The sequence below is a fragment of the Pseudorasbora parva genome, chromosome 22 (assembly GCF_024679245.1).
Source record: "Pseudorasbora parva isolate DD20220531a chromosome 22, ASM2467924v1, whole genome shotgun sequence".
Lineage (NCBI taxonomy): Eukaryota > Metazoa > Chordata > Actinopteri > Cypriniformes > Gobionidae > Pseudorasbora > Pseudorasbora parva.
Genome location: NC_090193.1, coordinates 16,481,196 through 16,534,775, shown reverse-complemented (window position 1 = coordinate 16,534,775; position 53,580 = coordinate 16,481,196). Strand labels below are relative to the sequence as shown.

The 53,580-nt window shown below is 38.6% G+C and overlaps 2 protein-coding genes across 3 annotated transcripts; both read left to right on the top strand.

Annotated features, from left to right (window-relative positions):
• Positions 1–9,647: 9,647 nt before the first annotated feature.
• Positions 9,648–15,247, top strand: atp5f1b (ATP synthase F1 subunit beta). The gene is made up of 10 exons (XM_067431527.1): positions 9,648–9,805; positions 10,434–10,607; positions 10,707–10,881; positions 11,022–11,143; positions 13,664–13,848; positions 13,943–14,101; positions 14,193–14,315; positions 14,392–14,604; positions 14,685–14,886; positions 14,992–15,247. The coding sequence occupies exons 1-10, from the start codon at positions 9,700–9,702 to the stop codon at positions 15,087–15,089; spliced, it is 1,557 nt and encodes a 518-aa protein (XP_067287628.1). The 5' UTR covers positions 9,648–9,699; the 3' UTR covers positions 15,090–15,247.
• Positions 15,248–27,955: 12,708 nt separating this feature from the next.
• Positions 27,956–48,066, top strand: abcb11b (ATP-binding cassette, sub-family B (MDR/TAP), member 11b). 2 transcript variants are annotated; one of them, XM_067432325.1, is made up of 29 exons: positions 27,956–28,162; positions 28,261–28,340; positions 28,425–28,443; positions 28,542–28,562; positions 28,650–28,704; positions 30,407–30,651; positions 31,378–31,465; positions 31,583–31,716; positions 31,854–32,025; positions 34,108–34,232; positions 34,356–34,530; positions 34,637–34,750; positions 35,345–35,455; positions 35,553–35,678; positions 35,762–35,965; positions 37,823–37,993; positions 38,075–38,276; positions 38,853–38,934; positions 39,250–39,379; positions 39,457–39,624; positions 39,706–39,810; positions 41,751–41,912; positions 42,015–42,218; positions 42,317–42,558; positions 42,670–42,826; positions 45,024–45,221; positions 45,309–45,515; positions 45,861–46,007; positions 46,102–48,066. In XM_067432325.1, exons 2-29 carry the CDS (start codon positions 28,265–28,267, stop codon positions 46,300–46,302), a joined length of 4,041 nt encoding a protein of 1,346 aa, XP_067288426.1. In that variant the 5' UTR covers positions 27,956–28,162; positions 28,261–28,264; the 3' UTR covers positions 46,303–48,066. The 2 variants fall into 2 exon arrangements, with proteins under 2 accessions (XP_067288426.1, XP_067288425.1); XM_067432324.1 differs by having other exon boundaries at positions 28,257–28,340.
• Positions 48,067–53,580: the final 5,514 nt, after the last annotated feature.

Below are 53,580 nucleotides of genomic sequence, written 5' to 3'. Positions count from 1 at the left end.
TTGACCAGGACCAAACCTCTACATGCATTGAAGCATCTGCCATGTGATTGGTTGATTAGATAATTGCATTAATGAGAAATTGAACAGGTGTTCCTAATAATTCTTTAGGTGAGTGTATGTTTAGTCTTAATAATTTAAGAATAAAACAGTTACTAGTTAATAGTAGGCTAACCCCCGCCAACATTTTGAAATGTGCTCCACTTCGTGATGTGGACAAGGGAAGTTCATATGGACAGACCCATTTCCCCTTGATTTTTACAGAGGGAGCAAGTCTACACTAATGCAGTGGTTTTCAAACCTGTCCTGGAGGACCCCCAGCCCTGCACATTTTATATGTCTCCCATATTTGGCACACCCACTTCAGGTCTTGCAGTCTCTACTAATGAGCTCATAAGTTGAATCAGGTGTGTTAGATGAAGGAGACATACAAAATGTGCAGGGCTGGGGGTCCTCCAGGACAGGTTTGAAAACCACTGCACTAATGTACACTTCAAGCAGCTCTTTTCCCTACAATTCCACTTAATCACAGCAGAGCGTTATTAACTGAAGTGAAGTGTATGATATATAAATTATTTTGAGAATTATTCACATAATAATGCTTAATATATTAGTTATGTTGAGATTTAATCGCATAATACTTAGCTACCTTATGTTCACACTCAAAGTTTATACTATTGATATTTTTTTAGGTTTGTGTAATTTTATTTTTCTCCAACAGCTCATATACCTATATTTTATATATTTTCTCAAACAACTTATATGCATATAGCATTTGTTGCAGTGAAGCGTACTTTCAGAAACCCTCCACCTTCCCCAGCTCCACCTATGGGTTATTGTACAGCAGCAGCATGTCTTACTTGCTCCAGCAGAGTGTTGTGTATGTATTAGCCAAGTCCTGTACTTGCTCTGCAGCAGCAATAACAGCAGCAGCAGCGTAGCATCTATTCCACCAAGAATATATCAACATTGTCATATCCATTACCATCAACTCTCCAAGAGTTGACATTTGAAAAATGGACCTGGTAAGTAACCTTATTGCCTTAATTTTGAGTTTATTGAAATTAAAAATTTGAGTTGATAGAATGGAGAAAATTGGTTTAATAAATAGACACTCAATATATTATTGTATCTGAATAACATAAAAAATTTGATAAATCATGAAAACAGCACAATTTGGCTTTGTCATCACAAATAAAACACACAATTACCCAATATGCTTACAAAACCTTTTAATAATATTTGAAAAAAGGTTGTCGATTCTCAAAAATGTTCATTGTTTAAACTACAATTTTTAATTTCAATGAACTCAAAATTTTAAGGCAACCAGGTCACTTATTTTTTAAATGTGTTTTGTTGTATAATTTAATTATCATATTAATAAATACAATACACTCCAAGCTGACTAATGTCTCTGCAATTGTTAATGACTAATTTTAACGTTTGCTTTTTTTATTTGCTGCAATTTCTTTGTCATGTTTTTGCATTGCTCATTGGAAGGCTTGTGCTACCTCAACCTTTGTCTTTTATTATATTACTGTGTCTGTCTGTTCATCACCATATTTACTGTTCTTCTTGCCTGTTAGTTGACTTCAGTAATTGTGGGTAATGAGTCTCATTCATGGAATCAATAGCAAAATTTGATTGACTATCTGATTGAATAATCTTTGATGAGGGAAATGATACGCACATTTAAAAATTAGCTCAAATATTTACATTGTTAAATGAGGAAAGAATATGACGACTTCCTGTCAACACTTTCCAAACAGCATAATGTGTCCTGCTTTTTAACAATCTGTTCCTCCTGATAACTGCGACAGACCTCGCACTGATCCAAGAGCTACACAAATAATAACAACACTACATTTGCAGATACATAAGTGATTGATCAAAGCCAATCTAAACAAGTTGGATTTACATCACACAGAAAACAGAAATCCCTTATCGTACAGGGCAAACGGACAGGCAGTGCTAGTAACAGCTCACGTGTGTTTGTTCAGTTGCACTGCTGCACCATCTGTGCACACAACACGATTACTGCTGCCTCTGAGACACCTCAGCATTTGTTATACAAAGACATCAGGGTACAGCCAATGCAACAGGCTTCTCTATATGTGCCTCTTTGATCATGTACTCTTCACTGCAATGCTAATGCCCCTCAAATTCAGACATGACAGAAACCCTTTTAAATTACAAAATAACATAAAACACTAACTGTAATTCATTTTTGTAATATTCTCATGTACGGATTATTACTGTACAATCATTTAAATTATTAGTAAGGTACTGTTGAGTTTTCGCATAATTTATTTTAAACAAGATTCATTTTCTACCTGTATAAAATAATCGTACTCAGTTACTTTCGTAACCTCGGTTCCCTGAGAGAGGGAATGAGTATTGCGTATGGGAAAAACTCCTTTTCTCGAGAATATGAAGCAAAACTTTATTAATAAAGGTATCTATGTAAAGCGCAGTGCAGCTGCACAGCAATAGCCAGGCGCGAGGAGCGCTCTGATTGGCCGGGCCGCGGCAACTGCAGGAACCTATGGTGAGGCGGCTGAGAGGAACGAACCAATGGGGGCGCTCCAGAGAGCCCGCTGAAAAAGGGGCTTAAATTTGCATACAGGAGGCTATATAAGACCCTGATTCGCCATAGGTGTCAAGTTTTAAAAATCGACTGAAGCGACACCTGAGAAGCACAAACACGGCGCGGAATGCAATACTCGTTCCCTCTCTCAGGGAACCGATGTTACGAAAGTAACCGAGTACTTTCCCTATCGAGAGGTTCCACGTATTGCGTATGGGAACCCAATGTAAAACGCTGTGTGTGCTGACTGACCCAAAATCCCTAACTGATTGAGGGAAAGTCAAAAAACCCTTTTGAGAGACCGACACAGGCGGGCTTCGTAAGGGAAATGAAAGAACCGGAAGAGTCGGTTTGTTTGAACACCTGACCGGACATAGTCGGATCTATGGTAGAGTGTAATGGTGCTTAAGAACGATTGTGTATAAGCGGAACGCAATAGCAATCGTGTTGCCAGGGCTGCAGAAGGGCCCTTAGACGAAGAAAAGCACTGCTTGTAAAGCTGGGACCTCCAAATTGTAGAATCTGATAAAAGTGGGCGGAGAGGCCCAGCCTGCCGCCGCATAGATATCTTCCATGGAAGTGCCACATGACCAAGCCCAGGAAGAGGCTATGCCTCTAGTGGAGTGGGCTTTAATGCCTGTAGGACAGGTTAGGTTCTTAGACCTATGCTAGTGAGATCGCATTCACTATCCAGTGTGAGAGTCCTTGTCTCATGACAGCACAATCTTAGTGCGGCCACCGAAGCAATGAAGAGCTGATCCGACTGCCTGAAATGGGAGCGGAGAGCTCTAGATACAATCTCAATGCTCTGATTGGGCAGAATAGGTTCGCATCTTATTCTCTCTGAGACGCGGGTAAAGGAAGCAGTGTAATGACCTGCATACTGAAAAGGGTTGATAGCACTTTGGGTATAAAACCATGTCTCAGTTTGAGCACAACCTAGAAGTTGTTGGACCCGAACTCAAGACAGGAAGGGCTCACGGAGAATGCGTGTAAGCCGCCGACTCGCTTAACCGAGGCAAAAGCCAGCAGAAAAGTGGTTTTGAGTGATAAGTGCTTCAAGCTCGTGGTCTGAAGTGGTTAGGAGGGGGGACACTCCCTGAGGGGGGCTGTGACGTAAGCCGCGTTTTTGACATATCCAACAGCCGAGTTCGCGCGTCTAACTTACTCTAGTATTCTATGTCAATTCGGCAGCAGAGTGACGCGAGCTTCGGTTCGAGTTTGTTTATATATTCTAGTATTCTCTGTCCACGGCGCTTCTAGCGCGACTGAATGAGAGAAGAGGAAGAGTGAGGAAAACTCTGTCTGTCCGCGGCGCTTCTTAGCGCGACTGAACGAGAGAAGAGGAAGAGTGAGGAAAAACTCTGTCTGTCCGCGGCGCTTCTTCAGCACGGCGGCGGGAGTGTGACGAGAGCTTCGGCTCGAGTTGGTTTATTCACTCTAGTATTCTCTGTCCGCGGCGCTTGTTCAGCATGGCGGCAGCATAGTGACGAGAGCTTCAGCTCGAGTTGGTTTATTTACTCCAGTATTCTCTGTCCGTGGCGCTTCTTCAGCGCGACTGAACGAGAGACGAGGAAAAGTGAGGAAAAAACTCTGTCTGTCCGCGGCGCTTCTTCATCACGGTGGCAACATGGTGACGAGAGCTTCGGCTCGAGTTGGTTTATTTACTCTAGTATTCTCTGTCCACGGCGCTTCTTCAGCGCGACTGAACGAGAGAAGAGGAAGAGTGAGAGAATCCTCGCATAGAACAAGCCTGTAAGCTCTTTGAAGTGGCGTTGCAGTGGCAACACACACACACACAACAACAACAACATAGACACACAGAATAAAGTATATAACGCCGGATGGCGCAGCTGGAACGCAGGTGGCTGAAGGCGGAGACCCGGTGGGAATCTGGCGTCCTCAGGTCTGCAGGGATGTTCCGCTGGTTGTTTTTCGACGGCGGATTGCTTGATTCCAGAGGACAGCAATGGTGTCGCTGAAGGAGATAAAATCTGAGACCTATGGCGAATCAGGGTCTTATATAGCCTCCTGTATGCAAATTTAAGCCCCTTTTTCGGCAGTCTCTCTGGAGCGCCCCCATTGGTTTGTTCCTCTCAGCCGCCTCACCATAGGTTCCTGCAGTTGCCACGACCTGGCCAATCAGAGCGCTCCTCGCGCCTGGCTATTGCCACTGCGCTTTACATAGATACCTTTATTAATAAAGTTTTGCTTCATATTCTCGAGAAAAGGAGTTTTTCTCATTCGCAATACAAGGAACCTCTCGATAGGGCGAGTTATAAAGTCAGAATTATCTTGAAATTATAAAATGTGACCCTGAACCACAAAACCATTCATATGGGTCGATAAAAAGAGAGATTTATACATCATCTGAGAAGCGATATCTATAGAATTCTATCCTATTTTTAACCGTCAGAAGCTGTGCCTGTGTCTGTGCCATCTGATCCGACCCCGACAGAGCAACAGAAAACGATCATAGACTTTTTTAGTTAAATAACAGGAAAATAAACCATCTACGATAGCCTAACATATTGTAAGTCAAACAGCAACAGTCACTAAAATAACTACTCAATGGTAGGCTGAAGCTCATTTTAAAATTATGGTATTAGACTAGCGCTACATCTACTGGAGCAAGGTTTCATGTATTGCTATCTTCTGATTTAATTAATCAGTCCCTCAATAATCACGTTAACTATGTCTGAATCCCAAGCAATTTACTAGCATTGCCATAGGAACGCTTCGGCTTTTGCTACCCGGAAGATCGTTTATTACTGTTGTGATGTCATGGTGAATTGTCGGTCTACAGTTCAGAATTAGGTTACCATTTACAAATTCTGGCAATGTAAACTGCAAAAATTGCATACCGTACTAAACTATACTGAACCGTACCACTCTGTGGAAACAATTGCCATTAGGTGATTATAGGGCTCGCAGATGAAGCTGTTAGAGGTGGGTTTATCTCGCCCTCTCTACAGACTCTGAGGGTCTTCTGGATCTGGAAGCTTGCTCTGCGATTTCTTCCCCTCAGTGGAGTCTAGCTTCAAGGAGCTAGACGTTGAAGAAAGTTATGAATTAAGTGTGGCTGGCAGGCCGTCCTCATCGTCAAAATCTTATTAGAAGCTGCTTTTGGCCCAAACAAAGAAGGGAAGCACCACATAGTAAACTGGATGAGCGCTTCCTTCCCAAAGTTTGGGCCCAGCCACTGAAGAAAAACCTCACCTTTTTTTCCCGACCTCCACAATGAGCACTCAAGGCTGATGAAATCCTGATGCCTTAGGTAGTAGAGACACTTACATGCTTTGCAGAATAACATCTTCTATAGTTGACAAGGCCTACAAGGCAGCGGGCCAGAAAAAAATGCACAGAAAAAAAATATTCTTGTAGTCACATGGACTATTTTAACAATATATTTTTCTGGGAAAGTGGCAATAATAATGTTGCAGTCAACATGGGGTCAGAAAGCGCTCAGATTTTAACAAATCTATCTAAAATTGTTTTCCAAAGATGAAAGAAGGTCTTAGGGCTTGGAACGACATGGGGGTGAGTAATAATTTTCATTTTTTTTGTGAACTAACAATTTAAAAAGTTTAGAAGAAGAAACTTGTCTAGGTGAGTAGAAACAAGTGCAGTGTACACGTCACTACAAAATGACCAAACCACCTGATTCTGGACAGCAACAGATTCGCCTGATGTTCCTGGCAGAAGATCACAGTCTTATGACAACAACAACATCAGAATTACCTGAACTGAAGAAATTCAGTTTGATTTTGTGGAAGCAATTGATGATGGATTGATGGAAGCAACCCCTTGAAAAGAATGTTGAAGCACAGCATGGTTTAATATTAGTAAAGATGTATGACAAGACTACATTTGTTCTTCAGCTTAGAACAGCATTCATCCATCAAAATTTGAAGACCAGAAACTATTATTATATTATATTATATTATATTATATTATATTATATTATATTATATTATATTATATTATATTATATTATATTATATTAATTATATTATATTATATTATATTATATTATATTATATTATATTATATTATATTATATTATATTATATTATATTATATTATATTATATTATATTATATTATATTATATTAGATCCTTTAAGTCCTGTAAACTTTGGGGCCTCCATGGATCGGACTTGTTTGTTCAGCACATCCCACACATGCTCGACTGGATTAAGATCTGGGGAATTTGACATTTGGAGGCCAAGTCAACACCTCAAACACATTGTCGTGCTCCTCAAACCATTCCTGAACCATTTTTGCTTTGTGGCAGGGTGCATTATTCTGCTAAAAGAGGCCACAGCCACCAGGGAATACCATTTCCATGTAATGGTGTACATGGTCTGCAACAATGCTTAGGTAGGTGGTACGTGTCAAAGTAACATCCACACAGATGGCAGGACCAACAATATCATGCTGCCTTCTTTCCATAGTGGTGCCATGTGTTCTCCATGTAAGCTACCACACGCACCCGGCCATCCACGTGATGTAAAAGAAAATGTAAAACATCAGAACAGGCCAACTTCTTCCATTGCTCTGTGGTCCAGTTCTGGGGCTCACATGCCCACTCTTGGCACTTTCCATGGTGGACAGGGGTCAGCATGGGCACCCTGACCGGTCTGTGGCTATGCAGCCCCATACACAACAAACTGTGATGCACTGTGTATTCTGACACTTTTCAATCAGAACCAGCATTAACTTCTTGAGCAATTTGAGCTACAGTTGCTCGTCTGTTAGATCAGCCCACACGGGCCAGCCTTTACTCCCCACTTGCATCAATGAGCCTTGGCCCCTCATGACCCTGTCACCGGTCTACCACTGTTCCTTCTTTGGACCACTTTTGATAGATACTGACCACTGCCGGGAACACCCCACAAGAGCTGCAGTTTTGGAGATCCTCTGACTCAGCCGTCTAGCAATCATAATTTGGCCCTTGTCAATCTCGCTGAAATTCTCATGCTTGCCGATTTTGCCTGCATACTACTGACACATCAACTTTGAGGAAACATTTTTCACTTGATGCCTAATATATCCCACCCACTAACAGGTACTGTGATGAAGAGATAATCAGTGTTATTCACTTCAGGTCATAATCTTATAATAGTGTATACATATTGTGATATCAGTGTGTGATAAATCACTTCTAAACTTCTAAGATGTTCTAATGTCAAGTCACCTGTATTTATATAGCGTTTTAGAAATAGTTTCAAAGCAGCTTTATAGTGATAAACAGGAAAATTCAGTGACGCAAACAGAACTCAATTCTGCTGTTAAGCAGCTCTAAAAAGACAATAGTAAACAGTCAATCAGTCAATCACCTGAAATCAGTTCAGCGTTGATACAATTTGTTCAATAACTAAAGTTCTGTGTAAATTATGGAATGAGTTCAATTCAGCTAAAGCAGCAACAGAGAAAACAGTGATCTGCAAAGTCAATAATATTCAAAAATATTGGCAATATCTAACTATAATAACAACACTATATAATTTATAACTATAAATATATAACTATAATGTTGTGGGTTGCTTGAATTGCATTCAAGTTATTTTTGACCCATTTGACTTTCAATGTGTGGACAAAAACAGCTGAAACATTCTTTAAAAACAAAACAAAAATGGTGTGTTCCACAGAAGAAAGAAAGTCATACAGGTTGAGAATGACATAAACAAGAGATGGAATTTAAATTTTTGAACTTTCTCTTCAATGTCTGGGAGCTTTCCTCAGTCTGGATTCAGTTTTGAACATGATATCGACCTGCAACTTTTCGGAGTGGTGATCTACCAGCAATGAATAGACTGTTCAATGAAAAGCTTGTCAAAGAGTTTAGAAGAACAAAACTTGTAGAAATCATCAGCCTTTCTTCATTGAGGAAAACATCTAACAGCAGAGTGTATACAAACATAAATATACTAATGATAATTTTCTGTTTAATTAAAAAATAACAAATATGACAATTATTAAATTACTTGCATTTGCTTCATTGATTTGTCGAGTGTATTCTTATTTACAATATGCTGTCATACTGTGAACATACATGAAAATGTTTTTACATTATTATTCATTGTAAATGTTATTATCGGAGATATAGGCCAAGTTTATGCTGGGTTCATTAAAAAATGCACAGGCTCACAGATATAGCCTACAATAATTTATTTTATTTTTTTAGCAATAGATGTACATGGCTGGATAACTGCACAGTTCAGTGGTTTATCTCACCTGATTATTTTTGCGTTCCGTCAAAAGTTTTAAAGCATGAACCATAACCCACATTAAATATTTTAAATTGCACAATATCTTTATAGGCCTACAAATAGATAAGTAGGCTAGCTTGAGAGAAGTAATGAGGATTGATAACTTAAATTAAATACCTCAATAAAAACGTATAACAATTATTAAATATTATAGGTTATATATGTTTTTTATTTTTGTCAAAACAAATTACAATTAGCTCATTGGCCATTATGCTACTAGACAGTGGCAGCAACTTGACAACAACTGTCATAATCATTTTTGACCATTACATTTTACGTTTACACAACAACGACACCTTGAGGTCACAACAAAAGCTAGCAAACAGGCTAGATTAGAAAATGAAATTACTGACATTGGGTTCACTATGCATGTGTTAAACTGCGATTTCGGGTTAAGGTTTTACGGTAATATCTAATAAAAGCTGCTCAAAATCACTGCATATTTATTGTGCTCAAAAACAAATGCGGAGCACGCACACATACTTACTACCTGTGGCTATTACATGTAAATTACAAACGCATTCTAGATCATAATAATAGCAAGGCGGTCTGTTGTCGATCCATTATTTTTGCATAAATACATTTGTATTACATCATATGTATGTATTACATTTGGCCCAAATCTCTATGATCTTTGTTTACTGGTTCCCCTACACATGCAGTATAATGCTATTTCAGTTCATTTGTAACTATGCCCAGTCTGTCCTTCAGCACTGACGCATGCGTAGACGCTCAGTTCCCGTGTCGCCATGTCTGCTACGCATGCGCAGTGTGAGGCTCAAGCGGCACTATATATAAGCTCGTGAGCCTATGCCCCATTCCACCTTCAGCCATTTTAACGATGTTGGGAGCTGTGGGACGCTGCTGCACCGGGGCTTTGCAAGCTCTTAAGCCCGGGGTGACCCCCCTGAAGGCTCTAAACGGAGCTCCAGCAGCACTGTTTTCTCGTAAGTAGAACTAACTGTTTTGTAGAATGGTTGATTTTAACACCGCTCTTCTGAAAGCAAACGTCACCGACAGCGCGAGACTGCTAAATGGCAGCATGCGGACAGCAAGTGCAGGCCGCAAAGTTTTAACTGGAAGAGTTTCAATGATTGTTCTCACCTGATGCTCTACAAGTATGTTGATTTGTGGTGGAAAATGCAGCCATATTGGAATACTCCATTTAATGTCAACAACTAATTCTGGTTGATAAGAAACCCGGAATGACCTTTATGTGTCATGGAGAGGAGGCTCGCGCTGCTAATGTTAGCTGTGTTCGCAGCTCGCGAGGTCATGGTAGAGATAAATGTGGAAGATCACGTTTAATGCCGCCTCATTTATGAACCTTTACAAGTTTTAAGTGCAGATTCCGGGCGGGTCCCTATAGATTTGAATGGCTTTATTTTATAACATCGACGTGCTTGGTTTCATTCATTAGCCTGTTTTGACTTCCCATGTCAATAAGCTATCAACTACAGAGACATAACCTTTAGAATAAGAGCTTCCGAGTTCGTAATTTTTGTAATTTGGTTTCAGTTACATTGTATGTCAGTTGAATGTGATCTTCAGCTGTTTCTGTACCTCCCTTTTCAGGCAGGGATTATGCTGCTCCTGCCGCAGCTGCTGCCATCGCCAGCGGGCGTATCGTCGCGGTCATCGGTGCCGTAGTGGACGTCCAGTTTGACGAGGGTCTGCCCCCCATTCTCAATGCCCTGGAAGTTGCTGGCCGTGACAGCAGGCTAGTCCTGGAGGTGGCTCAGCATCTGGGTAACCTGACTAAAGATTTACTGAAACTACAACTTATAATTTAGCACGAAAGAATCCAAAGTCATGATGTTGTACATAATAATTTCTGCTGTTGTTTAGGGGAGAGCACCGTCCGTACCATTGCTATGGATGGTACTGAGGGACTGGTGCGTGGTCAGAAGGTTCTTGACACCGGTGCACCCATCAGAATCCCTGTGGGACCTGAGACGCTTGGCAGGATCATGAATGTCATCGGTGAGCCCATTGATGAAAGAGGACCAATTTCCACAAAACAGTGAGTATTTACAAAGACTTCTGAAGCAACATTGTTTGCAAGCTAATTTTATGGGTGTTCAGCTTGTACATTAGATAATCTTTTTATTGAGCTGCAGATAGATGTGTAGCAATGTCTTTAAGTTGACTATTGTTCTCCAGGACTGCCCCCATCCATGCTGAGGCCCCAGAATTCACAGACATGAGTGTCGAGCAGGAGATTCTGGTCACAGGAATCAAGGTCGTAGACCTGCTGGCCCCCTATGCCAAGGGTGGCAAGATTGGTATGTATATAGACCTTACTGTAAAAGTTTGGGGTCAGTATGATGATGTCTTTTTGGATCAAGGTAGTAGTCTTAAGAGATTCTTAACTGTACAAAATAATTATCACCATTATCACAAGTATTAAAGGGTTAATTCACCCAAAAATGAAAATTCTGTCAATAATTACTTACCCTAATGTCGTTCAACACTGTTCATCGATATTTTATATTTAGTCCAAGAGCATATACTGTCTGTCCATGTCCAGAAAGGTAATTAAAAACATCAAAGTAGTCCAAATGTGACATCAGTTGGTTATTTAGAATCTCTTGAAGCATCGACTAGGTTTTGGTCTAAAAATAACAAACTACAACTTCTGTGTTCGTTTTCAATCCACAAACAAAGATTCGAACGGTTATAAATCAGCGTATCTGTTCAGAATTCGGATTGCCGATGTCACATGACTTCAGCAGTTTGACACTCGATCCGAATCATGAATCAATATTCTTATTCATAACAGTTCAAATCTTTGTTTATGGATTGAAAACAATTATGGAAAAGACAATTCTCAGGGTGTCCGCGGGGTTTTAAAAAGTATTAAAAAGTGATAAATCAAAATTGTCAAATTTAAGGCCATTAAAAGTGTTAAATGTGGACTCATAGGTATTATTTTTTTCCAAATTAGGTATTATTTTTTCAGACTATCAGGTGTCTTAGTCTGATTGCAATTCTATCTGCGTTTGCGTTAGTTCGTTTAAATATGGGCTTTAGCATATCTGGGCACATAATCAAAGATCTTTCGTCTCCGTCTCAACGTATGTTTGATTCTGACGTCATATTCATCCGTCGTTCGGCATCATCTCAGAACACTGCCCGCTCAACAGAAGTGGCTGGCTTACGTTTTATTTTAGACTTGTTTCAAGGCATATCTTCAACGACTATCTTCATAAGAGCAATCTTAAATGATTTATATAAAGTCTAAAATGAACAAAAAGAGTTGTGAGAGAATGAAGCGCGATCCATAGACGGTAAGATCCGCGTGTCTGTCTGCTCTTAAAGGGACAGCAGCCAATAAAGCTTCCTGTCAGTAAAGTTAAAGAACAAAGGGAACAGAGAAAATGACTCGCTGCTCTGGACTAAATAACTTTTGTAGCTTTAATAAGGATTAACTATTTAATTTATAGTTTATGCAGTGCAGACCGCATATAACTTTGCTAACTTGATTACATTTCTGTATATTTCCTAACTGTTAAGACAGGAAGGGCAGGAGTAAACATGACATTTATTATAGGTTTATGTTAGCATTGTTTTAATTTTACTTAAATTAAAAACTGTTATATTTTTGAAGCCTAATAATAAATGTAAAAAAAAAATCAGTTGCTGTATTAATATCAGTAATACTGGCCTTCATTCATAAAAAGATGCCATTTAAACAAGTATTTAAAATATACTGTCTTGATGTTGTTTCTACATTAATTTGATTAACTGTGAAATTATTATATTAAAAAATATAATAATGTACAAAAACATTTCTTTTTTTATTGCGATTAATCACAGAAAAAATGTGTGATTAATCTAGTTAAAGTTTTGAATCGATTGACAGCACTATTTTTTAGTATTTTGTTAAATTCAACAACTTATCACAGTTATAGAAATGTAATATTTGGCTCAGGTTTTGTTGTTGGAAAAAAACCACTAAATAATTTAATTGCGGAATTACCAATTATTAATGTAAATCAAATGTGTATGCAGTAATGCTTTCTCCTGAACCAACCTTTGTGAATGTTGAGATGTATTTTACTGTGTCTGAATGATAACTTATAACAGATTTCCTCCTGGTATCGATACTAAATCTATTCTTTTTTGTATGTTATATATGTCAAAATCTGTGTAAATAATAGAAAGGTCGCTGATTAACACTTGCAATTCAGTGTCGTGATGGTTTTAAAAAATATTCTGAAGGTAGTAAAAAAGGTATTAAAAAGTAGTAAATTTAACTTAAGGATTGCTGTATATACCCTGATTCTGAATAGTCGTAGTTTTTGTTATTTTTGGACAAAAATGTATTTTCGACGCTTCAAGAGATTCTAACTCAACAACTGATGTCACATATGGACTACTTAGATGTGTTTGTTACCTGTCTGGACATGGACACTATAGTGTGCCTAGACTTGCATACGCTCTCGGACTAAATAAAATATCTTAAACTCTTACGTTTGTGTCTAATGACTTTAGGGTAAGTAATTATTGACAGAATTTATTTTTTTGGGGAACTAACCCTTTAAGCAGCACAGCTGTTTTCAACATCAAGGAGCATTTCTGGAGTTAATCAGCATATTGGAATCACTGCTAAATTCTGAAAATGCAGCCTTATCACAGTAGTAAATAAGACCTAAACTAGCATTCTATTGTTATTTTTTCTCCCCAAAATACATTTAAGGTCTTACTAACCCCAAACTTATTATTTTTAATTTATTTATTTGAGTCTTATGCTTTTGAACCCTCCTATACTTTATAATACTAAAGGCACCTTCTCATTTCAGGTCTCTTTGGTGGTGCTGGTGTGGGAAAGACTGTATTGATTATGGAGCTGATCAACAATGTGGCCAAAGCTCATGGTGGTTACTCTGTGTTTGCTGGCGTGGGAGAGAGAACCCGTGAAGGAAACGATCTCTACCATGAGATGATTGAGTCTGGTGTCATCAACCTGAAGGACACCACCTCAAAGGTAACTTGTAGATCTCTATAGTTGTTAAATTTGATCTCTTACCTGTGTAATCTTGAATTGTGGTAAGTAATGAGATCCCCTTGCTTCCCGTCAGGTGGCGCTAGTGTACGGACAGATGAACGAGCCCCCAGGTGCCCGTGCCCGTGTGGCTTTGACTGGACTTACGGTTGCTGAGTATTTCCGTGACCAGGAGGGGCAGGATGTGCTGCTCTTCATTGACAACATTTTCCGCTTTACCCAGGCTGGATCAGAGGTCAGTGTTTGGATTGTTTGGAAGTCTAAACCAGGTTGTTTCTTAGTCTGAAACAAGCGTTTTATTGAATGGGTTTTATTTTTGTTCGTAGGTATCTGCCCTGCTGGGACGTATCCCCTCTGCTGTGGGTTATCAGCCAACTCTGGCCACTGACATGGGTACCATGCAGGAAAGAATCACCACAACCAAGAAGGGTTCAATCACATCTGTGCAGGTATGCCTCTTTTTGTTTGCTTGGCACATGTACTCGTTTCCTGGATCTCTTCATGTTTAATGTCTTTCTCTCGTAGGCCATCTATGTGCCTGCTGATGACTTGACTGATCCTGCCCCTGCCACCACTTTCGCTCACTTGGACGCCACCACTGTGTTGTCCCGTGCCATTGCTGAGCTGGGCATCTACCCCGCCGTGGACCCACTGGACTCCACCTCCCGTATCATGGACCCCAACATTGTGGGATCTGAGCATTATGATGTAGCCCGTGGTGTCCAGAAGATCCTCCAGGTGAGCGCACATTCATCGGAGTGGTTTGCTTCACTTTTGAATTCCAATCCATGACCTTATTCATGCTCTTCTCTGTGTAGGACTACAAGTCCCTGCAGGATATCATTGCTATTCTGGGTATGGATGAGTTGTCTGAGGAGGATAAACTCACAGTTGCCCGTGCACGTAAGATCCAGAGGTTCCTATCCCAGCCCTTCCAAGTCGCTGAGGTCTTCACTGGACACATGGGCAAGCTGGTGCCCCTGAAAGACACCATCAAGGGCTTCAAGGCTATTCTGGGTGGTAAGTCAAGTTGTTCTGTTTGTCTTGGTGGTTTCTATCATACTCCCTTTTGTGAAATATAATAGTTTTTATTCAGTGTTGCTCATAGTATTTCTGTTTTCCTAGGCGAGTATGATGCTTTGCCTGAGCAGGCCTTCTACATGGTGGGCCCCATCGAGGAGGTTGTCCTGAAGGCAGAGAAACTGGCTGAGGAGCATTCGTAAATGAGTCTGTTTAAATGTGTCAGGGTGGGTTGAAAGAAAGGGAGGAGCACTTGGTTTGTAGTCACATTCAAAAAACAAATTGTATCTTTATCGCTGGTCATTCTGAAGTTCTATTTAATGGTTCCAAATGATGGAAAATAAAACCGTCTTACCGTGAACTGTTTCTTTTGTCTGTCTTAAATTAAGTTTGCTGCTGTCCTATAAAGCCTACTGTATCATATGATGCATGACTTTCTAAGGACTCTAAGTGATCAACTTTGCTAAAACTGTCACACGCAATCTAAACTTCTGCCGTCTAATATAGTTTTTTACAAGTGTAAAATTCAAATATTTTGTTCATCTCACTCATGAATTACACCTGGATCCTAAAACTAAGCATTTAAATATCTTCCTAAGACATTGGGAGACAGAATGACATCTGTTATATGCTTTATGTAAATGGTCTGTTAAGCTTGAGTTGGTGTTCATTTTACTCTGGCAATCTAAATGATGACATCTGCTCTAAATTCCATACGGTTACAAAATGGTAACCATGAAAGAATGCTTTGCATGTCAAAGATTAAAACACTGGACAAATCTATGTATAACGGTATATGTTGGTGTTTGACATCCTTGATAAACTATCAATGCTGCCTTTGGGTTCATATCGGTTCATAATAACAAATCTCACACTTAAAATATCTGTTCAAATGACGTTTGAAAAACCTACTGCCACCATTTCGTCAAGCATGCAGATTGAGCAACCTCTTTATGTATATTAAGTATCAAGGCCTTAAAGTTGCCTACAAATTGTAAGTTAAAGCCTTACTGTTTGCAAAAGTTTTTGTGCTAGTGTAAATTTGGATTTGCCGTGTCCTAGCAGAGCGGTGGAAAAACTAAGTGTCACTAACTGGCCACATGGTGGAGCCATTGCACAACAAGCGGGAATGTGGCTGTAAACTGCTGTCCCATGTTAATCCATATGAGTGACCTACTCCCATCAGAAGGTAAAAAAATTAATGTTACTAAAACATATACCAACTGAAATATGTTCTTCAGCGCCTGGCATGATCTTTAGTTTTTGAAATTATTGGTTATAATCTGGAAAACCAAGTGTGTGTCGTCGTCGTCGTCCCCCCCCCCCCCCCCCCCCCCAATACTTACTCAATTCTTAATTACAACAGCGCATTTTAGCAGTAAATCTGGGATGCAGGTGGGGATAAGACTGCGAAAGGAATTGTGCATCTCCTGGGGAGTAACAGGTACGAGCTGCACAGCTGAGCCGTCATGTTCATTTCACATCGCAGTTCACCAGCTGGCATCTTCGAGAAATTCTTTCATAACCTTTCCAGTGAAATGCATTTAATGATGTTCGCAATACGTACAACACAAGGACAATGCACAAATATGAAATGTGCTTCATATGTGGAATAAATAAATGGTGTGTAAAATAATACTAGGCCTATACGCCCATGAAGTAAAATACATAGTCATTAAATCATCATTGAAAGCTTAAAATTAAGCTTTGTGCAGATCACATTCGATTTGTTTGATCTATTACTCGTCACAACAGGGTTGCCAACTCATGCATTTGGCGTGAGACACGCTTTGCTTTCAGGCTCTGTCACGCTCTCACTTCTCAATCTCACGCCAAATTGCCAAACCTGCTTTTAATATTAATCAAAGATAAGCTTTTGATTTTTTACGTTGTTTTAATGTGAAATTCAAACAATAAATAGCGTTTTGGCGTAATGTAAAAGCTAGAGACATAGAAAAGCGGATTTGCGGCATGCTCTCGTCTCCCGGGCCGGCGGCGCGCACAGTCACGTGGCTCATGAGCGCTCAATACTAAGTTCTAGCGCTGTGTAAATGCATTTGAATGGCTTAAGCAGATGCACAACAGTTTCACTTTACAGATGTTTGCAGCTAGCTTTGGTAAACAGTATAATGTTAGTGTGCATTGATTATTAAGTCAGCCATATTTACAGGATCGTTTTATTATGGAGAGTAATAGAGATGCAACATTGTTAACATTAATTTTTATTCTTGTATTTAGCCCTGAGGTATTCCTGAAAGGTAGGGGTAAGAAGGATTTAAAACACTTTTGTCCAAATTTGTTTAAATATTTTTCATATGGCAATACATAATTAAAATGTAAGTACTCTGAGTGACTTTAGACTTTTTAATCTGCAATAAACACCGCTCATTATGTTCTTTCGGGGGACGAAACAAGTGATTGGCTTAGGCGACTCTCTCTCGCTACCATGGCTACCACCCCTTTCGCTACAGGATCTGCCCACATGAGCGAGCAAAATTCACAGTGCCGGGTTTTGCAGCCAACAATGCAAAAAAGGAAGACAGTACAAGAAAAGGCAATGGACAAAAAGTCTTTGGATAAACAAAAAAATCAAACGCAAGTAAACATCGGTGTGGCTTTCCAACGATGGCGAAAACTGAGGGACCTCAAGGGGCTGAAAAATGACTCCTTGCTGGCTGTATTTCTAACTTTATACTTAGCATAAAGTTAAAATGTTGTTATACACTTAGCGAGCCATTAGTAGAGATGATAAATACTCAATAGCTTAGATCGCTGTCGTACTGAATTTCACAAAATTTAACTTTAGAAAAAAATGATTGTGTAAAAGCTAGTACACCGCATCCAGGAACTTTTTAAGACTATAAGTTACCTTTAGCTAGCCTGACAAGCCAGACCCACATCAAGATGTTTGGTCTGGAAACTCACCATAGACAGGGCTCAATCCGAGGGGCGGGATAAACGGTTGTCTCAAACTCCCTCTGCACGCGATAGGATAGCGCTACAACCAACCAGAGCAACGAAGGTGAAGCAGAGCTTGTTGATAGATTAAACATTCGCTGTATCCGGTCGGCAAAACTCCAAACACATCTTCCCTTTTTAACCCTCTACGGACCTTAGGCACAAAACTGTCCAAAAGCATTTTTTAATTTATATTTAAAAATACTTCCCTTAATCTGAGTGGTACAAGACTTGGCTACTTTTTCTAAGTGTGTCACCTGAACATATAAAAAAAATACATTGACTTGATTTTACAATGTTAAGTGATTGAAAAAAACAAAACTCCTTAATTGGGCCTTCGTGGACAAAAATGTCCACCCATAGGAATCAATGGGAATTTAATAGATTTCAGAGCTTTTTCATTTTTATTTGTCCAAAAAAAAAAAAAAATCCAACACAATGATGAGCATACATACATAGAAATGAAGGTGTGAGTCTGTACAACATTCTGAATGTGGCAAACACTATCTCACACACACACACACACACACACACACACACACACACACACACACACACACACACACACACACACACACACACACACACACACACACACACACACACACACACACACACACACAAACAAACAAAGCATTTAATGAGCCTATAACAAAGCGTTTTTTTTTTTAATTCACTGTCACTGACATACAAAAACAAAGAATTGAATGAGCCAACAGACACACAGTAACCTGCTGCCACAAGCAACCTAAATTTGTTCAACCGTTCTGCTAACCTGTTTACACTAAGCAGAAAGTTAACACTTTTTGTTGTTGTTGTTGTTGTTGTTGTTGCTATTGTTAGGTTCATTGTTATTCTTACCTGTTTGTTCCATTAACCTTTTTGAGTTATACCCCTTAAGTGTCACCCCCCTTTTTCAAAATATACATGAAAATTCACTATCCAAACTTAAATGGTTGCAATTCAAGAATGCTTTGGAATATAGACATACGTTTGGTTTCATTTTAAAGAAGACAGTCAGCAGAGTATTGCTCAAGTGAAATCACTTCAAAAAATTTAAGTTTAAAAAAGTTATGGAAGTTTAAATGTACTGTAAATCAAATATACTGTACTAGATATTTAATATTTAATATAAAATATATATTTTACAAAATAATGTGGACTCTAAAATTACTATCAAATCAAAGCCATATGTCTAATCAATTTGTGTTCCAAATTTGAAGTTGATATCACAAAAGTTGAAGTTCCCATGAGATTTTGTTTAGGCGTTGTACCACAAATAGCCACCGGGTGTCATTGAAATTCCATTGATTTTTTTTAAATGCAATTTCCTGTGTCAAATGTATATATTTTTGTGTAAATATCACAAAACAGTTTGCAGAAATAGAACCGTGAGACTAAGACCTTTCCGACGATATGCGTTTTGTCAAGATTAGAAAAGGTTTTTATTATAAATTAAATAAATATGTTAAATAAATATGAAACATGACAACGCCACTTGGGGAGGAGCCCGCTAGAATAATTTAGAGCACCGTTTCCATGGTAACGCAAGGTCCGATTTCAAATCGGTTTGCACAGGATGAATCTTGAGTTCGTAAGCTTTCGATTGATATATAGTTTGTCAATATTAGATAAGGATAAATATAGGATATATTGTTTTAAACATGCAGTGGCAAATGGGCCCACCGGTGGGCCAGTGACACTTAAGGGGTTAAATTTAATGATTTTGTTAAAAAAAAAAAATGGTACATGATCTCCTACTTTGTCATTTTCTTATTGCATGGTTAGATTTTTCTAAGCATGTTTTGGCATATTTTTATAGTCTAGAACAACAACAAAAAATTTTTTTTTTAATTTACAATTTTAACTTGTGATAAAATGTAAAATTTAAGAGGTTAAATTCGTTACAACATTGGTTTATAGAGTTCAGCCTTCATGCAGCTATGCTCTTATTGCAGCCATTGGGTACTATTATTGCCATCTAGTGGCTACTGAAAATTATAAATTTTATACCAACATAGGTCACCAGATGTCACCAAAGTCATCACATTTTTAGGGTTTGGCTCTCTGAACATACTGGAATTGTTTGTTTCACTAAAATTAAGTTACTAATAAATATATAAAAATAAATATATAAAATAGATATGTTTTACATAAAAATATGGTACTTTTAGTGGTAAATAAATTCAAAAATTCAAAAAAAAAAAAAACTGCATCAATGGATAGTTTTTATATTATTGAAGATATTGATATAACATTTATTTAAAAACATTTTTTGAGGTCACACCTCAGACCCCCGTGGACAAAAGTGTCCACTAAGGACCAATTAAGGGCAGTTAAGTGAAGGTCTTTAAGAATGACTTCAGTGCCGTTCTTTGTTCTTTTCTCAGAGAAAAGCTTAATTCCAAGTCTTCCAGAATCGCAGTCAAAGCTGATTCGAAAGACTGCCACCGTTTGCCAGTTTCTGTGTTCACTAGAAGCATGCAAACGCAACTCGGCCGTCGTCATTATGGCCCCGCCCGCCGACTCTATACACGACGTGATTGGCCCGTCCAGAGTGAGAGGAATACAGCTCAGAATGGTATTGAGAGTTCCTAGACGACACTTGCGGGCAGATTAAATTTGCTGCCGTCTAGATTTCTAGGCTAACCTTTAGCTACTACTAATCAACAATGCTTTCATCATGGAAACTCTTACATGCATCCCATTTTACCAAGTGACGAGAATAGTTTTTGTGTGCAAAAAAAAATCTAAATAATGACTTTATCCGCCAAGTTATTGTCTTCCTTGTAGGTCTCTAGTAAATAGAATTTATAGAGTTCACGTCAATAACATGGTGGATAAAGTCGTTATTTTGATTATTATTATTTTTAAATTATATTTCATTGTAAAATGATTGTACAGCCACTGAAGTGAGATGGACTTTGTAATGACGTCTTTAGTGCCTTTTATGGGTCTTGTGAGTGGGTCAGTGGAAATATACTGAATGCCAATGGAGGCCTATCTGAAGCCTTTCTCAGCCATCAGCTTTCAACAAAAATATCTTCATTTGTGTTCCGAAGATGGACGGAGGTGTTACGAGAGTAATTCATGAAATAATTTTCTTTTTTGGGTGAACTAACCCTTTAAAACAGTTGTGAGAGGTCTACAGACACTCAATTTTTATACTTTCTTTTTCAGAATACTTACATTTTAATTATGTATTGATATATAAAGAAAGTTTAAACAAATTTGGAAAAAAAGTTTTTTAACCAATTCCTACCCACCCTACCATTAATAATTGGTCACACTCCTACTCATTGATGGTCAAATGTGACCATACACCATAACTATTTTTCAATTAAATAAATGTTCTATATAAATGTTCTATATTGTTCTATAATATAATTATTGTCTGTAAAATAAACACTCAAAATATTTTTCTTCTAATATTTTTATTATTTATATTACAATTAGTATAGTAATTAAGGTTAAAATAGAGAATTCCAATTCAAAGAGGCAAATTAGAGTCATTTTGTGGCTAAAAAATAATAATGTTTATTTGTAATGCCATTAACTAGTAGTTGCCTTATGGCTCTTTAATAAATATACATGTATCTAATCTAGTTTCTCAAAAAAAGTATTGCAGTCTTTGCATTCTAATAAATATTTAGATATGATCAAAAACTAGATTTCTTTAAATGTGAAATTTTAAAATGTTAATAACTTGCATCCTAATATTTTTAATGAATAATGATACCCATATAAGCAAACACAAGTGAATATTAATGAATAGCACATAATTTGACCCAAGAAACGTTTAAAATAGTGCTATGACAAACACATTTTTCCTTATTATGTACAGTAGCATATACTACATATAAATTGATACTAAATCAAGATCGAAAGCATCACGCAATATGATTTCTGAAGGATCAGACACTGAAGACTGGAGTAATGATGTTGAAAATTAATTAAAATATGAATCGTTATTTTGAACGGTAATACAATTTCAACTGTTTTAACTGATCATATTATAATCATAATTTTGATCATATAAATGCATCTTTGTTGAGCATGAGATGAGACTGCTTTCAAAACATTTACATAATGAACGGTAGTGTAATTTCTTGCCTTTCTTACCAGGTTCTTAAACAAGTTCATGCTTTATCAATACTCAAACACTTCATGTTATCCAGATGGATTGTGGAGACTCTGGATGAACATGATTTCTCAGCTCCTCCTCTCACGCATGCTGCCTCAGCACAGGCTTCGCTCATGTCCAGATGGCTTGCAAGGAGCGCTTTGACGCCAGTCACAGCCTGTGATGAAAACATACTTCTTGCCATGGACTCAAACTTTCTGAAGCTCCTGGTACATTCTAAACCATGTAAAAACAGGACAGAAAGGGAGAGCACATGGACAGGAATCCATAAATAAATAAAAACATCTATGAGAATGCAGTTCTGACATTTTACTTTTAAAATGTTTTCAAAAACGTTATTTAAAAAAAAAAAATACTGTTCACAGTACTTGATTTAACATAAAACAGGTACACTGTAAAAAAATAAAAACAATTATGCCAGTGAAAAAATACAGAAAAATATTTACAGAACAACCAATGAATCTCAATGTTGCTGGTGGTAAAGAGATAAACCACATGATGAATCAAAGTTTATCTCAAGTAGCTTTTCCATAGGCCGAGGGAAATACTAATATATAGAAGGTGCACACAGTATCACGCTCACAAATACAAAATACACTTTACATTAAAATAATGTAGGCCTAATAAACATTAATTTCACAACATAAAGTGTAAGATACAAACTAAAATTATAAACTGTCAAATGTGAAGTGTAGCACTGAAACAGTAATGTTCAGTTAGTTTCAGTTTCATGGACTTTTATTTTGTTTTCTTCAGTTACTTGTGTCCTGTGGTTCCTTTCTTCTCAACGGAGATTAATGATAGATTACACAAAGGCACTGTTCCAGGTGGCTCACTTCATGTGCACTTTCGGTCTTGTGGATTTACAATGGCCGCTTGGTGAGCTGTCCGTTAAGTCCGCGAGACCGCTGGGTGTCCCATTTGCCATTTTAGGTCTTAGAAGGGTGCCCGCAAGCACCCCCTTTGAGGTCGATATGCACCCTCAATGCACACTTCTGCTTGGCCCGCACAGGTGCGGCTTACGCAGCGGACTTCTTCCCGGCAATCAAAGCGACATTACTTTGTGAAAGTGCCATTTGGGACATGCCCTATATTGCCAAAAGTATTGGGACACCCCTCCAAATCACAGAATTCAGGTGTTCCATTTATTTCCATGCCTACATGTGTATAAAATCAAGGACCTAGGCATGCAGACTGCTTCTACAGACAAGTAAAAATGAGCTCAGTGAATTCAAGTGTGGTGCCGTGATAGGCTGCCACCTGTGCAATAAGTCCAGTCGTGAAATTTCTTCACTACTAAATATTCCACGGTCAACTGCAATCCAGCCATGAAGTTGTAAGCCACGTAAAATCACAGAGTGGGGTCAGCACATGCTGAGGCGCACAGTGCAAAAGTCATCGACTTTCTGCAGCATCAGTTGCTACAGACCTCCAAACTTTGTGTTTCCCCTGCTCACATAATAAATAAACCCCAGCTGGTCCAAAACGCAGCAGCTCAAGTTCTTATTAGAATCAGGAAGTATGACCATATTAACCCAGTTCTGTCAACATTGCACTGGCTACCTATTCAACATAGCATACATAAAATCTTGCTTATTATTTACAAAGCACTAATCAGTTTAGCTCTCCAGCACTTAAGCGAGCTCTTAAAGCATTATACTCCATCACGTCTATTGCTGTCACAAAATTCTGGCCAGTTGATAATACCTAGTGATGGCCAAATGAAGCGTTTCAAAGCATTATTGCTTCCTGATACAATAGTGTCGAAAATGGTTCATTACTTGAAGCTTCATTCAGATAGAAATTGCAGCACCATCTCCTGGTGAAGTAAAGGTAAAGCTGACAACCATAAAATGCAAGTAGGCTTATGTTAACGCCCCGTTTGTTACGTGTTTACCGAGGCAATCAAAGCTGAAACAGTGTTAGTGCTGTGAGACTCATTTATGTAGGTGAATTTTACAGATACTGATGAATTTGTTCACCTTGATAATAAAACATTAAGCATGACAATTATTTAGACAAGGACAGAAGATCAGACCAGCTTAAAAAAGTCCATCACAGAAAATCTAATTGTTTTTATTAAAAGGTTTTACCATTTGCTTTTTTACAATTCATTCATTCATTCATTCATTCATTCATTCATTCATTCATTCATTCATTCATTCATTCATTCATTCATTCATTCATTCATTCATTCATTCATTCATTCATTCATTCTTTCTTTCATTTGTTTATTTTTGTGGTGTTTGGGACATTCCATTGGGATGTAATGCTCCTACCGATAGAACGCAACACATCAGTAGAGACCCACAGAGACCACTATAATTCCAGTTACAACCAATAAAATTCCCATGAAAACCATTAAATGCAATAGAATTTCTGTAATGGTTTCTATAGTTTTTTTTTTTTTTTTTAGCATGGCAGTATCATGTGTGAAAGAACCTAAGAAATACAGCCGCCAGGATTGGATTGGGCTGTCAAAGCAGTCAGGTGGTTCACTACAGGAGTAAAGCAGTCAAAACTATTTCAACATTTTAGAATCATACACTATTTGTTTGTCGGCCAGAGGAGAACTGGCCCCACGACTGAGCCTGGTTTCTCCCAAGGTTTTTTTCTCCATTCTGGCCCTAAAGAAGTACTGGTTCCTTGCCACTGTCTTCCTTTGGCTTTTGGCTTCCTCAATTGTGGACACTTATCTGCCTTGACACTTTATGATAATTGAAATTAGCTGGATATAATCACTATTTTCACAAGAACGGCTGTACAGACAAATCTATTTCTGTGAAGCTGCTTCGAAACAACTGGGATTGACTTGACTTCACTGTAGTAAAAGAATGCATATGTGCTTCCATGGAAGACATGGCGCATAGTCTTTCTTTACAAAGTGACATTGCCAACTACTTCTCTGGCATGCATAATACAGCATTACTAGTCGTTTTTCTTCGGGGCTCATTTATATATATGTATATATATATAATATATATATATATATATATATATATATATATATATATGAAAATAATGTTTTCATCTGTACACATCACACCTGTCACGCTGCCAAGCCCAGAGACCAGCCCCATCACAAGTCTGACCAGGTGTGTGAGCCGGCAATGTCCATGTGTACCCTGCAAACTGAAGTAACCCTTTTTTTGCCGCTGGTTTTACCCATCATTATTGTCCTGTATGGACATTATCATCGCTGACTCCTCCCAGCCTCCCTCATCCACTGCAGAATTCAGCCAGCCCTTCAGCCCTGCCTCTCACCCAGGGAGGTGATCCCTCGACTTCGCCTCTGGACACTGATCATGTCATTCCACCTATAGCCTGATGACCTGTCAGCTCCACCTTAGCTCCTCTCTCCCTTGGCTCCCTTATACCCCTTTTCAACCAGAATGAACCAGGTGCTAGTTCAATGCCAATGCTAGTGACAGTTCTAAGTTGGTTCGACTGACGAGCCTTTAAGAATCGGTTTGGTTTTCCACAGGCTAGAGAGCCACTACAGAGCCAGGTCTTACGTCACTGTTTACGTCTCATCTTTCTCAGCAACGTTAGCAAGGTAGCGGGAAACACAAACACACCAGACTTGTTCTAAATGCATCGGCACTGCGCGGAGCGATCCGCGTATGATATCAAAATACCCCGTGAGCGATTCAAAAGCATAAGGAGTCATTTGCTCTCGTTGTAACGTTACTGCGATCGGTCTGCACAGTGTGTGCCGATGCATCTCGAACAAGCCTTCCATCAACAATGGCTCATGGCTTTATGATCCTACATCGGAATCAAAATGCAGCGAATCCAACGCATTCGTGCAGCTCACCATGATTTGTATAGATGGAGATTACAATCGAGCAGCTGGTAGCTGATATTTAAAAAATGGCGGTCACAAGTTTGTGTTTGTCTTGTTGGTCACGGTCAGTCAGGGTAACCCCGCCTCCAGCCGCTGACGCGATCGGTTCTTACTTCTAGCCCAGCAATGTTTTGGTGATACTTAAGAACCACTTTTTCTGGTTTGGAGCTGGTGCTTTTGGGTGTGGAAAGACAAAGAACCGATTTGAAACTAGGCTGGCTCCGAACTAGCACCAGCACTGGCTTTTTGGAAAAGGGGTACAGTCCTTTGGTCTTCCCAACTAACAAAAAGTTGTGAGAACGTTTTCGCTCAAAATTATGAGAACATCATTCAAACACAAATCACATGATACAGACGTCGCAAGAACGTTGTTGTGAGAAATGTTTTTGCTCAACATTATGAGAAAATCAGTAAAGCACAAATAACATGATAAGAACGTTCCAACAATGTTGTTCTAAGAAAGTTTCCTCTCAACATCACGAGAATGTATTTGAACTATGAAAACATTATAAGAATGTTCCTGGAACATTATTTTACGAATGTTTTTTTTCTAACATTTATATAACTTTTACATAAATAACCTTAGTGAAAGTTATGGAAAACGTTCCCTGTTAGCTGGGTTGTGGCTTCAGCAGGCTCCCTCGCCCCTCTGGTTACACCTTGGACAGCTGTCACCCGCTCGCGCCACAGACTTATGAGCCATCCACTGCACTTCATCTCTCGACCCCTTCGGCTCCAGCAGGCTCTGCCTTCCCTCTGGCTCCTCCACAGCCCTCAGGCACTCTTGCTCCACCTTGAACGATCATCGCTGCAGGTAAATTTACTTTAGTTCCCTCACCTTACTTTAGGCTTTTTGGAACTATTCAGTTCACAAAGTGTAATTTAGATTCCAAATGTAGCCCATCCATACAATACCAAATAGAGTTTTGCTTTAAGTGTGTCCTATTTTGCCCTATGGGCTTTGGAGTCATTTTTGGTTTAATGAAAGTACATAATAAGTAGGAAACAAGCTCATTTCATTCAAACATATGTTCTTTTTTAACATGCTTCCATTTTAATTATTTTAAGAGTGCAGTAAGGAATAGAGTTTGTCAGGTCAAGCTCATATAGAGTGTTAATCTGAGTGTGGAATAAGGCAGAGCTACAGATGGATCTGACCTCTGAGTTAATGATTCAGTTCTGTCTTTGTATTTCGCACTCATGCTTGTCCTGCAACAATACAACAAAATATTTCCTCGACCACAACGCAAATGGTTGTTTCACTTATTATAATTAAAAATATATATATTTTATTGTATATCAAAGTTTTATTTTAAAGTGTTTTACTGTAAATGGTGTAGATGTTTCCTCAGTTCATGATCTTGCTCCTTCCAAACATGTTGATTCTACAGTGCATGATGCCCTAACGAAACAAAGATATATTGCAGTATATTGGAATATATCATGTAATATATAGGCAATATATTCACATATATGGGATTTAATATTTATATTCTCCAATATATTGCAATATATGAAAGCGGCAATCATTTGTATATTTTGCAATATATTACAGGAATATATAATATATTGTATAATACCATCAATATATTATTCCATGTATTTACAATATATTATAATATATTTCAAGTAATATATTGGTAGATCTATCACCCTTCCTTTCGTAAGGGTGGGTTAGCCCCCGTCCTGTGCCTGCAGGACGGAAACATGCTGAGGTGAATGACCTCGCAAGCTTTTACCTTGATTTAGTTACTCTGAGAAACAGTTCTCCGAAATGGATCTGAATCTTTAGACTTCTCCCAAATCTCATTCCGGTAAAATATTTGAGTAGTCCTTCAGTCATGGCTTATTTTGCATAAAATGACTGCATGACAAATGGCAACCCTATTGGATGCTCCTGGAAAATCCAGATGACACTATTTGAACTTTTTGTAACAACTTAATCTCATTCTTAATTAGATATCAAGTATACAGTGAATGTCAGTATCATAACAATCATCTTGTGAGCACATGTGGCTGAATGGCTGTATTGATTTTTTTGGGACAATATCTAATGTCAGTATTTGTACATGGAGGTCATTCACCCTCCCTGACAGAACAAACCTGCCGGACAGTTACCTCACCTGAGCCAAAACAACCAAGACATTTAACTACAAACACTTACTGGTGGCCACAATCGAGAGATTCACTCCGACACATTCCCGGAGCTTAAAAGGAGTTTATCCAGACACTTGCTAAGAATATGACTGGATTTTAGGAGCATCTAAGGAATAATTTTCACTGTAAGCCTAAAAATCTCAGAAATAGAGTCGCTTTGGATCAGCCAGGTAAGTTTTCAGAGTTGGTTTGTAATCTGAAATGATATATTATGTTCCTCTGTGATGCAATTATCCCAAAATCTGTTTTCTTAATGGCATTAAGACAGAACGATGCCAGGAACCGTAAAGCTGCGCAGCATCAAGAAGTTTGGCCAGGAAAATGATGGTTATGAATATTCAGATGAGGGTAAATTGTTTAAAAGTTAAAACTATTCTCAAACCTATAGCACAATCCATTCAGACATGAATGAACATATTGATTCTGTTACAGCGACAAATGGCGAATACATGTAAGTTCTGCTTTTTAAAATCATATTTATTGATTTAAAATAAAGCATTGAGAAATCTTTCTTTTTAATTTGTCTAAACTAAATGTGTTTTAATACAGGACAATGGGAAAGGATAAAAAGTAAGTTATCTTTTTGTCCTTTTCCTTTATGATGGAAGTTTGCTTTCTCACATTTACTTTGAGCACCACAAACTATTTCATTCACAGGTCCAAAGATAGCAAGAAAGAAGAATCGGCCATCCGTGTTGGCTTCTTTCAGCTGGTAATACTTCTGAGATATATTATAATTATAACAATGAGAGGAATTATGTTGCTAGTGGTCATATGTTTTGTGATTGTCCTGTCTGGGTCAAAAAATGTAATGTTACATGGATGGACACCTGTTGCACAACTTACAGTTTATAATGTGAGTTTTTACCACCAGCTATTGCACACCCATGCCATTATAATGGGATTTTGGCAATATTGCAATTAATCTTTATCTCATTTAAACAAAATTCTCAGATCAAGCTCCGATTATGCTCATCATTATAATCAGGCTTGACATAAACACCTGCCAAATGCGGATTTCAGCAGTGCCGTGTTATGCAGTCACTCCTACTAGCCCGTTTTGGCGTGTTAAATTTGATATATGATACATTTTTCAATTGTAGTTTTTAAAAAAGGCATCTGAGATAATAAACTACCGCAATGTAGTGTTGTCAAAAATATACATATACACTTCCAATACTCATTTTCCAGGGAATAGCTTGGAAATAGATTCCAGCTGCACTTTCTTGCTCTCTCATCTCTCTAACAGTGAGTTGATACACAAACCTGCCTCCCCTCACTCACTCGTTTCATTTGATCTTATGAACACAAAATAAGAAATATGTGCTCAAAACCTGTTGGTATTTTTTAATACTCTTTAGTAGTACTCTTTAGTATTTTTCCCCGTCAAGCCCTGGTTTTAACCATAATCGCAGTAAACTGCAGTAGGCCTATTTGGCGTACACCGCAAAACAGGCATGTACTAATCGCTTTGACTAAAGAGTGTGTGTTCTCAGACGTACACACAGATGCTGTGAGTTGTTGACACAACTTCATGAAGGAACACTGTGACATTATTCAGAAGTTTCCCCTCAGCTCTAGCAGTCTTGCTGCGAAGTCTCCGCTCCTTATCGGGGTGTTGTGCACGGTAAAAAAATAATGTTGGGTTAACTTAGGTAACCTGGTTGCCTTAAAATTTTTAGTTTATTGAAATTAAAAATTTGAGTTGATATAATGAAGGAAATTGCTTTTAATGAATAGAAACTCAAAATATTGTGTCTGAACCACATAAAAAATGTGATAAATCAGAAAATAGCATAATTTGACGTTTCACTGCGTAATCACAAATAAAACACACAATTACCCAATATGCTTACAAAATCTTTAAATAATATTTGAATAAAGGTTGTCGATTCTCAAAAATGTTCATAGTATATTAACTCAAATTTTTCATTTCAATGAACTCAAAATTTTAAGGCAGCCAGGTAACTTATTTTTAAAATATTTTTTACAGTGTGTCGAATTTAGGCACATCCTAACCCCTCCCCCACACCTACTCCAAAACCTACTAATACAAGGGGGGGGGGGGTTATAATCTGGCAGGGGGGTCAGAATTTGGCACAACAACAGCGCCGAATAATATGCTACTCAACAATACGTCCATAGAAATGTGTTCTGCATTTAATAAAAGCAGGTTAAAACATTGGCCAGTAACATAGGCTACCTACTGTATGTGAGTTCATCATTTTGTCCTGTGGGGTATGCTATTAATGGCGGTAAAAATAACCACACTTCTTAGCATAATCAGGATAATGAAAATTACATGTAAATGGGAGTGAAGGGACTGCAATCTGATCTTGATTTTACTGCAATGAAGTCCTTATTAAGATTATTGGTGCACATGTAAACGTGTAATCGATTGATTTCCCCTGCAGTTTCGCTTTGCCAGCTGCCGGGAGATCTGCATGATGATTTTTGGGAGCTTGTGTGCGATTTTTCATGGTTCAGCGCAGCCGCTGATGCTGCTCGTGTTTGGGATGCTGACGGACACCTTCATAGAGTATGACATCGAGCTCAATGAGCTTAGTGACCTGGACAAAGTATGTGTGAACAACACGATACAGTGGCGAAACCTGACACAAGAAGAAAACCTGGCTCTGAACATGACCAGATCATGCGGGTGAGAATAAAGCAGGGACTTTCACATATTTTACTTTTTAGCTTGAGAGAGATTCACTCTCTAAAATACAAATGCAGCTACTTATTTATATTGTGTGAAGAAAAATAAATAGCTTTGTAATTTTATTAAAGCTAAAATAAATGATTGCATTTTTTTTAATACTGTGTATCAAAATAAATGTGTATAATTTTTCTGTTCAGTATTAAAGGAACTGTATGTAAGCAATTAATTTAAATTAATCATAAAATTGCTCTGATATGTCACTAGACATTAAGAAATCATGTTCATTTCAAATACTTATATCACTGTCAAAAGTAGTCCGGCCAGGATATTGTCATTTTAAAAGTTGTTGTTGCAGCCCTTGACTGATGTTGTGTTTTGGCCTGAAGCTCAGTAGTGTTTCTTTATCCGGGTTGCCAGATCTGCTCTAGTTACCACAGTTGCAGCTACACACATTCCTGCTGGATGCTGCGGCCTATCTGGCAACCTCGAGTCAGGGGGAGGGGGAGAGGGGATAGTGATCGCAGTACCAGTTTTGGCCACAATCTTACATACACTTCTTTTAAAAAACATACCATTTAATGCAAATGTATTTGTCTAACATTATTTCTAATAAATGTTTTATTGTTTAATCTTTTTACTTTCTACTGTTAATATACATCTGCAATTTTTTTATTCTCAATTATTCAAAAATGTATTTAATGACGGTGTGCTCTTCTCCTTCAGGCTATTAGACATTGAACATGAAATGACCAATTTCGCCTACTATTATGTAGGCATTGGAGCGGGGGTCTTCATTCTTGGATACCTCCAAGTGAGACTTTTAAACTAAATACTGCTGTTTTTTTCCCCTCGATTTGTAATACTTTTTTGCATGACCTTATGACAGCATCCTTCAAAAAGGGTTTCTCTCTTTTTCTGTTTTCCTCAGATCTCTCTGTGGATCACTGCAGCAGCGCGACAGATTCAGATAATCAGGAAGATGTATTTCAGGAAGGTCATGAGGATGGAGATTGGTTGGTTTGACTGCACCTCTGTGGGAGAGCTCAACACACGCATGTCTGAGTAAGACACATTCAAACTCTCTCCAGAGCACAAACGCTAAATAAACAAGAGTTACTTAATATTGTGTGTGTGTGTGTGTGTGTGTGTGTGTGTGTGTGTATATGTCATCTCATGTGTGCCTCCATGTGATCCTATAGTGACATCAACAAGATAAACGATGCCATTGCTGACCAGGTGGGGATTTTCATCCAGCGCTTCACCACATTCGTGTGTGGTTTCCTCATGGGTTTCGCGAAGGGCTGGAAACTAACGCTGGTCATCGTCTCAGTGTCTCCTCTGATTGGGGTCGGAGCAGGTCTCATGGCTGTGGTGAGATACAAATTTGATATGTAACAGTTAAATCCTGTTCACATCAAGAACGATAAAAATAAAGATAATGGTAACTATATGCATGGGAGCAGGATTTTCATGCATGGTAGGTAACAAAAGCTATTTGTTTACATTAAGCTACCTAAAAATGTATATCACTCGACAAAAGGGGTTTTCCATGAACAGATTTATACGTCCTTAGCTCTTTTATTCAAAGACAGGTTTTTAAAACCTGCAGATTGACAGGCACATTCCATTGCTGCTTTTAAATAGTTTTTCACTATATTGCCGAAAGTATTTGGACACCCCTCCAAAGAGTTCAAGTGTTCCAATCACTTCCAGGGCCAGAGGTGTATAAAATCAAGCACCTAGGCATGCAGACTGCTTCTACAAACATTTGTCCACAAAGAATGGGTCTCTCTCAGGAGCTCAGTGAATTCAAGTGTGGTGCCGTGATAGGCTGCCACCTGTGCAATAAGTCCATTCATGACATTTCCTCAGTACTAAATATTCTACAGTCATATGTTGTATGTCAACATGGTTGACATGTTGAAAATGGTATTATAACAAAGTGGGAAGCAATTGGCAACAACAGCAACTCAGCCACAAAGTGGTAGGTGTACGTAAAATTACAGAGCGGGGTCAGCGCATGCTGAGGTGCAAAGTACGCAGAAGTCACCAACTTTCTGCAGAGTCAATAGCTACAGACCTCCACACTTTGTTTGAATTTAGCCTCTGTGAGATTAGCTCAAGAACAGTGCTGAGAGAGCTTCATGGAATGGGTTTTCATGGCCAAGCAGCTGCATCCAAGCCTTACATCAGCAAGTGCAATGCAAAGCATCAGATGAAAGCACGCCACCACTGGACTCCAGAGAAATGGAGACGTGTTCCCTGGAGTGATGAATCTGATGGACGAGTTTGTGTTTTGTGGTTGCTAGGAGAACAGCACTTGTCAGACTGGATTGTGCCAAGTGTAAGGTTTGGTGAAGGGGGGATTATGGTGTAGGGTTCAGGGGTTGGGAATGTCCCCTTAGTTCCAGTGATAAAAATTCTCAATGCTTCAGCAAACCAAGACATTTTGGCCAATTTCATGCTCCCAACTTTGTGGGAACAGTTTGGGGATGGCCCCTTCCTGTTCCAACATAACTGTGCACCAGTGCACAAAGGTCTATAAAGACATGGATGAGCGAGTTTGGTGTGGAGGAACTTGACAGTCCTGACTTCAACCCGACAGATAAATTAAACACCTTTAGGATAATTTGGAGTGGAGACTGCGAGCCAGGCCTTCTCGTCCAACATCAGTGCCTGACCTCCAAAATGCTCTTCTAAAAGAATGGTCAAAAATTCCACAATAATAAACACATTTGTCGTAGAAAGCCTTGTGGAAAGCCTTCCTAGAAGAGTTGAAGCTTTTATAGCTGCAAAGGGTGGGCAAACTTCATATGAAGCCCTAAGGATTAGGGAATAGAATGTCATTAAAGTTCATGTGCATGTAAAGGCAGGCATCCCATAACTTTTGGCTATATAGTGTATCTTTAAGCGTCAGCGAGTTGACACACACACAAACCCGCCTCCCCTTACTCACTCCTTTAATTTGCTTCAGTTGAATATTGTTGATGTTACAGGGCTTGATTTTGGAATAGCTCATAATCAGAATAGCTTGAGTCGAAGTTCTCTCAGAAGTGCTATTCCGCCATACATTATAGTTCTCCTTTTCAATCCGCTTAGAAAAGCACCACGTTTTATTTTATGTCACCATACTTGATCGTTCAACTATTCATGTAACTGTATTTAAATAGAGAACACTTGGAGGTGTTTGGTCGCTTCTAACTTGATCTCTGTTTGGTACCATAGTGAATGAACTGGGCTTAGTGGGCTAAGCTAAATGCTATCAGATCGTCACCGCGCATCAGAGAGATTAAGTGCACACACTGAGACGAGAGAGGTGTGTGTCAACTCATTTTAGTTAAGGGAATAACATAGTTTAATATGAAAAAGCGATGAAGTATCCCTTTAAGGTAGGTATACTGTTGTCTGAAGTTAATTACAATACACTGGTTTTGATTTCTTGTGCTTGTCTAGTTTGTGGCAAAACTGACGGGAATGGAGCTGCAGGCGTACGCTAAAGCAGGTGCTGTGGCAGATGAGGTTTTGTCTTCTGTGCGTACCGTGGCAGCATTCGGTGGCGAGAAAAAAGAGGTGGACAGGTAACTTACCATCATCTTTACACATAATGACTCCCTCGCTACACTGTAATCAGAAATGTACTGACTGTGTTATTTCCGCTGAACTGACACCATAATTTAACACTTTTTACACTTTTTCTGCAGGTATGACCGCAATCTGGTGTCTGCCCAGCGATGGGGCATCAGGAAAGGTCTGATCATGGGGTTTTTCACAGGGTACATGTGGTTCATCATCTTCCTGTGTTACGCACTAGCTTTCTGGTATGGATCCAGCTTAGTAGTGGACACACAAGAGTACAGTCCCGGGACATTGCTACAGGTACACACACATGATCTCATGAAAAAGAACCCACAGGACAATGGACACATTACAGATGTGGCAGAAAAAAACAGAATTCAGATGGATACCACGTTTTGTTTTGCAGGTATTTTTTGGAGTGCTTATTGCTGCGTTAAATTTGGGTCAGGCGTCTCCTTGTCTGGAGGCTTTTGCTGCTGGAAGAGGAGCCGCCACCATTATCTTTGAGACCATAGATCGCGTAAGAACCTTGAGGACAATGGACATCACTAAAATCACATGAAAAGACTATCTGTCTTAAATCTAGTGTTGTTATTGTTCACTAAAAAAATGTTACGCTGTTAACATTTTTTATTTGATAATTAAAATAAAGCTGATATATATCTAATTTAAACTTATAAATAAACAGCATTTTTGAGTAAAGTGATGTAATATGAATAAGAAATGATTACTGCATCAGCAACTAATGAAGATTCTACATGATTAATAGATACCTTATGCTGAACAGATCTGTTAAATATTATATAGATATTTAAAAAACCAAGTGGTCTCATATGACCACTTGTATACTTAAAAAAAAAAAAAAATCACACAAATGTCAATCCCATGAGTCCCGGAAATATTATCTTACATGGATGGAAAATGAGTGTTAAAGCCCTCCTGTGCTAGATTTTACTAGGTGTAGATAAAATGCACAGAATGAAAAAGGCCAGCAAGCTTAATGCAGGAACAAGTCAGAAGAAAACAGCTTTATTATTGCATGTCTGACATCTATCTGAGTCTGTCCGACACCTTCCCGAGTGATGGATTGACAGGAATGTTGTCTTATTTTCAGGAACCAGAGATCGATTGTCTCTCTGAGGCTGGATATAAGTTAGACAAAGTGAAAGGGGATCTGGAGTTCCATAATGTAACTTTTCATTACCCATCTCGGCCTGAAGTGAAGGTAAAGTTGAAGGGCCGCTTCTCTTCTGCCGTCTGGTCAAGATGGCTCTCCGCTGTGTTCCTACATTAGATGAACTCTACTCACCTCCTTCTCACAGATCCTGAATCAGCTTAATCTGCAGGTTAAGTCAGGGGAGACGACAGCGTTTGTGGGTCCCAGTGGTGCTGGGAAGAGTACCGCAATCCAGCTCATTCAACGATTCTATGACCCCAAAGAAGGGATGGTAAAGAAACAACACTTTTTACATGCTGCAATATTTTTGGGGAACATCGTTCAGAAATCCTTGTAAATATTCTTTCACTCCAGGTCACATTGGATGGTCATGACATCAGGGGTCTGAACATCCAGTGGCTGAGATCTCTGATTGGAATTGTGGAGCAGGAGCCGGTTCTGTTTGCGACCACCATTGCTGAGAACATCCGATATGGGCGTCCTGGAGTCTCAAACGATGACATCATCACGGCAGCCAAAGAGGCCAATGCCTACAACTTCATCGTGGATTTACCACAGGCAGGACACCACAAAATATGTCCAATTACATAGACATCATAATTAATGACCATCTTCTTCTCTATATTATATCATTATCCATCCATAATTGTCCATAATGCTTATGAAAGGTTTGATGGTTGAAGGTTTCTGCTTATTTTATAGGTTTATATCAGATTTGAATCCCTCCCATTTTACACTATCCTTCAAAACTTTGGGTTCAGTAAGATTTTTATTTAAAGGGATAGTTCACCCAAAAATTACCCCAGCGCATCCAAGATGTAGGTGTGTTTGTTTCTTCAGTAGAACACAAATTAAGTTACATTTTTACATTACATTTTTTTGACCCCATTGACATGTATTATATGAGCAACGGTTGGAGTTAAAAATCTTAATTTGTGTTCTACTGAAGAAACAAACACACCTACATCTTGGATGCCCTGTGGGTAAACAGATAAACGTCAAATTTTCATTTTTGGGTGAACTATCCCTTTAAAGCTGCTGTCCGTGACTTTTTTTGTGTTCAAAATTTACAAAAATAATATAAGGAAAATGTACAACATGAATCCACTTTCCAAACAATGTTTTTGTCTTACCCTGAATTATATGGTACACTTATAATAAATGTTTATATTGGGACTATTTCAGGAACCGCTGCGGAGGAGCACAGTCCCTGCGTGACTCGCCATAGACATAAACAGAGTGAAGTAGCTCCGGCTGAAATGTTCTTCCGCGAGACGCATGCAGTTCTGTTTATTAACCGCTAGAGCGCAAAAAGTTACGGACTGCAGCTTTAAATAAATTAATACTTTTATTCAGGAAAGATGCATTAAAAGTGTCATGTACGGAGCCCCGGACATGACATGCAAGAAAAAAAAGATAAATAGTGCGCACGTTTTACTAATTCGTTCCCTTGATTTGCTAAATTGTGCGCAAGTTTTATTAGTTTCCTCGATTCATAAATTGTGCGCACAATTTAGCAAATCAAGGCAACTAATTAGTTAAATGTGCACACGATTTAGCAAATCAAGGGAACAAATTAGTAAAACGTGCACACTATTTACAAATTGAAGGAACGAAAAAGTAACTAGTGCGCATGATTTAGCCTACTAGTTTTTACTGCATGTCATGTGCGGGGCTCTGTAGTCATGAACTGACTTTTCTGAGGTCAACTAATGACGTTTGTGTGGTTTTTATATTCAAAAACATCATAACTAATAAGTAATAGGCTATTTTCTACACTGGTTTTGAGGCTCTCTCCAAAACGCTCAGTTTTGATGAGCGTGCCGCACTGGAGACTTAGAAGTAAAGGCCCACGGCTAGGATTGGATAATATTTGCATATTTAATGAGCTGGTGTCTAAAAAAGCTTTTCTTTGACTAACAAGGAAGTCTTCAGCTCTGAAACTTACAGGATAATCTTATATTACCATGAAATTTTATATATCAAAAGCTCAAGGGAAAGGTGATTCCTCAATTCATCGCCCCTTTAAATGGATGAAAACTGTCAAAAAGACATGTATAATGTTACAAAACATTCCTATTTCAAATAAATGCAGTTTTTTCCTTCTAACTTCATATTTATTAAGAAATCCTGAAAAGAGCATATTAGAATGATTTCTGAAGGATCATGTGACACTGAAGACTGGAGTAATGATCCTGAAACTTCACAGGGATAAATTACATTTTAATCCATTTATACAAATATATAACACTTTTAAATTATAATAATATTTCAGAACATTTTAGGTTTTGGATCAAATAAATGCAGCATTGGTTAGCATAACAGACTTCTTTCGAAAACATAAAAAATCTTCCTGACCCCAAACCTCTGAATGGTAATTTATGTTTCTTAAACTTTTATATCTTTCCTCTTTAGAAATTTGACACTTTGGTAGGTGAGGGTGGCGGCCAGATGAGCGGCGGACAGAAACAGAGAATCGCAATAGCTCGGGCACTTGTGAGGAATCCCAGAATCCTCCTGCTGGACATGGCTACATCAGCTCTGGACAACGAGAGTGAAGCTATCGTTCAGGAGGCTTTGGACAAGGTCAGCAGTTACAAAAAGCAATTCAAATATATTACATAGAAATCAATGAAGACTTGAACAACCATAACTCCTCTGCTGAAGGTACGAATGGGTCGCACCACCATCTCCATCGCCCACCGTTTATCCACAATAAAGAATGCAGATGTGATCGTGGGATTCGAGCACGGCCGTGCCGTAGAACGAGGAAAACATGATGAGCTGCTGGATAGAAAGGGCGTCTACTTCACCTTGGTCACTCTTCAGAGCCAGGGAGACAAAGCCCTCAATCAAAAAGCCCAACAGGGTAACACACACACACACACACACACACACACTCTTCCTAATGTTAATACTCTGTACTAAGATCCTTTCACAGGATCCAGACCAGTGTCAATGTTCTCCGATGCATTGAACTCTCGAGCAAAGCACCCTGAATTGTGACGTGGTACTTAAAGTTCAAATGATTTCAACTTTGACCCCTTGCCACCGACCTGTAAAACAACCAGTTTTCACTTACTGTCAATATCTGTTATCTTTCTCATAATTTTGTCTCTCAAATCTTTTGGAGTATTTAACATTCTTCATCTGAACACCTCATAAAGGTTTTTTTTATGAATTGATATGAACAGTGTTATCGGAATATTATTCATATACTATTATATAAAAATTAAGAATTATGTTTTATTATTAGATTCCTAGGTTTAGATTTAGTCATTTTGTCATATGACTTTTTTTCATTTTTTATCAGTTATTATATTTCTATTTTTCATTGAAAGTTTTTCATCCAATATTTATATTTTATTTCAGCTTTATTTCAGCTAATGAAAATAATTTGAAGTGAATGTCATTCTAATCTTTCCGTCTCTCTCACTCTTCTCAGAGATGGAGGAAGCTGAAAGTATTGATCCTGAAGCAGAGAGAAAGAGTCTCAGCAGGGCAGGAAGCTACCGTGCTAGCTTGAGGTAAAAATGATGGAACACTTTATTGCTCAAGCTTTTTTTGAGGAATGCTCAAGCTTTGTTCAAACCCTAGTTTCCGTTACTTACATGGAAACATTTCGAAATGTAAACTTATCATCTTATGTGATTGGTTAAAAATGTAATTAAAAAGTGGCTTTCCTGAGTGCAGCAACTTCTATTTTTATAACAGATAGAATGCACGGTTCATATGAACTGTATGTTTTAATGGCTAAAAAATGAACTTAATTGGAAATACAGTGGTAAGTTCTAAGTAAATCTTTCACCTCACTCTCTCTCTCTCTTTAACTGTATCTGCAGAGCATCTATTCACCAAAGATCTCGATCACAGCTGTCAGGTGTTGTTCCCGAATCCTCTGTGGCCATCGCTGGAGAGCTAGGCCTCCGCTCATACTCTGAAACCTGCGTTCCTCAGGAGGTCAAAGGAAAGGTTAGAACTCTCCAACACCATGGGCCAGACATATCTCGCAAACATCTCATGCTTGTGCATACTCTATGTGTATATAGAGCGACCTTCTTGATGACGATTTAGAGGTGGTGGAACCAGCTCCAGTGACTCGGATTCTGAAATACAACGCACCTGAATGGCCCTACATGCTCTTTGGAAGCATTGGAGCAGCTGTGAATGGAGGGGTGAACCCAGTCTACTCTCTCCTCTTCAGCCAAATCCTGGCGGTGAGCTTTCTGCCTTCTATTCTCCTCTGGATGTGTTTTCTGTAAGCATTGCTTTCATGGCTCTTCATTTTTTACCTGCAGACATTCTCGATGCCTGATCCTGTTGAACAACGGAGGGAAATTAATGGCATCTGTCTGTTCTTTGTAGTTGTTGGTTTGGTTTCGTTTTTCACACAAATGTTACAGGTTTGTCTTCATATTTATCCTTATCATTATAATACACTACTTCACAGACAAGGCTTCAGCTAGTCCCAGACTAAAATGCATGTTTGAGCTGTTTTGCTGAAAGCAACTTGCACTGACATACCTTAAAATTGAAGCCCTGTGTGAGGAACCAGGCCTATATTGTAAACTATTACACATAGGCCAAAAATACTGTCCATTGTAGCATTACTATGGTGGTAACAAACCTCAAGGGGGCGATAGAGTTACTTTCAAATGCATGAGCCAGTAAACGAGTAAACTGCATCTGAAAGCTAAAAAAATGTTGCTTTCGGAGAATGCTTTCCAAGGTAGGAAGGCATCAAGGCACGCCTGAATCCAATGTTAGCATCACTCCCTCCTCCTGTCCAGAGATTATCTTCATTTGATCGATTTTTTTTTAAAGGTAGCACAGATGTATCCTTCACTGCCTTTGATATCCCACAGTCCTGTGCCTTCCATTGCGTGACAGTTAAGCTAAAGCTTGAAAGTTGCAATTGGTTGACAGTTTGTGTAATGTACGTATTTGACCAACTTTTTCCGACAGATGTAGATGTAATTTCTAGGGAGGATGTAATAACCCTTAGTTATCACCAAAGCTCTCTTTATTTTGTTGTAGATCAATAAACCAACCTCGGAAGTCTGACAGAAATCAGTTTTGTGAGGTATTTGCCTGCAAGACAACAAGCATGTCCTGATTTTGCAGCATTAGACGCGTTCCTGGGTTGACATATTTTGCTGATCCTGGAACAACATTCCTGTCCTATCCTAACCACATCCCTACCCCGAACCCTTCCCATAAGTTATCTCTAAAGTCAGAGCTATAATCCCTGGTTGTAAGCCTAAACGTGGCAAACAGTAAACTTGTCCCTGAAATCTGATTGGATGATTGGAAGGTATCGTTGGGGAAAAAAGCTGAATGTATATTTTCCTATAGATACTTGGTCTTGACATATGTGCCAAATTTGGTGCTACCGGGGATTTTAAGGTATGGTTTCTAGGTGATTTTCTTTTGGACCCTTCAGAAAGCTTTAACTCGATTTTTCTCAAAATAAACTTTGCTGACTCTATCGACATCAAACAGGAGCAGCTCAGTAATTTTTGTTGGATTCCAACAATTTGTAAAAACAAAATTGGGTAACACTTTAGAATAATGGTCCGTTATTACTCTTTCTCTGCCATTATTTTGCCTAGGTTTCTTGCCTCTTGAATTGCTCAAATCAAACGAGCGCGCGCACGTGGGCAGATCCTGTAGCGAAAGCAGTGGTCGCCATGGTAGCGAGAGAGAGTAACAGTCGCCCAAGCCAATCATTTGTTTCGTCCCGAACAAAAATAATGAGCAGTGTTTATTGCAGATTAAAAAGTCTAGAGTCACTCGATTTCTATACTCTCCTTTTCAGAGAACTTACATTTTAATTATGTATTGACATATAAAGAAAGTTTAAACAAATTTGGACAAAAGTGTTTTAGATCAGTCCTACTTATCCCACCTTTAATAAAGGACCATTATTCTAAAGTGCTACCCGAAATTGCTCATTGCGACTTATTTTGCAAGGAGGGGTCAGATTTGTCTCAGACGGCCAAATCGTGTCCAACATGTAGAAGAAGATTGTGTTCTCACTAATTTTCCTTTGGGCAACATTGACAGTGCAACTCGTTTTGCATTACTAGTTACACATTTTGGAATTAAATGAGGTGTGATATTAGCTGCTTTTTCTGCATTTATGTATTTGTATAGTGTCAAGTCAAGTCAACTTTATTTATATAGCGCTTTTACAATGATGATTGTTTCAAAGCAGCTTCAGAGTGTTCACAAAGCAGCAGCACCGTGCCATGGATACGTTTGCCTTCAAAATATCAAGATAGGCTTTATTACAGCTTATTCTGTTTATCTTGCTCTTTCTATCTTTATTTCTTTCTTCCAGGGCTATGCATTCTCTAAATCTGGAGAGCTGCTGACACGTAGACTGAGGCGTTTGGGTTTCAAGGCGATGCTGGGGCAGGAGATCAGCTGGTTTGATGACCGCAAAAACAGCCCAGGTGCTTTGACCACAAGACTTGCCACTGATGCCTCGCAAGTCCAGGGCGTAAGAAAAACATTCTGCTGATCCTTTTTCACTAACTTCTACATGATCTGCGGCACATTTCACAAAGTAATACTCAATTACAGTAAAAACCTCTCACTCCAGGCCACAGGTTCTCAGATCGGCATGATCGTGAATTCTCTCACCAACATTGGTGTGGCCATTATCATCTCCTTCTACTTCAGCTGGAAGCTTACTATGGTCATCCTGTGCTTCCTGCCCTTCCTGGCTCTCTCTGGAGGGTTTCAGGCTAAGATGCTAACCGGATTCGCCAAGCAGGACAAAGAGGCCATGGAGGCAGCAGGACAGGTGAGCTCAGGCGAGACTGCAGTATGGGTAAAATCACCGACCCATCAGCTTCAGCTTCAGGCTTTTTTAAATGTCTCTGTGTCTGTTTTTGAGTGCAGATATCTGGAGAAGCTCTGAATAACATCCGCACCATTGCCGGCCTGGGAAAAGAGCGTAATTTTGTGGAAATGTTCGACACCCAGCTGGAGGCCCCGTACCAAGCCGCGCTGAAAAAGGCTAACGTTTACGGTGCCTGCTATGGGTTTTCCCAGTGTGTGGTCTTCATGGCAAACTCCGCCTCCTATCGATTCGGTGGATACCTGGTCTATCAAGAGGGGCTACACTTCAGTATGGTTTTCAGGTGAGACAACAATGCCACAAAGTGTTTACAATAGAGTACATAAGGTAAATGCTTTACAATGGTAATGGATGGAGTAAATGTTCATAATTTGGTGAGGTTTTATCAATACAGGGTGATTTCAGCGATTGTAACCAGCGGCACGGCTCTCGGCCGAGCGTCCTCCTACACTCCAGACTACGCCAAAGCCAAGATCTCAGCCGCGCGATTCTTCAAGTTACTCGACCACATTCCCAAAATTAGCGTCTACAGCAATGATGGAGACAAATGGGTAATTCAGTTATCAATACCAACCATTCGCGGAACGTATTATCCAGGCAAAATTCGCACCACACTGCAAAAAATGTTTTTTGTACTCAGTATTTTTGTCTGGTTTCTAGTCAAAATATCACACAATTCTTACATTAAGAAACATTTACGGTAACACTTAAGAATAATTGTCCATTATTAATAGATAACTAGGCAGGAAGTAATGCAGGACTAATAAGTAGCACTACATTAACACTTCAGCTACTACTATTAACTAATATAGAAACAAGATGAACTAATCAATAAGTAATATTAAATTCAGGACTAAGATAGTTCCTTATTAGGTAAATAATAGTTACTTAATGAGACTGGCATCACTAATATCTAATAGGTAACAAGGAAAAATTATAAAGAATTACTAATTAATTACTAATCACATTAACATGTCTGAGATGTGAAAATTTGTCTTTTTTTACTCTCAATGTGGTCATAAAATGCATCACTAATTACTGAAGTGTTACCTAGTCATTATGCAGGAACTTCTAGTGATCTGGACCATTATTTTAAAGTGGAAAACATTGTTAGATCACTGGTAGTTCTTAAAAATTGTCCTTTGTTACTCTGAATAAAGTCATAAAATGCATAATTACTCAAGTACCCAATCACTCTTCAAGGACTACTGGTGATCTGAAAAAACATTTTCCACTTTAAAATAATGGTTCAGATCACTAGTAGCTCCTGCATAATGACTATTAGGTAACACTTAAGTAATTAGTGATGCATTTATGACTTTATTCAGAGTAAAGAATCTGATTAATTAAATCTCAGACACATAATAATGTGATAATTGGTCAGTTAGTTAATATTTATTAATTAGGCTAATCTCAGTCAGTAATTATTGATTACTTAATAATGAACTATCTCCTAAATTCAATATTACTCACTGATTAGTTCATCTTGTTTCTATATTAGTTAATAGTAGTAGCTGAAGTGTTAATGTAGTGCTACTTATTAGTCCTGCATTACTTCCTGCATAGTTATCTATTAATAACGGACCATTATTATAAAGTGTTACCACATTTACTAGACAAGCAAAAGTTATTGTCTTGTTTTGGGGAAAAAATAACTCAAAATTAAGAGAGTTTTTGCTTAAAATAAGAAAAATAATCTGCCAATGGGGTAAGCAAAATAATCGTGTTTTCTGTTTGAATTAGGTTTATTTTGCTTACCCCATTGGCAGATTAATTTTCTTATTTTAAGCAAAAACTCTTAATTTTGAGTTATTTGTTCCCAAGCCAAGACAATAACTTTTGCTTGTCTAGTAAATACTTCTTGTTTTAAGAATTTTTAGATGTTGGACTAAGACAAAAATACTGAGTAAGAAAGGCATTTTTTTTACAGTGCAGGCCAAAATGCTAGCGTTAAGTTAAAAAAACACAGACGAGTTGCATCGTAATGTAACTCTTCACCTTTAACAGAACAAGATTGCAAAAAAGGTCCGTATAAAATAAACATAAATTATGCTTGAATGAATTCATTAGCTATAAACAACATTTATTATAAACCCCAATCCTAAACTAAGTTAAAGCTGAATGTGGGGAGAGATAAAACCTGAACACCCACAAGATAAAAGACTTCTGTACAAAAACACAGACCAGTAAACTCCAGTAGTTTAATTTGACAACAATTGTCTTATTGCAATTGACCAATATTCACCGTCATTGACCGAATTAGAAAAACATACAAATAATTAATTTTTTCTGTTGTTTGAGGAAAAGAGGAAAAGAGAAGGAAAATAAATGTTTAATACGTAGAAAAGTCCAATGCCAAGAAACAAAAGAGAGAATTGGGAATAGAATAAAGATTCCATGTTTAGTCCAGTGGAATAACTCATGGAATATTGTTAAAATCGTGAAAAATCAGTGCACTTGCAAAACTGACATACCTCACATTCGGTGATTGTGATGATAAAAAAGTTACTTATATTCCAGAAAATACAGTATATTTATCAAATTATATATTATTAGGATTGTAATGCATTTATTGTGATTAGAATAATAGATTACTGTTTATACTAAATGTAGATATAAAATATTTCAAAATTATATTTTAGTACTGCATTATTTCTTGGCACAGAAATTTAAGAGCCACCTGCCCTACACAGGCAGGAACACACAATTTGACCGTCACATAACACTTTCTCTTACTCTTTGTTTTAGGAGAATTTTAAAGGGGATATTGAGTTTATAGACTGCAAGTTCACATACCCATCCCGGCCAGATATGCAGGTTCTGAATGGTCTGAATGTGAGTGTAAGGCCGGGACAGACTTTGGCATTTGTGGGCAGCAGCGGCTGTGGCAAGAGCACTAGCGTTCAACTTTTGGAGAGATTCTATGATCCTAACAATGGCCGTGTGGTAAGAATACTAAGATCTTTCCCAGATATTTCAACCTGTTTTTTTTCTTTTGAGTTTGTGGTCTAATCGCTGTTCTTTATCGATTAGCTCATTGATGGCCGTGAATCTACTCGGGTCAACGTTGCTTTCCTGCGCTCTAAGATTGGGATTGTCTCTCAGGAGCCAATTTTGTTTGACTGCAGTATTGCAGAGAACATCCGCTATGGAGACAATCAACGAGAGCTCAGCATGGATGACGTCGTCTCCGCTGCCAAGAAGGCCCAGCTGCATGACTTTGTCATGTCACTTCCTGAGGTGTTAACTGGGGAATCTTCAGATTATAAGGATTTAAAATGAATGCTGCATTCACTTTGTGTCGGAATCTATTTTAATTACAAGACAACAGCTCGCAGATTTTACTCTAAGCTTTTCACATCTTTAGATAAAAAATGTGTCATTTATAGAACTTTTTTTGTACAACAACATATGATGTTTTTAAATTCCAACAAGTTGTACAAAAATGGAATGTTAATACAAATAAAGTAGACACATTTAAAGTAATAAGAAACTATAGGACCAATAATAATAATAAAGGTAAACATCTTGTTTCTTGTGACAAAAATGTTAATTGCTTGACTGTTTATTCCTCCCTTGTTGTAGAAATACGACACTAATGTTGGCTCCCAAGGTTCCCAGCTTTCCCGGGGTCAAAAGCAACGCATTGCTATAGCCAGGGCGATCATACGAGACCCCAAAATACTTCTACTGGATGAGGCCACCTCAGCACTGGACACAGAAAGTGAGAAGGTGAGCCAGGAAGTCAGAGTTTTAGAGGATTTTCATTGTTTGTTAGTTGTGTGAGAACTCATACAGTCTATGTTTGTTTCTCTGTGTGTGCCAGACTGTACAAGAGGCTTTGGATAAAGCAAGAGAAGGCAGAACTTGTATCGTCATTGCTCACCGTCTGTCCACTATCCAGAACTCTGACATCATAGCTGTTATGTCAAGGGGATATGTTATTGAGAAGGGCACACACGACTATCTCATGGGCCTGAAGGGGGCGTACTACAAACTCGTCACGACCGGAGCTCCAATCAGCTAATCTCACGATCAGCACATAAAGGAACTGGAAAGGATTTCATACATACTTCTAGTGATGATAGATACACAAATATAATAAGAAATCTGCTGATATTTGGCTGATTAACACACCCTCTTGGCACAAAAAAAAAAAAATTTCATTACATATATCACATATACACACTATATTACCAAAAGTTTTGGGATGCCTGCCTTTTAATACACATGAACTTTAATGACATCCCATTCTTAAGCTGTAGGGTTTAATATGGCAGTCAGTGTTCCTCCACACCTCACACACTCACTCATCTATGTCTTATGGACCTTGTTTTGTACACTGGTGCACAGTCATTTTGGATCCTCTAACTGTTCCCACAATGTTGCGAGCAAAACGTCTTGGTTTGCTGAAGCATTAAGAGTTCCTTTCACTGGGACTAAGGGGCCAAACCCATCCCCTAAAAAACAACCCCAGACTACAATCCCACCACAAACTTTACACTTGGCAAAATGCAGTCAGGCAAGTACAGCTCTCCTGGCAACCGCCAAACCCAGACTCTTCCATCGGATTGCCAGACAGAGAAGCGTGATTCGGTACTCCAGAGAACATGTCTCCTCTTCTCTAGTGACTGCATCTGATGCTTTAATGATGTAAGGCTTGGATGCAGCTGCTCAGCCATGGAAACCCATTTCATGAAGCTCTCTACACACTGTTCTCGAGCTAATCTGGAGGCCACATAAAGTTTGGAGGTCTGTAACTACTGACTGAGAAAGTTTGTGACATCTGTGCACTGTGCGCCTCAGCATACGCTGACCCCATTCTGGGATTTTTTTTATGTGGTCTACCACTTCGTGGCTGAGTTGCTGTTGTTCCCAATTGCTTCCACTAACAGTTGACCGTAGAATATTTAGTAGTGAGGACATTTCTCGAATGGACTTATTGCACAGGTGGCAGCCTATCACGGCACCACACTTGAATTCACTGAGCTCCCGAGAGAGACCCATTCTTTGACAAATGTTTGTAGAAGCAGTCTGCATGTCTAGGTACTTGATTTTATACATTGGTGGCCATGGAAGTAATTGAACACCTGAATTTAGTGGTTTGGAGGGGTGTCCCAATACTTTTGGCAATCTGTCAGCACCATAAATATAATTTAAAAAGGTACTCTCAAGTGTACAAATAAAGATACTTTTAAATGTTGAATTACTATTTGAAGCATTGGGATCACTAGAGGAGGGCTTTATGAACAGATTTTTGTGTGAACATCAGAATCAATATTTTTCACTTGTTTTGCGTATAGCTCGTAAATACACCTGTATTCAATGATTTGGAGGGGTGTCCCAATACTTTTGGCAATATAGTGTATATCCAAAGGAAAACTTAATCTAAGCACACTGAATTTTGAAAATAACAACTGGTAGTTGTTGTATGCATTGCAAAATTAATGTATTTATGTACTATCTGATAAAACGTTTTTTTTTTCGATTAAACAAATTGGCAGTCTGAGCTGTAAATGTCATGATTAATCGCTCTGGAGCCAGAGGAAATTACATCATGACAACACTGATTTAATCATGGCGCCACAAGAACGTCCACAATCCCAAACCATAGAAGCTTTAAAGTCCATTTTGTGCTTTTAATAGCCCTCCAAAAATCTGTCTGTAGTAAAACATGTACTGTATATTGTAATTCAATATTTGCCATTTATATGTTGCTTGTAAAATCTTTTTCATCAGAATGCACGGATACTTTTAAATGGCTGTCAATAAAGAAAGATGTTGTGTTCTATTTATTTGTGGATTTAATATTTTTTTGTGAATACAATACATTCATTTGTGGATCATAATCAACATTTATTTATAAAACAATTCTACCTCCATACTAACCGGACAGATCATCTAATAGAGGTCTTCATAGGTTCACTTAAATCTGAAAGCCTGAGGCCCAACCTGGTACCCGAGCGTTTTCGGGTCCAAAACTCTGACAAGTGCCTTGGATATGGATCAGGACTGACGTTACACTGTCGGTTTGACAAGGCTTTGTCAAAGAGCTGTGGTGATGTCATCAATATCATATAGCACATAAGTGGTGCGTGACTGAGCAAAATTGTAGATTTTATAACACACAAACATAAAAAAAAAAAAAATGTTTACCTAGCAAAATCATTGTATTGTAAAAAGTGATCAGTTGACTTAATGTGAGGACACATATTGCCTTAAAATTAAGTAAATATATGTCATGCCTAAATGAAAAATGTAAGTTACTTGGAAATGATACGCTTAAATTATTCCAGCTGCGAGAAAAGGCTATAAATGATCCACCACCTGCAACATCCTCACATGCGCTAGCCTATTAGCTGGACTCCTTTACAGATGTGACATCAACATGCAATGCAGATATCCACTAGCCTAGAAATCTAGACGGCAGCAAATCTAATCTGCCCGCAAGTGTCGTCTAGCAACTCTCAATAGTTTCTTCTGAGCTGTAATCGCCAAACTCTTGTCAGGCCAATCACATCGTGTATAGAGTCGGTGGGCGGGGCCATAATGATGACGGCCGAGTTGCGTTTGCGTGCTTCTAGTAAACACAGAAACTGGCGAACAGCGTTCTTTCGAATCAGCTTTGACCGTGACTCTGGAAGACTTGGAGTTGAGGTTTTCTCTGAGAAAAGAACAAAGAACCGCACTGAAGTCATTCTTAAAAAGGGAAGAGTTTAGATTAACTCTGTGTTCAGAGTTTTGCCGACCGGATACGGTGAATGTTTAATCATCAACAAGCTCTGCTTCACCTTCGTTGCTCTGGTTTGTTGTAGCTCTATCGCGTGCAGAGGGAGTTTGAAAGACAACCGTTTATCCCGCCCCTCGGATTGAGCCCTGTCAATGGTGAGTTTCCAGACCAAACATCTTGATGTGCATGGGTCTGGCTTGCCAGGCTAGATATCCAGCAGTACCACTCAAATTATAACACAAGCTTACCGTTGTGTGCCAGGCTGAGGTAAGGAGATAGTTTTAAACACTGGCTGGTATATGTACCTGCTCAAAATTTTATTTTGGATCATTTTTAACCAAAAAAAAGCTTCAAGTTGATCTGATCACTTTTCACAGTGCAGACGTCCATAACCTAAAGTAACCATTTCTCTAGTTTCATTTTGATACATGTGGGTCTTGTCTTAACCCAAATGCTAAAACAGCTATGTTATGGGTGTTTGGGGAGGGGATAACAGTCAGTTCATTAAAAATGTTACAAATAACCCATTGTGATGATTCCGATGAGTCAAGCTATCAATAACATCCTTCGTTGAGGCAAAGTCACTTTTTTTATATTGTGCATCAATGGATTTATAATATGGTAAATGTATTTCCATTAGGTGGATCATAGAGATTGAACTCTTATGTGACCACACACACGCACACACGCCAGCAAGCAAGCAAACACTCTACATTTCTTAACTCTAAACTCTCACACAAACACACTGTTTAAATTCAATATAATGTTTTTTTGTCACTTTATTCAAAACTGATTATTCTTTGTTCTTGAATAAAGTTCTTGAATAAATTAGATCTACAGCAAATTACCTCTCATTGTTACATCTATCCCCAGCTAGTAGGTTGTAAGATATAAAACATCCTGCAGTCAATGGATTATTGCTTAAATATAAGACATTTCTCATGAAGTAGTGGATCTTTCAGATGAATTTGTGGAGTGTTAGGACAAGCTTCACCAAACATAGACCATTCACCCTGTCTTGTCTTGGTCTCAACTCTGGTCTTGACATTGTTTCATTTAGCTTAAAAATATCCTGTCATCTTAAATTTTTTTGTAGTGAAAATTAATTCAATAAATGTTACCTTGCTAATTGGTTACACAGTACATTGCATTAGCATAACATAGCACTTTGCTGAATGAGGACAGCAATATCGAACATTAAATACATTTTAAACTGAACTCATGCTCCACTCGTCATCATGGTAACCAGCATAACAGAAACTATTCTAAACTAGCAAAACATAAAATATCACTCAATTTTGGCATTTACCGTCCCTTTTGAGTGTCACAGCAAAGCATGCTGGGAAATAGAAATCCCAGCCCAGTTTTGGTTAAATTTAAGTCTAAAAAATAAATAAATACAAGTTCATAGAACTCAAAACAATGAAACAATTCAAATTACTTAAAATGGGACATTTTTGACAACTCAGAAGAAAAAGAAAGTTCTAAAAATCCATTCAAGTTAATTATTTTGAACTATTTTATTTAATTTAAGTTGGCTTTACTCAAACCAGTTGATTATTTTGAGTTTTAGGGTTTACAATGCACTATAATATTCACACAGTCAAGAATTTAGAGAAGGCAGCCTCATGACTTAAAATATATACTTTAATGTGCAGTTTTACAATTGATGTGCACAATCTTTATTAGCATAATTTAATGGGATATTAGCACATTAATAATTATATGACAACAACACTAAGATACTTGGATCAGTTTATTTATTCATTAATCTCGTTCATGAAGTAATGCTAATATCCAGCACTTACTATATTAGCATATCATGACAATGATATAAAACTCAACAAAATCTAAATATACAATTTAGTGTTTAACAAACAAAGTATAGGCTATAGTATTAGGAAAATCACCCCAGTAGGAAATCCAGATTTAGTTAAGATTTAATCTGCTGTTGTCTGTGTGGTTCAAATGTGTCTCTCTGTTGAAGCAAGCGGTCTAAATTTTGACCAGCTTCATCAAAAAATCTTTCTATCTTTCCAATATTCTGTGCAGATAAAATTCGGGCCACTACAGCTGTGGCAATAGCCTGTGACTGGCAGGTGTTGTGGACCACACGGTGTCTAACCTTCTTACCAGGTTCAACAATTAAGAACCCCGCCTTTACCGGAGGACCTTGCGTGGTGGACCGCTCTCTTACGTACTGCCTCAAATACGTAGCATAGAGCTGAATTAACCTCCCCAAACCCGTTCGGTACGACAGACGCAGCGATTCGGCTGTACCTTTAGGGACAGATGCCAAACGAATCCCATGAATCCTCATGTGCAGGTGGATTGCCGCTCCATTGATCCACTGCTTAATCGTATCCGTGTTCAGCTGATGATCCAAAGTCATGCTCTCATAGAGCTCGATAAGAGCGTATTTCAACTTCTGGTCATAGAGCTCAGTAATTTCTCCCATTTCTTCAATGTTATTGGCCCTCTTAGACACCAGTTTGAGGTACTCACTCGCAATGCCGCCGATTTCCGAAGAGTTATCTAATCCGAAAGCCTTCTTAAATGGGTCTGCGGTCACACCATCCGTCTGGACGACAACACTGGAAACAAGAGCTTCAAGCAGGAAAGATAAAGCAAGCGCCACGACTCCGACACCTCCGTAAGATACATTAGTGCTCTGTCCAAAAATAGAGGTCAGGTTGGTGTCTAAAGCCGCCAGTTGGTCTGTGGTCAGGCTCTGCTGGATGGCCGCATACTGCAGGTTGAGCGCAGTGCTGGAATTGAGAGACAGTAGATTTTCCACCGTCCCATCAAGAGTGATGTCAGGGAGGATACCATGGTCCTGGGCCACCCTGTAAATACTGTCTATAGTTGCTGGAGTTGGGGTGCAGGGATGATTTCCCATGTTTAAAATGTTTTATTCTGGTCTTCTTAGTAGGTCAAACATTAAGAGACATTTGCACAGTGGAAATGAGACCAGCCGTTCTGAAATGGCCGAAAAGAGACAGTACAAAGTACACATTTAATCCATACAAAGCAAACAATGTGACAAGTCAGGTTAAACATTAACATAGATTCGATTCAGAGATGTGAAACTAGTAACTTTACCAAAAGATGCAACAATAAAGAGAATATTTGGATTTTGTAGCTATTTGTGTAAGGGAAATGTTAAATGTGTGTATTTCTTTTTAATGGAGTACATGGGCCTATGTTAAAAAAAGAGGTAAGATCAGTAATGTACGGTGCCTCGCACAGGAAATGAAAAAACAATATATTGTGGACACAAATTAAGAATTCATTCCCTCGTATTTTAAGGTGTCATGAACTGGCTTTTTTATTTTATTTATACTGTTGTCTGAGGCCAACTAATGATGTTTGTGTGTTTTTTACATTCAAGAACATCATAACTTATAAGTAATAGTCTATTTTCTACACTGGTTTTGAGGCTCTCTTCAAAACGCTGGGTTCTGATGGGCGTGTCGCACTGGAGACTTGGAAGTAAACGGCCACGGCTAGGATTGGATAAGATTTGCATATTTAATGAGCTTCAGCTCCCCTGTCAGTTCATTTCACATGAGGGAGGGATTGTTTTGAAAGCGGCAACCGGAATAAACGTCTTTATCAAACAAACACAATGATCACACGCGCACCCTTCAAATGTCAAGTCAAGAGAGAGAACACAGCAGAACAATAAATGAACATTATGAGATTCATTGGCCTGCCGATGGGCTTACGTTTTGGTAGCCTGTCTGGAAAACATATAGCCCCGGGATGTTGGGCTTTGTGAGCCCTGGCCCGTATGTCTGAGTCCAGCGTGCTAAAGGTATGTTCTGTTAGACACATAGGCAAAATGATCTATAACTATGTAATACTATTACATATAAAAACACGTTTTACTCACATAAATGTGCTGCACCATTCCTGTCGGATCCAATATAGAAAAAAGAGTAAAGAGTGTTTTAAGGGGGGGGGGGGGGGGGGGGGGAAGACACACTCAGTTTCAGTCAATCTAATGTCAATCTTGAGTACCTATAGAGTAGTATTGCATCCTTCATATCTCCGAAAAGTCTTTAGTTTTATTATATTTATAAAAGAAATATAGGCTTTACCGAGCCTTTCACTCGAAAAAAACGAGTGCCTGGAGGCGTACCGAGTGGGCGGAGCTAAAGAAAGACGAGCGTGCCCAAAGCCGTCCTCAAGCGTGGAGAAACCCAAGTATGCTATCGGATTCAGCTAATACGTGATCCAGAATCAGGCTGAAATAAATTGAACAGGAGAAACAGCAACAGCAGGACCTCCGTCTCTGTGGTATGTACTGTATTTAGTGGCCTGTTGTGGAAATTGCTGTGAATAACAAGCGACAACTTCTCACGTCGAGCACACAAGTGTCTCGTTTAATCACCAAAAAAACAACAGACAACAAAACCCCCAAAGTGGGTGTTAACCAACGTCAAAAGTCAACGCGCATCAGACAAACTTAAAGGGACCACGATCCCTGAACAGTACTGTGTTAATCCTCAGCAGTATATAGAACCATATTTAATAACAAGGGTGAATTATGTATGTCTCATTCACTACACA

Coding starts and splice junctions, on each gene's coding strand:
- atp5f1b (XM_067431527.1), top strand. CDS start 9,700: ATGTTGGGAGCTGTGGGACGCTGCTGCACCGGGGCTTTGCAAGCTCTT. Junction 11,144..13,663: donor TGCCAAGGGTGGCAAGATTG/GTATGTATATAG, acceptor TTCTCATTTCAG/GTCTCTTTGGTGGTGCTGGT. Junction 13,849..13,942: donor TGAAGGACACCACCTCAAAG/GTAACTTGTAGA, acceptor GCTTCCCGTCAG/GTGGCGCTAGTGTACGGACA.
- abcb11b (XM_067432325.1), top strand. CDS start 28,265: ATGCCAGGAACCGTAAAGCTGCGCAGCATCAAGAAGTTTGGCCAGGAA. Junction 42,219..42,316: donor CCATGGAGGCAGCAGGACAG/GTGAGCTCAGGC, acceptor TTTTGAGTGCAG/ATATCTGGAGAAGCTCTGAA. Junction 45,516..45,860: donor TTGTCATGTCACTTCCTGAG/GTGTTAACTGGG, acceptor CCCTTGTTGTAG/AAATACGACACTAATGTTGG.